Source organism: Bos mutus, chromosome 3 (genome assembly GCF_027580195.1).
Source record: "Bos mutus isolate GX-2022 chromosome 3, NWIPB_WYAK_1.1, whole genome shotgun sequence".
NCBI lineage: Eukaryota > Metazoa > Chordata > Mammalia > Artiodactyla > Bovidae > Bos > Bos mutus.
In genome coordinates, this window is record NC_091619.1 from 22,115,411 (window position 1) to 22,186,419 (window position 71,009).

Sequence of the window (71,009 nt, forward strand, 5' to 3'; positions counted from 1 at the left end):
GGAGGAATGCCACTGGGTCAGGATCTGGGAACAATCAGCTCTTCTGGTTTTAAGGATGAAGCGCCAAGATCTTAAGGAATCTGAATTCCTGGTGAGCAGTCAACTTCGTTCATTCGCCCCCAGCAGCATTCCGGTGACTTAAAACAGAAAAAAGAAAATCTATTTAAAAAAACCCAGTTGACCTAAAGCGAACCCATCCCCAGCTTCTTCATTTCTTTAAAAAAAAAAAAAAGGCCTCTCCCATCGCAGTCCCCCCGCACACAGCGACAGGTCAGTGGCAGGACTCTACTCAGGGACTAGGGCGCCCGGCGCCCACCCGAGCCGCGGGCTAGGCGCGAGCCGCAGGGCGGGGCCCAGGGTCCGACCAGCCCGCTGCTCCCTTCCCGGGAGCGCTTCGGGGAAGGCGGTAGCGCCTCTCCTCCAGGCCCGGGGTCCTAGTCCGGCCGGGGCTGCCTCCCGGGCGCCCGCTGCCGTGGTGGCAGGAAGTCCCCAGGAACTACAAATCGAGGCATGCTGGGAACATTCCCCTGCTCCTCCCAGGAAATGTCCTTTGTCCAGCCCTACAGGAAGCCCCAGTGAGGAGTCAACCGGGCCACCAGCCAGTCTGCCAGCCAGCCCGCGGCCGCTGCACCCGCCGCCGCTGCCGCCGCAACAGCAGCAGCACAAGGGCAGTTGCGCCGCGGCGCGGGGCTTGGGCCCGGGCGTGCGGTGCCCTCGCCCCTTGCCGCACCCGACGCCGCGCAGGTAGGAGCGTGGCTGCGGCTGGGCTCCCACGCCGCCCGGGGACGGGGCTGATCGGGACCCGACCGGACTGCTGCCGGGATGGGGCGTGCGCCCCGGAGCGGGTGGCCATACCGCTGGGCGAACTTGTACCGTTGTCTGTTCACCCCGGTCGCAGGGGCCCCGGGGCTGTGGGCGCGAGGTGGGGGTGTACTTAAGGCCCCCCAAGCCGGGACCGAGCTCCTTTAGGGATCTGTGGCGAGGCGCGGGGAGAATGAGGCTGAGTAGCGAGGGAGGAGGCAGCGTTTGGAGAGGCAGTCAGACCGTCCCGCCGACCACCGAAGGGGGCATCCGAGACCCTCGGAAAAAAACGAAGCCCAGGGAGGAGCTTGGGAGGCAAGGAGAAGGTGAAGGGCTTTGTGTGCAGCTGCGGACGGGTACCGACTGCAGCCCCCTCGCCTTGTCTCCCCGCGCCCCCAGCCCCACTTGGGGCTATGGACAGTGGGGATGGGAGACTCCGAGGAGGGCCAGCGGGTCATCTCGGGTCCTTGTGAAACGTGTGCTCCCTTTTCCTCTCAGCTGCATTCTAACCTGACTCGGAGTAGCGGCTTGGGCTGCCATCAGACTGGACAAATGGCACAATGGGGATGAGAGGGTAGATGGGGCAGCAGCAGCTCGCTGTCCTGGGAGTGGTCGCCGCCGTTTAGCTCCGGTAGGCTTCGCACCCCGAAACGCCCATGTCGCCGGTGTGGCCAGGCTGGTACCGTCATCCAGGGGGAATGCCGAGACGGAGGACTGTCAGTGGAGGCACCGGGTGAAGCGTGGTGGGAGGAGAGGGCGAGTAAGAGGTTGAGGGGGAGAGTCAGTGCAACAGGGAGTCAGCTGAGAGTACCTGATGGCCACGTTTCGAGAATCGGATGGCCACTTCCTCTGGGACTTTCCGATTTTCCTTTTTCCTAACCGCCCCGTCCCTACCCCAAATAATGAATCACCCACCCTTGCTACGTGAGCTGGATTCAATCTGGTGGTGTCTGGTGGTGTTTATCTTTGCTCTGATACCTGGCCTGTTTGTCCTTTACCTGTAGGTTGACTTGAATACTCTGCATCCCCGATGGCTTTATCCTCCTCTCGTGGGACTCAGGGTGTGGTGAAGGCGGTTGGATAATGGCTACTGTGATGGATGAGTGGGCAACTTTGAACACAGCCCAGGTGTTACGGCTGTGTACCTGAACTCCCTCGCCTAAGCAGCCCGTTTCTCCTTTCTACCCCCACCCTCGTCCCCTAATTCTGTTTAGTTTACTGCTCTACAAGTATTTTTACTCTCTGAGCCACCGGGAAAGCCCAAGAATACAGGAGTGGGTAGCCTGTCCCTTCTCCAGCAGATCTTCCCAACCTAGGAATCGAACCCGGGTTTCCTGCATTTCCGGCGGCTTTACCTGCTCAGCTACCAGGAAAGCCTTCTTCTCTTAAGCCAACATAGGGATGTTATTTAATGTGCGATGTTTTAAGAGCCAAATGAATCTTTAAAGATGGCATTTGGGTGGTGAGGCAGGAGTACCCAAGGCTCATGATGATGTGGTAGGCACAGAGTCTTGTCTCCTATATGAATAGCTTATGGGGAAAAACAAACCTTTCCGGCTGCCTTCTCTAGAAGAGATGAGGCATCTGGAGTGATTTAAGAATGGAGTGGGGAAAAACCCAGTTGTTGAGGCTGAGGACATGAGAATGGTGAAATAAAGAGAATACACTGTGAATTCAGAAGATTTCCAATTGGAGCATATTGGCTGTGTGTGTGCGCGTGTTGGACGTGGAGGTTATCGCTGGGGGAAATTTGATATTCAAAGTTTAGCTGGGCCCCAAGAAGAATATGATGATACCATAGTAAACAAAGGTCATAAATGGGAAGTCAGGCTACCTTTTACAGAAAGGAGAACATAGATGGCCTTCAAAAATGACTGGGATTAAGGGAATGAATGGAAAGAAATCAGGTTGAGAAGCACTGGTGATGGAACTGAATTGGCCTGGGAAGGGTGACCTCGCTGAAGGTTGCATGACTAAGGATGATGGGGTTGCATCACATTTCCTCTCCTTCCCCTCAAAGCTCTTTGGATTTCCTCTGTAGCTACACATTTGCCCAATTTCTGATGTCTAGTTAAGGCAAGGAGAAAGGGTAAAAGCTGGTTAAAGATGATAACTTAAAGCAAGAAAGATCTTGCCTGTTCGTGTAGAGTGAGAAAAAAAAAAAACAAAACAACAACTCTGCAATGTCATTAAGAGGTCTGGAGCCTGATCCTGTGTTAATGCCATTTGGGCTTTTCCTTTGATCTGTGCTCCTACTTCTTTTTTTCTTTTCCTTCATTCTGCGCAGCTCCCCCCACCCCGCCCCGCCCCACCCCTTTCCTAACAGGTTTCTTAGTACATAGTATGTAGTGTTGATGTAATCAGAAGGGTAACTCCAGAGTTTGGCATTCAAAACCCTTCACAATTCAGTGCTTACCTACCTCTGTTCTCCACTGGACCTGGGCCACTCATATTACCTATCCATTCTTGCAGCAAAGAGCTCCCTGGTCTGAGATGCAGCGTTCTTCCACCTGTGTGTCTCCTCAAGTTGGACTCCATGCCTGTTGGGCATCCCTGCCCTGCCCTGATTATTGTCCCCAAATTCTAGCCCAGCTGGTGCCGAAGTCTTATAGACGTCTTCCTAGACCTCCGAGTCAGAATCCATCTTATCCCCATTGCACTCTGCATCCTCTGAAGAATACCCATCTCTGGTCTGCCTTGTGATAGTTAGACGTTCTCCTTCTCCCCTTCAAAAAGTAAATCCCTGAGGGCAATGGCTCTGTACCCTATACTTTAAACCTAACAAGTGCACAGAGGATGCTATATGAAAAACATGACTAAATGAAGGAATGAGTGAAAGAACTGAAAGAATACATATGTCTTAATTTATCTCTTTCTGTGAAAAGGAAGATGAAGCCTTTTTACAGACCTGTAAGGATTCACTGCAGATGTGACTCTAAAGCATCTAGACCTTTTCATTTTGTTCTTGCGTTTGGAGACCCTAAATGGGTCTGTTACAGTGTCTAGTACAAAGACACTCAGTAAGAGTTGTTGAATAGGGTCTTGCTGCTGCTGCTAGTGCTGCTAGGTCGCTTCAGTCGTGTCCGACTCTGTGCGAACCCATAGGCGGCAGCTCATCAGGCTCCCCAGTCCCTGGGATTCTCCAGGCAAGAACACTGGAGTGGGTTGCTATTTCCTTCTCCAATGCATGAAAATGAAAAGTGAAAGTGAAGTCGCTCAGTCGTGTCCGACTCTTAGCGACCCCATAGACTGCAGCCCACCAGACTCCTCTGTCCATGGGATCTTCCAGGCAGAGTACTGGAGTGGGGTGCCATCGCCTTCTCCATGAATAGGGTCTTAGCTAGCCTAAATTTTAAAACTCTATAGGCAGGATATAGAATGGATTAATCCCAAGGGGATAAACAATGACTTTTGCCATGTTCTTGGAGGTGATATTTTCTTCTCAGTTGTGAAAGTTCAATGTGCTTTCTAGAAAGTAGCACTACGAAGATCATCCTGCTATTTCCAACTAGGCCAATGACTCCATCACGTCACTTTGACTTTTATAGCCCAAGCAGTCTACTAGGATTAAAATGTGGCATATAGAAGTTCAAGACAAATCAGACTTTCAAACTTTGCTTAAAGACATTGCAGTTTGTAGTTGCTCATTTATCTCTAACTGGAAAGCTTTTTATGCTTTTGTTTTTTTTTTTAATGTGATGACAAGAGTTACTGTATATTGAACATTTATGTATCAACGATTATTGTTTATTTGCTAAGTCATATTTGACTCTCTGACCCCATGGACTGCAGTCTGCTAGGCTCCTCTGTCCATGGGATTTCCCAGACAAGAATCCTGGAGTGGGCATTTATTTTTCTAAGGGATTTATCTGACCCAGGGATTGAACCCACATCTCCTGCTTGGCAGGCGGATTCTTTACCACTGATACACCTGTTTTTTATGCTTTTTTTTTTTTTTAACGTGATGAAGGAGTTACTGTATGTTGGACATCTATGTATCAGTTATTAAACTAGAGAATTTCTATGCATTGTCTTAATCTGATGATTTACATATTACAATCATCTCTGTTCTAAAAAAGGAGGAAACTGGGTCTCAGAGAGAAATTAGGGATCTTGCTTAGAGGCCCAGATGCATGAGATAGACCGGAATTTAGGTCTGTTTTCACAACGGGTGTGTTTTTGTTTTCCCTGGGAGAAAACTGCTAGATCTATGTTCTTCCTCTGAGGTTCTTCACTTTACGGATTTCCTTCCTGGATATTGTTGGGCTTCTAAATGCATCCTAATGGATCTCATGTGAGAGGCCCGGGTTCTTCATACATTCATTGTTTTTATGCCCTCATAATCCCATGGCCATCATTTGGAAAGACCAGGTTCAGAATCCATAATAAGACCTTTGGTCATAGAACTGCTTCCCTGGAATTCTTTCCCATTTTCTCACAGCCTATTATCTGAATTCTTTCTGTCTTCCCTCCAGGGCAAGTCTCACGCTTTCCCCCTTCTGTAGCCTTTCTTGACCACTCCAGGCCACATTCAGGCTCTCCTCTAACCTTTGGCATTGCCTGAAATACCTGAGGCTCAGTGTCTTCTTGATGAATGTAGACTTGAATGAGCCCCCACCGTGTGCTGGAATTTGCCTATTCTCTGCGCAAGGCAGGGACTGCATGTCCAGAACACACCCCGGCATATGGTGGACTTTCAGGAATTGTGAGTTTGGTAATGAACTGGTAATGACTCAAAATGCAAAAGTGCAGGCATGAAACATTATTTGCATGTTGCTAGTTTGTAAGAGAGAGATCGGAGGGTCATTTTCTTAGTTATTATAATTTTCATCCTTTTCACCAGACTGCCCGAAAAATTAAGCACCCTCTGGAAATAAATGAGAGCAGATCTGGGTATTGCTCAGTTGTACGAGCTTGATCAGTGCTAAACGATGATGGTGTTTTATTGATGCTGGGTAGATAGGCTTCCCTGGTGGCTTAGCTGATAAAGAATCTGCCCTCAAAGCGGGACACCTGGGTTTGATCCCTGGGTTGGGAAGATCCCCTGGAGAAGGGAATGGCAACCCACTTCAGTATTCTGGCCTGGAGAATTCCATGGACTGCAGTCCATGAGGTCGCAAAGGGTCAGACCCGACTGAGCAACATTCACTTCACAGCCTGGGTGGGGTCACAGCTTCAGTACCTTAATCCTTGCTGTCAGGCACACCTTCTGCCACATCTCCTAGGATAGGCCTCTATGGTGCACGTCAGAGAAAACTGGAGGGGTTTCCCTGCTGCTGCAGATATGGGGGGGAAAAAAGGCTGGAATGAGGAAGGAAGATAGTTCCTTCTGTTTTTACCTCTGAGAAGAGTAGCATGATTTGTATGGGGTATGGAATTGGGTTTTGTTGCATTATGTATTAATGGGGATGTTAAAAAGATCAGCAGCTGCCCCTCTGTGGGTGAAGAGGCTTTGCCACAAGATGGCTTTGCCATCTCCTGAGCCTTCTTTTCCCTGACCTCAAGGCCCCACAGTGCTGTGGACGCCTTGGTATAAGCACAGTGTGTGGGGGTTCTTAAAAGCACATCAGTCATTTTAAATGAGGATAGGGCAGTTCTGATTGGAGAAGGAAATGGCAACCCACTCCAGTGTTCTTACCTGGAGAATCCCAGGGACGGGGGAGCCTGGTGGGCCGCCGTCTATGGGGTTGCACAGAGTCGGACACAACTGAAGCGACTTAGCAGCTTAGCAGCAGGGCAGTTCTTGGGCTTCCCAGCTGGTGCTAGTGGTAAAGAACTCACCTGCTAATGCAGGAGACTAGAGACTCAGGTTCAGTCCCTGAGTCAGGGAGATCCCCTGGAGGAGGGCATGGCAACTCACTCCAGTAGTCTTGGCTGGAGAATCCCATGGACAGAGGAGTCTGGCTGGCTACAGTCCACAGGGTCACAAGGAGTCGGGCACAGCTGAAGCAACTTTGCATGTACACAGTTCTTGGGGTCCCTGCACTTGTTCAGCAAGTCATGCACAATACATCCAGAGGCTGGCAACAATGTTCCAGTCAGATGTGTGGAGCACCACCTGCAGTTCTCTAGTTTCCCCTTCCTGCAGAGGGTCAAGTCGGGGTCATGTGCACACAGCTCTAATTTGCTAAAATGTGTATAAAGGGGAAGAGAGCCTACATTCATTCAGAGAGGCATTTGAGATATATTTTCTCCCGAGAACTTTGTCAGAATCTTACCCAGACTTACAAAACAAGAACCATTCTTTCTAGGTTTTATTAATAAGAAACATTACTTTGGTCTCAGTGTCCTACCTATTCAGGAGGTTAGCTTATCTCTGATGCTTGATCATGCTTAAACAGGGCACTCTGGGAAGAACACCTTTCCAGTTATTCAACTTTTTTTCCAACAGGTAAGAACCTTGGTGAATTTCAAAGAATCTCTTAAGGAAAAAAAAAAAAAAAATCCTCATGCAGGTATTGACAATGATTTCTGGTAGCAGTAGGTAGTTTTGAAAGCAGTGGGTTTTAGAAATGATTTCATCTGAATGTAATCTCCATAAGACAGAACTTAGTGTAATGGGTAGCACGGTACATGTTAAAAAAAAAAATTGCTGAATGAATGGATATATTACACTTTAAAACATTTACTTTGATGCTTTCCTAATATGATGGTACTGCCAATTTTTTATAAAGAGATATGGCAAAGGGTGTAGCTTATGTGTTATATTAGATGGGGAAAGGACGTTTTATATGTACATATAATTTTTTTAAAAAATAGATTTTATTTTTTTAATCTTTTAAATTATTTTAAAAACATTTATTTGGCTGTGTTGGATCTTAGCTATAGCACGTAGAATCTCTGATGTGTCAGGTGAGATCTTTCCTTGCGGTGTACAGACTCTCTGGTTGTGTTGTGTCTTGTGGGATCCAGAGTGCTTGAGCTTCAGTAGTTGTGGCAGCCAGGCTTAGTTGCTCCATGGCATGTGGGATCTTAGCTCCCCAACCATGGACTGAAGCTGTGTCCCCTGTATTGCAAGGTGGATTCTTAGTCACTGGGTCACCAGGGAAATCCCTTAGACTTTATTTTTTTGAGCACTTTTAGGCGCACAGCAGTATATTTTTAATTTTATTTATTTTTGGCTGTGCTGGGTCTTAGTTGCTTCGTGGGTATTCTCTAATTGTGGTGAGTGGGGGGCTACTCTTGATTGCAGTGTATGGACTTATTGCTGTGGCTTCTCTTATTGTGGAGTACGGGCTGTATGGGGGGTGGCCTTCAGTAGCTGCAGTTCGTGGGTCCTAGAGCACAGGCTCAATTGTTGTGCACACCGGCTTAGCTGCTCTGTGGCACGTGGGGTCTTCCCAGACCAGAGATTGAACAGGTGGTCCAGCATCGGCAGGTGGATTCTTTACCACTGAGCCACCAGGAAAGCCCTCACAACTACATTGAGCAGAAAGTACAGAGAGTTCCCATATGCTCTCTGTGTCTTTTCATGATTTGATAGCTCATTTCTTTTTAACTCTGAATAATATCGTTTGAATGAATGGATGTGAAAGTTGGACTGTGAAGAAAGCTGAGCGCTGAAGAATTGATGCTTTTGAACTGTGGTGTTGGATAAGACTCTTGAGAGTCCCTTGGACTGCAAGGAGATCCAGGCAGTCCATTCCAAAGGAGATCGGTCCTCGGTGTTCTTTGGAAGGAATGATGCTAAAGCTGAAACTCCAGTACTTTGGCCACCTCATGCGAAGAGTTGACTCATTGGAAAAGACTCTGATGCTGGGAGGGATTGGGGGCAGGAGGAGAAGGGGACGACAGAGGATAAGATGGCTGGATGGCATCACTGGCTCAATGGACATGAGTCTGAGTGAACTCCGGGAGTTGGTGATGGACAGGGAGGCCTGGCGTGCTGTGATTCATAGGGTCTCAAAGAGTCGGACATGACTGAGTGACTGAACTGAACTGAACTGAACTGAATGTACCACAGCTTATCCAGTCACCTACCACGGACATCTCGGTTGCTTCTAAGTTTTGGCAGTTATGAATAAAGCTCCCATAAACGTCCATTTGTGGAGATGTAAGTTTTCAACTTATTTGGATAAATAGCCAGGCATACAATTGCTAGATTTCACCGATGCAATGGACATGAACTTGAGCAAACTTTGGGAGATGGTGAGGGACAGAGAGGCCTGTCCTTCTGCAGTCCATGTGGTCACAGAGAGTTGGACACGACTAGGTGACTGAACAAAAACATAACATGCTTAGTTTTCTAAGAAACTGACAAATTCTCTTTCAGAGTGATTGTGTCATTTTGCCTTTTTTGTCAGCCGTGAATAAGAGTTCCTGTTCTTGTACATCCTCACCAGTATGTAGTGTTGTCACAGTTTTGGCTGTTTCCTCACCAGTATGTAGTGTTGTCAATGTTTTGGCTGTTTTGCTGTTCTAATAGGTTGTTGTTGTTCAGTCGCTCAGTCATGTCTGACTCTTTACAACCTCGTGGACTGCAGCAGGCCAGGTCTCCCTGTATCTCACCATCTCCCAGAGCTTGCTCAAACTCAAGTCCATTGAGTCGGGGATGCCATCCAACCATCTCGTCCTCTGTCATCCCCGTCTTCTCCTGCCTTCAATCTTTCCCAGCATCAAGGTCTTTTCCGATGAGTCATTTCTTCACATCAGGTGGCCAAAGTATTGGAGCTTCAGCTTCAACATCAGTCCTTCCAATGAATATTCAGGGTTGATTTCCTTTAGGATTGACTGGTTTGATCTCCTTGCTATCCAAGGAACTCTCAAGAGTCTTCACCAGCATCACAATTTGAAAGCATCTATTCTTCAGTGGTATATCATTAATTTACAGTTCCATAGTGACATAAGAAAACCTGTGCCCTCTGCATTGGAAGTGTGAAGTCTTAACCACTGAACAACCAGGGAAATCCCTGCCTATTTTAAAATTAAGTTACTCATTTTCTTACTGTTAAGTTTTAAGGATTCTCTGTATATTTTGGAAAGCAGTCCTTTATCAGATATGTGTTGTGCAGATATTTTCTCCAAGCTTAGGTTCTGATTCTCTTGATATATTTCCATATATATGAACTTTTCTTATATTTTTCTTTTTGAGAGGTATACCAGATCTATTTTAATATAAAACAGGTTTACCCCAGAAATGAAGACAGATAGTGTGAAATAAACTTGAAGAAATGCTTAAAAAAATTATTTCATTTATTTTTGGCTGTGCTAAGTCTTCTTTGCTGCATATGGGCTTTCTCTAGTTGCAGCTAGTAGGGGCTGCTCTCCAGCGGTGGTGATCAGGTTTCTCATTGTGGTGGCTTCTCTTGTGGAGCACAGGCTCTAGGTGCATGGGCTTCAGTAGCTGTGGCTCCCAGGCTCTAGACCACAGGCCCAGTGGTTGTGGCCCACCAGCTTAGTTGCCTTGAGGCATGGGAAATCAGACCAGGGACTGAATCTGTATCTCCTGCATTGGTGAGTGAATTGTTAACCACTGGACCACCAGAGAAGTCCCCTACTGTTTTTTATTTTTTTTTTTAAATAAGGTAAATGCCAATTAAATTTAACCAGACGGTGGCCACAGCCTTTAATGAGCTTGGGGGCAGTTACTATAGGAGCTCTTTTTATTTCTGTTTCCCCATTCCCTCATAGGTACTTGTGTTTATTGATTGAATTAGTGGCTTAGTAAATATTTCTGGTCACCTACTTCCTAAGCAGCACATACCCATTTAAAAAACTTCTTTAAGAGCCTATGTTTGTCTCATAGCTTAATTATGGACCCTTAGGAAAGGGTTCAGAGAAGGCAATGGCACCCCACTCCAGTACTCTTGCCTGGAAAATCCCATGGACGGAGGAGCCTGGTAGGCTGCAGTCCATGGGGTCGCTGAGGGTTGGACACGACTGAGCGACTTCATTTTCACTTTTCACTTTCATGCATTGGAGAAGGAAATGGCAACCCACTCCAGTGTTCTTGCCTGGAGAATCCCAGGGACGGGGGAGCCTGGTGGGCTGCCGTCTATGGGGTCTCACAGAGTTGGACACGACTGAAGTGACTTAGCAGCAGCAGCAGGAAAGGGTTTCCATAGGCTGATGACTATAAGTGAGAAGAGAAGTCAAGATGTGCAGATCCTTCCTGTCAGAGCCAGCAAACAAAACAGAATCCCAAAGCCCAAGAAAACTGCTGGAGAATAAACTTTGGTCTGAGTAGATGCTCTAATAATAAATATTGAATACAGATTTCTCCTGTATTTGATTGTGCTTCCTGTTGCCCTCTCCTCCCAAGCAACTTTTTATTTAGTCTCCTGACTACTTTGTAAACGTTGAATGTTGATCTTTTTTCATCCTCATTTAATTTCTAGCCCTGTTGGTTCTAGCCCTGTCTTTCCTGCAGGGACGGGAGAGAAGCAGTTGTCCTGTACGACTAGGAAAGCCCAGGAACAACCATGGATCCAGACACAGCTCTGGGCCACCTCTTCTTTGCACCACCGAGTTGCTTGTTAAAGCCTTGGAGAGGAGGCAGGACACGCACAAGACTATTTGATGCCAACAAGGGCTGCTGTCATTTGGCCATGGGACTCGGGATTCTCTTTTGAGAAGGTTCTAACTTTTGAAGCTAATCACCACTATCATATCTACCTGTGTAGCAGGATAATTAAGCATGCTTGGCTCCTGGTGCTGACAGGTTATTGGATCCAGTTAGGAGAGCTAGCTTGTTTCCAGGGCTCTCTGCCTGACATAATCTTAGCCAGATCACTAGATTTCCTGGTCCTATTAGTCCTTCATTTTGAGACTGAGGAAGGAAATAATTAGCCCTAACTTTATCCATTTAAAGAACTATTTAACAGTTTGGGAATGACAGATGTTAATATAATATATACAGAATGAATATATATATTCTAATATAGAGAGAATGGATAAACAAAAAGATCCGACTGTATAGCACAGAGAACTATATACAGTATCCAGTAGTAAACCATAATGGAAAAGATTTTGAAAAATAATGTATGTGTATATATATGGTATGTATATATATATACATGTGTATTATATATGTGTGTATATATATGCATGCATGCTAAGTCACTTCATTCATGTCTGATTCTTTGCAACCCTATGGACTGTAGCCCCCCAGGCTCCTCTGTCCATGGGATTCTCAAAGCAAGAATACTGGAGTGAATCTCCTACAGGGATCTTCCCAACCCAGGGATCAAACCTGGATTTCTTATGTCTCTCCTGCATTGGCAGGCAGATTCTTTACCACTATTCTTTACCACTTTATCACTATTCCCACTATATATGGGAAGCCATCTATATATATATATATATAAAACAACAGAAATTAATACAACATTGTTAATCAACTATACCTCAATACAATAAATTTTTGTACTGAAGAACTATTTGAAGGCTCATTTTGTGGGGAATCATGAAATTGCATAAAGCAATATGTTCCCACCAGGACTTACATTTGGGAGGTGGGAGGGAGGGAGAGAGGGCAAACAATAAGGTACAACTTATAACTATGATTATATTTTTAAAACTAACATTCAGTCAGTTCAGTCACTCAGTCATATTCAACTCTTTGCAACTCCATGGACTCCATGGACTGCAGTATGCCAGACTTCCCTGTCCATCACCAACTCCCAGAGCTTTGCTTAAACTCGTGATGCCATCCAACCATCTCATCCTCTGTCATCCCCTTCTCCTCGTACCTTCAGTCTTTCCCAGCATCAGAGTCTTTTCTGATGAGTCATTTCTTTGCATCAGCTTCAGCATCAGTCCTTCCAATGAATGTTCAGGCCTGATTCCCTTTAGGATTGACTGGTTTGATATCCTTGCTGTCCAAGGGAGTCTCAAGAGTTAGGCAGAATGAAATAAGGAAGAGTACCCTAAAGAATCATATACAAAGTGAGATAATAATAATTCTCCTTGAGCATTTAACACTAGTCTGAGAAGGTAGACCCAGTTGTTTCTCTCATTTTGTAGATGAAAAAGCCCAGGCTCAAAGAGACTGGGCTAGAGACTGGATTCACACAGGTGGTCTGGCTCCAGAATCTGAGCTGTCATTTGTTTATTGGAGTATAATTGCTTTACAATGTTGTGTTAGTTTCTGCTGTACAATGAAGTGAATCAGCCATATGTATACATATATTTCTTCTCCCTTGGACCTCCCTCCCCATAACCCCTTCCCACCACTCTAGGTCATCCCAGAGCACCATCTGAGCTTTTAACCACTACCAGTATTGCTTCCCACTAGGAAAGGGGAGACTTGTTTCTTGAGAGAGAACAGCACAGTGAGAGAGGAGAAGCACAAGGTGCCTTTTGGGAGGCTTGAATCATGCCTTTTTGAGGCTGAGGTTAGCTGGCAGAAAAGTCAGGGAGAGGTTAGCGCTTTCAGCTACATTGTCTCAGGCTTGGAGTTTGCACTTCTCTGGACAGAATGGCAAAGTCAGTTAGAGGTTTCTGAGCAGGAGAATGGCCAATGGCAAATGGTAAATGGAGTGGCAACTATGTTTTAAGATGCTTCCGGAAGCGTCTACTACAGTAATAAGAGAAAATAGAGGAGAGAACTGAAAAAGAAGGACTTGGCAGCTGATTGGATTGAAAAGGGTGAGGGGAGGGGCCAAGGTTGACTCCAGGGTTTTAAACCTGATGAGTAAGAACAAAGAGGCTTTTAACAGAAATGGGCAGGTGATTTGTAAGAGAGGTTTGGAAGGAGAACTAATGTTTTTCAATATGACAAGGGCCAGATCCTTTCCAAATGGAAAGCCCCTTCGAGTTTTCAACAACCTTTCAAGGTAACTTGTTGCTCTCTTTGTATAGATGAGAAAAGTAAGACTTAGTTTGGTGAACAGCCATCCTAGGAGCATAGAGTGTGTAAGTGACAAACTTCTGTTTGCAGCCAGATCTGTTGGTGCCATTACCGGTGCTTTCCTTCCAGTTTGGACTGCCCATCCCCGATGCCCCCCGCCCCCTGGCCCCACGTCCCGAGTCCCATGTGACATACAGGGCAGCACTTCGGTACGGAAGGGACGCTGAAGCTCCTCAGCTGTGACGCTTGCTGCACCATTAGAAATACGGACCTAGAATACAGGTCAGGGGGTGGAGGGAGAGTTTTGTATTCGTGGGGTCTCTGGACAGAGGAGGTATTTACTGAAAACTAGGGGAAGGGGTATCGTGATTAAGAGGAGAGGGAGAAGAAAATGTAAACAGAAACCTGGGAGGTCAACCTGTTGGGAGATAAGAGAAGCAGGGTACTAAGGGAAGTGGTGACGCCTAGAACAGTGGGTGCTAAGGTATGAGAGAATTTCAAGGATGGCATCTCAACAGGATTTCTGTAGTCATTTATTGCATCTTGATTATGCATGTCCAGCACATTCCAGTGTTAATGGTGAGATCATAGAAGAGACTGAATGTTGGATTGGAAGATGGAAAATTATAGCTGATGCTGATGTGAGCCAGACTCAATGTTAGCAATGATTGTGATCTACTGAGATGTTACACACCTGGGAAGACCATGGTTCACTAGGAAACTGATGTGTGTGGTGATGAGGTTAGAACTGATCAGGGCTCACTGACCCCAGCCCTGCTTTTCCCAGTAGCTTGTAAGACCTGTTGGCTCTGCAGAAGGAAATATAATATTGTTTGATAACTGGCTTTAGGCATTTAAAAAATGAAAAGGAAGGAAAGTCTTTGCAGAAGAAAAGTCTCTCCTTTCAATGAAAGGGTTTCATTCATAGTTTGAATTTTTAAGAGTCTTTAAAAATATTTTTAATTGCATGATGGAAATACTCTATTAAGATTCTCTTTTAAAATTTTAATTTAATTGTTTTGCCTTTTGGCCACACTGCATGGCACGTGGGATGGTTTCCAGACGAGGAATTGACCTATGGCCTCTGCAGTGAAAGTGCTGGATCCTAGCCACAAGGCCACCAGGGAACTCCCTAAAATTCTTTGAAAATGACATACCAGTTGTTCAGGTTGATGCTCCATAAGTATTCTTTTCTCTCCAGCTGTCTGTCTTTTATGATGACTTCTTTTTCAAATGCTGTACCAAAGACAGACGTATTCATTGTTTACCACAACACTCCCATTAAGTCAATGTTAATTAAGAATGACTGCTTTTTTCTGGGCAACAAGATGTCTTTTTTCTCTAAGAAAGACAGTAGGTAATCCAAAATCTGTTAATTCGGAGATAATTTCTGAGGATCACATGAACTTAAGTTTGAAGAATATCTTTTATGTTTTTTAGAGGAAAGCTGTTTAAAATGAATATGGTGGGGCAGGGGAGGCAAGAGTCCAGAAGAGAACAAGAAAAATAGGAAGAAAGAAGGTAGTGTCAATGAATGCTGTCAGCAAAGCCAGAGCACTAAACCCATGAATATGACAGAGCTGGTTGGGAGAGTCTGGCGCAGGGGAGATGGAACTTAAAAGGAATCGGGTAACCTGAGTGGTAGTCCCAGTTCTGCCACCAGCTCGTGTTTGTGAATTCAGACAAGGCACTTATCTTCTCTGGTCCTCATTTTCCTTATCTGTAAAATGGTGGATCCTTTAAAGAAATGTTCAACAAAAACACATGAGATCTCTCATCTGTGGATGGAGTCTCTTCCCTTAGCTTATGGTTGGCTTGCTCCTGCCACCTGGCCCACCTCAGCACCACCTTCCATGCAGAATGCAGAGCTATTAAAACAAGCAAAAAGATAATGATAGAAAAGAGGGTGAGTCTGAGAAACTGTATTTGTAGTCCTGGGCCATGTTGGATGAGTATGGGTGGGTGGTACCCTTCCTTAATGATCCTTTCATGTGACCTGGGCTCTTTGTACTGAGGAGTTTGAGTTTATCCCAGAACTCCCTTCTTCACATGGCTATTTCCATGTTATTATGTATTTGCAGGCAGGATGACTTTGCGAACACTCTGATGATTTGTTAGGAATGAGTTGGTGACTTTGGCCAGATTTTAATTCGTTTTCTTTTGAGAAGACAAGGATTAACTAACAAAGCATTTTGTGTCCTGGGTAGGTTATGGCTTGATTAACGTGCTCTGACTCACTGCCCAAATAAGCTGCTGATGGGAGCCATAAACCCAGGGTCAAACTTGTATAAATTAGCCACATCCCAGAGAGGCAGGCTGTTAGAGGCTGGAAGAGCAATTTAACATCCTCTCAGTGCACCTGCCACATAACACAAGCGATCAGGACATGAAAAGTGGATGAACTACTGATGCCAAGTCGCCAGCCTGAGTATTTCAGCCAAGCACCACAGGCAATGCTAGGTTGAGCAGAAAGGGGATTAGAACACAAGTTGAGATGCCAGGGATTTAGGCTCCTGTCTGTGCTCAACTGGTGCATTCATGGGTAATTCACTTACCCTTTCTGGGTCCCTGTTGCCTGACTCATCTGTCACATAGGACGCTAGACTAAACCAGGGCTTCCCTGGTAGCTCAGCTGTAAAGAAATCCACCCTCAATGTGGGAGACCTGGGTTCAATCTCTGGGTTGGGAAGATCCCCTGGAGGAGGGCACGGCAACCCACTCCAGTATTCTTGCCTGGAGATTCCCATGGACAGAGGAGCCTGGAGGGCTACAGTCCATGGGGTTGCAAAGAGTCGGACACGACTGAGTGACTAAGCACAGACAGACTAAACCAGCAAATTGGATCAAGCAAGTTGCATTTGCCATGCCCCTCATTCTGCTCCATCCTTTTTGAAACATACGGATGTTTTTTGTACTAATGCCTGATTCAGAGTTTACTGTCCCTATCATCTCTTCTCCACCTGCCCACCAGAAGATCTTGTGGCATAGAGTGTGAAACTGCTGTTACTTCGCTAACCCGAAACTGCTCTGGAGGTTTTCTGAAATGATAGGAAGGCATCATGAATCCTCTTAGTAGAGGTTCATGTCAGGGATTTTGCTTTGTTTTTGTGTCCTGTATGCTTTCAGAGCCCGAGGGAAAGCTATGGGCTTTCTCATCAGAAGAAAGGTTCTGCAAACACTTTCATGTAAGGTATCCAGAGTTCGTGGACTCTCAGGGCCCTCAGGCTAAGAACCTAGGCCTAAGGAAAATACAGTTATTCTGTTTATAAGCTTGTTTAGGACTACTGCTCTCTCCAGGAAATGCCAGGAGCTGGAGGTAAAAGGACAGAAGGAACCCAAACAGCCTTGGCCTGATGATTGACTTAGGAACTATGATGTTCAGGCCATGAGGGGGCCCTGGACACTCTGACCTCCTTCTTGAGACAGATGCCCCACTGCTTAGATGAAGGTTGTGTCCTGTCGTGGCTTCCATGCGCCACAGACTTGCCTGTACTCTTGGTTAAGATGGAAACTATCTGCAAGCCTTTAGTTTCCAACATGAAGTGGGAACATGATCTTGTCTAGCTGTTCTCTCTGTAATGTGGTATCTCGAGTATATTTGGATGGCATCCTTAGTGGTTCCCTGAGAAGGACACAACTTAAAAGTCCTCAGTTTGGGCTGCTAAGGTAATTCTGTTCCTGCCAGGGTGTATCTCATGGAGATAACATTTTCATAAATCACTAGTGTATTAGCTTTCTTTTCATCTACACACATTTTTTTTAATCCTCTTCGAACAGTGGTCCCCAACCTTTTTGGCACCAGGGACCAGCTTTGTGGGAGACAATTTTTCCATGGACCCAGGCAGTGTGGGGCTGGGAGGGGTGGGGGAGGATGGTTTCAGGATGATTCGAGCATATTACATTTGCTGTGCATTTTATCTCTATTATTATTAAATCTGCTCCACCTCAGATTAGATCCCAGAAGTTGGAGACACCTGCCTTAGGAGATCATTCTGGAGATGACCAGTTATTGATGTACTTCATGTGTTGGACCATTGCATCAGTTTGTCGGCTTGACTTTACTGGGGATAAAGCATTCCTCTACCAGAGCTGTCACAGCCAGGGCTCCCAGCCAGGTTTATTTTCTCTATTCCCATGCACCACCACCCCACCCCCATTTTTGGCCTCGCTACTTGGTTTGTGGGATTTTAGTTCCCCAACTGGGGATTGAACTCAGGACCTTGGCAGTAAGACTGCAAAGTCCTAACCACTGGACTTCCAGGGATTTCCCTCGTCTTCTCTCTTGATTGTAGAGTGGCTGAACTAATAATGGTAGAAAGAAACAAGCACTGGTTGTGGTGTTAAGAACTCCTTCTTTGAGTTCTTGGGAAAAATGCAAGTAGTTATGAAAGCAGAAACAGTTTTCTGATTCTATTTTGTATATAACAGCTGTTCCCCTATTTCATAAATAGGAAAAAAAAAGAGAGATTCAAAATCATGAAACTTAAATTTCTTTCATCTTTTTCCCTTCTGCCTCTCCTCTCAATACCCATGAGCTCTGTTCAGTATTAAGGATTGTAATCACTCCTGATTTGGCACACTTTGTAAAACACAGACTAACCCTTTTGTGGAAGTTACTGACATTGTATTATGGTCTGCTCAGAATGTAAACAAGTACACGCGTGTACTGTCACTTTAGTCGTGACTGACCCCGGGCTCCTCCGTCCACGGGATTCTCCAGGCAAGAATCCTGGAGTGGGCTGCCGTGCCTTCCTCCAGGGGATCTTCGTGACTCAGGGGTTGAACCTGCATCTCTTACTGCAGGCAAGTTCTTTACCGCTAGTGTCAGCTGGGAAGCCCTAAATGAATATAAGCAGCCTTAAATTTCAGAAAAAAAAAGATTTATGTTTTCTGTTTTTAAACTTTATTGGTAAGTTTTCTAGTGAATGCAGGAGTAAAATCAGATCTACTACCACCTAGCTTCAACAGAGATCAGTGTATGCCTATCTTATTTCATCTGTATGTACTCCCCTCTGTCCTGGAATTCCAGACATATCACTTCAAATAATGCAAATTCCAGACATAGCATTTCACCTGTAAATATTTTCTTATGTATTTCTTAAAAACACAAGAGTAATTCCTCAATATCAAATAACTAACCCTCATTCACAAGTCCACAATTGTTTTATACTTTGTTTTTGTAGTCTGTTTATTTGGGATACAAATAAGGTCTATACATTGAGGTTGGGTGATACATTCCAAGTGTTTTAACTTGTATGTTTTTCTCCTTTTGTATTTTGCTATTTTTGTTACCATTTTGTTGTTGTTGTTGTTGCCACTTTTGAAGAAACTGGATTGTGTCTTAAATTTTTCTATGGTCTTGGTTTTGCTGATACTGTTATTTTTGAGGAAATAATAAGACTAACACAAGTTAGTGAATTTTTAAAAGGTATAGTTAAGTGTATGTAAATGTTTCACTTTATGCTGAAAACAGTCTAACTACGGAGTTTAAAATTTTATTAGGCGGAAACACTGAAGGATTAGGTGACATCACTACCATGTTTATTCTTGCTTTCTCTTCACTGGAAGACACCTTGGCAGGTTACATGGAGAGGTGTCACCCACTGCTGAAATGAACTGGGCTGAAACATACCAGCCATTCTTCATCAATGACGCCAAATGGTTATTTTAGGCAGATAACTGGAAGGGCTGTTTCTCCTGTTGAATTTGCAGTGGGAAACTCAGGTGATTGAATGTGTGCCTCAAACCTTTTGGTCCCAACATTCTTCTCTCCCTATTCACTGTGATTAACATTCTCCTGATGGCTGTTCATTCCAGTAGAACATGATCACAGAATGATGTGGGTTGGAAAAGACTTCCTGAGGTCACCTGACCCCATCAAATAACCTTAAGGGATTCCAGCCCCAACTCTCCCAGAACAAGGCTGTTTGTTAACAGCTCCCATATTCCCCAACCTCCCTGCTGTGCATTCTAAGTCTGTGTTCTCTCTTGTCCTTCAGTGAAGTAGATGATTAAATTGCATCTCTTTCTGCTGTGGGGGAGGGGTGCCTATATACATGCATGTGTCTGTAGATCTTTAATTAAGATTGATGTTGACTCTTCCCCCACTTCCCTTCTACAGTGCATATACCCTGAGACTCCGTTTCACTCTCTGTATAATAATAATAGTTTTTATAAAAAATAAGATGTTTTCATGAGTAAATGTCCACATAGGACGGGATTATTGCAGACTGTGTTTTTTAGCCACGGTGCGATGGTTAGTTTTATGCATCAACTTGGCTGGGCCAGCAGGTACACACATATTTGGTCAAACATTATTCTGGGTGTTTCTGTGACAGAGTGTTTGGAAGAGGTTAACCTTTAAGTTGGTAAACTTGGAGGAGTCACATAACTGGGCTTCCCTGGTGTTGCCTGCAATGCAGGAGACATGGGTTTGATCCCTGGATGGAGAAGATCCCCTGGAGAATAAAATGGCAATCCACTCCAGCATTCTTGCTTGGGATAATCCTATGGATAGAGGAGCCTGGTGGGCCATATAGTCCATGGGCTCACAAAAGAGTCAGACGTGACTTAGTGACTGAACAACTACAGCAGCAACAAACTGAGGAAAGCAGACTGAGCACCGTAATGTGGGTGGGACTCATCCAGTTGAATAGAGCAAAAATCTGATTCCCCTGAGCAAGGAGGGGCTCTCCAGTAAACAGCCGTCAGACTAGAACTGCAGCATCAGTTCTCCCAAGTCTCGTCTTCTGGCCCACCCTGTGGAGTTTGGAGCTTGCCAGTCTCTATACGCACACAAGCCAATTCCTTATAGTAACTGTCTTTCTCTATACACATCCTATTGGTTCTGTCAAACTGGTTCTGACAAATAGTGTGGGGGAAAAAGACAAGTAAGTATACGCCCTAAATGTATCTGGCTGTTCTCGAAGTGATGTTTTATATTAAAGAGATGGAAAGATCACTGGAGAAGCCATTAGAAAAGTGAGATTCTGGCCGTAACTTTTCTAGCAAACTGTCTTTCAGTCTCTGATCTGGTCGCTTTCCCTCTCTGAGGCCCTATTTCCTGTCTGTGGAAGGAGTTTCAGCAAAGGGATTCCCGAGTGTATGATTCCATGAAGTACAAACATTGAACATTTGAGCCAGCTGCTAAGGAGTTGTGTGTGTGTGTGTGTGCTCAGTTATGTCTGACTCTGCAACCCCATGAACTGCAGCCCATCAGGCTGCTCTGTCCATGCGATTTCCCAGGCAAGAATACTGGAGTGGGTAGCCATTTCCCTCTCCAAGGGATGTTCCTGACCCAGGGATTGAACCTGTGTCTCCTGGGTCCTCTTGCAATGGCAGGCAGATTCTTTACCACTAGTGCTACTTGGGAAGCATCCTGAGGAGTTACCTGAATTCTTCTGAGGACTGCCCAGTTGCTAGATAAGAAGAAACGCTGAGGCTGTACACAGGGAATAGTGGTAGATGATGCGGGCAGAGCAAAGAAAAAAAAACAGAAGGATTTTCTGCGCATCAGGTAGAATATTCTATTTCAGTTAAATGTAAAATATGGATGAGTAAACACCTGCATGAAAACCTTCAGCTTCTGTGCCTTCCCATCTTAGGGCAGATGGTCTAACTTTGAAGGCGCTTAGGATCTGTCTCTGCATTGCAGTAATTTTTATTTTGTGCAGAAGGCGTGGGATGGTGGTGCAGGCTTGGCAGCTGTGACAAGCTGAGGCCCTTCGGCCAAACTGAGGGGCTCTGGCCCAACCAACAGGAAATGCCTGACCCCAAGGACATATGTGCTATTCTTGACCATAAAGATTGGAAAGAATCTCAGACTAGCTCTGGCCAACAGGGTTGTAAATGGATTTCTCTGTTGCCTTGGTTTTGAGCCTTTCTCTCTCTCTTTTTTTTTTCCCATTTGGGCTTCCCTCTCCAGGTTAAAAAAAAAAAAAAAAACAGTAACCACAAGGAGGAAACCATATTATTTTAGCTTCTCCTGTCTGGAGAGTGGTCAGTACTTAGCTGCAATAATCTTTTGGCTCTGTCTGGAATTACCATGCACCTCACCGCAGCAGTCTGCCACTTGGGAGGTTGGCATGTGGGGCTGGACGGTCTGGGTGTGTGCCTGGGAAGTCAGCTGCCCCTTGGGATGTGGACCCATTCCCGGGGTTCACTGGAGGCATCTCCTCCTTGTATGGGGGGTGGAGTTCTTTGCCCTTTGCATCCTTTCTGACCACAGGCTCACTCACGAGGAGGCCATATCCCCCTGGTTGATTGTTTACCCAGTTGATGCTTGAAGACTGACAAATGATTAACCCCCTGGAATTCCCGGTTAGACCCCAGTTACAGTCATGAGTTCAGCCTCAGGAGCCACAGACTTAAATTGTTTTTCCAGCATTTTACCCAGCCGGGCGTCCCTGCTGGACTCTACCCTGGGAACTCTCCCAGGGGAGAGCTTGGTGCGCAGGGGGCGTGGGAAGTGAAGGGAGGAGGCACCGGGGCTGTGGGGGAGGCGGGAGACTGAGCCGCTCCGAGGTAAGGAAGGGACCCGCCACAGCAGAGGGGACAGGAAAGGAGCTGCTCCTGGCCGGCCTCTTGGCCGCTTCCTTCCCCTGACATGACAGCGCCGCTGGCCTGGCTCCCCGCCACCTGGCAGTGGCCTTGGCACATGACTCCCCATCCTGTCTGAGAACGGGCGGGGAGAGGTCTGTGCTCAGGCGGCGGCTCCCCCAGCTTGGTCCCGCCTGCCCTGCCTGGGGGTTGGGGGGTTGGGGGGGTGGGGAGCTGCAGGTGGACCTGCTCCTGGGGTGAGGGGCATCTGTCCTCTTCCCTGGGAGTAGAAATGCCACGGCAAGGCGACTGGAGAGGCCTGACAATACCTCAGAGCCCTGTCATCTGGAGCTCAGCTAGCGAGCCTAAGTTCTTGTCATGTGGAAAACTGGGTGACCCTCGGTGCTCACCCAACAGAATTACTCAAATGAGAGGGATGCCCTCGAGTGCAGGGTCGGCTCCATTGGTGGTCCCAGTGGAAGACATCTGGCCACTGGGGAGCTGTGAGCACCACCCTCTACCCCTCCCATCCCCACCAGGAGGTGGCGGGACTCGGGTTCCCTGCACAAGGCCCCAGACAAGGAGGGTCAATGGCTCATCCATAAGAAGGTGGGGGCGAGGTGTGTGCTTGTCAGCTTCCACCTCTTGGCAGGAAGAGAGGTTGAATCCATAAAGTGCTGAGGCTTCTGCTGTTGGAAAGGAATGGCTTTTGCCTTTCTAGAGGTCCAGAGAGGAGCTACTGGGAGAAGGTGCCAATAAACTCAGGCAGGTTAAATTCTAATTCTGGGCCAGCTGCTGGCTTCACTTCCCCTTCTTCTACTTCATTCTCTCCCACCCTCCCTCCCTCCTTCCACCATACTTGATCACATTCACTTCCACTCTGTAGCAGCATCTTCAGACTGATCTTTCAGATGGGCTTGAGTTTGTCTGGAAGGCACTGGAGCCTACTGACTTTACAGAGTTAGAAACATTACACTATTTTGAGATGTGGGGAGGGTGTGGGTTGAGAAGAAAGCAACATGAACATATTGCAAATTCTGAAAACTAGGATCTGAGCAGTCTTGGCAAAGCTGGCTGATCCCACCTGAAGTGATCTGACCCTGGAGAAGGTTTCTGTGGTGGTGCTGGTGGGCACTGAGGGAGCCAGCAGCTTGTGGTGGGAGTCAAGTACACAAGCTGGGGCTGGAAATGTCTGGATTCACGCTCTTTTCTTGTCACATGACTTTGAGAAGCGGATTCAGGCACATTCAAACCCAATCTCCTCACTGAACAGAAGTCCAGAGGGGCAAATACTTTGAGTCACATAGCACAGTGTCTGTGATGGCCAAAACCAAGGCTCTCCCTGCTAAGTCAGTGATTAGAACCAGATGGCGCTAGTGGTAAAGAACTTGCCTGCCAGTGCAGGAGGTGTAAGAGATGTAGGTTCAATACTTGGTTCAGGAAGATCCCCTGGGTGAGGGCATGGCAACTCACTCCAGTATTCTTGCCTGGAGAATCCCTTGGACAGAGGAGCCTGGTGGGCAACAGTCCATGGGGTTGCAAAGAGTTGGGCACTGAGTGACCAACATTATCATTTTTTCATTTTCCTCCTGAACATGAAATTCACACCCTGCTTCATTACATTCTTGTTAAGATTAAATGATGTTAAGTCCCTAGAAATGACCAAGAGATGTTTAACATTTTAATAAGTAATCTTCTGACTTTCTTCTCTGAACCTGTGTAAATGTATAACGATATGTATGCTAGTGTGCATATCCTAATAAATGGGATTATTTTTAAACCAGCTAGTTTTCTTCTAATAATACATTGTGACTGCCCTTCCTTACCTCTAAATAGCCTTCTCTGTTACTTGATAGCTGCCTAGAACCTTGTAATATGATGGATGGAGCTGAATCTATATTCTGGTTTTGCACTAACATAATGCATTTGTAAACAAATTGGAGTGGATGTTGTACCATGAATGTATCTCTCAAGGTGACAGAAGCTTCCCACTCTTCTCAGAACCTAATCCTCCCTCCCCTGGTGTGAATAAGGATCTGGACATCTTCCCTTTGAGAGCTCAGAGCCTCCTTAACTCTGAGTAGGGAAGCATTATGAATTTCATACACCGGCCCTAAATGGGGAACTCAGACTCTGCCTCTCCTCCTGTCTCCCCACTTAAATCTAAAAAAAAAAAAAAAGTTTATTTATTTAGTATTTCTGGTATGAACTGTCTCTTGGTTCCCAAGAAATCACAATCAGAAAGTCCACTGTTCCGTTTTTGCTGTCTGCTGTGTTCTCTCAGAAGGCGCTCTGTCCTTCTTAAAAGGCTTAGAGGTAAAACCCTAAGATGTCCTGCTGCCCAAGGTAGACCCTTAAGCCCTGCCCTTCATGGTGGAGAGCAGCAGTCATTTCTGTACCATTCTGGGTACCATCCCCTGCCATTTTAGTTTTATGAGTTTCTGGTGAGGCTCATTCTTATTTGATTCCTCTGCTTTATGGATATAAAATTCTTCTTGCTGGTCTTAGGTTGGCAGAAATCATTGACTAGGTTCCCTTTAAGTTCCCCCCACCTCTGCTGCTTTTGCTTTTAGTCACTAGCAAACCAGTAGGTCACAAACCTTCCTCTTACCTCTCTACCCCCCTACCTTCAGGATGTATTACACTTGCTGACTCAAGGGATGTAGCTGTTTATTATGGAGACTGAGCTCCAGGAGACAAGAGAGTGATGGGTAGAAGTGATTTAGGGTCAAGAGTCCCTTGAGGGATAGACGTCTTAAACGGTTTATGGCTTTAAAGGGATTTTCTCCTATGGCCTAATCCTGCGTTTGGGACCTGGCGTTGTAACCAGTTACAAGTTCTAAAGGGACTCCGCTGTGTTTCAGGATACTGCTTAGTGACCATCTTCAGTCCCAGCCATTTTCCTGTGGTGTTTAAGAGAAAGGCTTGATTTTTCCCTCTAATTGAAGGAGTATATCATCAACTCTAGATGGCACTGGTGGTAAAGAACCCACCTGCCAATGCAGGAGACGTGGGTTCCATCCCTGGGTCAGGAAGATCCCCGGGAGGCGGGCATGGCAACCCACTCCGGAATTTTTTCCTGGAGATTCCCAAGGACAGAGGAGCCTAATGGGCTACTGTCCATAGAGTCGCAAAGAGTCGGACACGACTGAAATGACACATCATCAACTCTGAGGATAGATATAGTGTGTTCTTTAGGGCCATGAGCCCGTCAAAATTAAGGAGGGGCTGCGGTCTCTCTGAGGGCTGTTGAAATGGCATCAGGACTTAGATGAAGACTGTGAATTCCACATCTGGACTACTCAGGATATCAAGTTCAAGTATTTTCCAAAGTGCTTTTTTAATGTTTCCTGCTGACACCCTCCCTGAGAGAAAGGTTAAGTAGCATTACCCTCCTTGCACCTTTCAATGAGGGCATTGAAACAATAAGAGGTTTACTGACTTGCCTTGGGCTCTGGGGGAAGGCTGGCCCCGCTGGAATGGCAGCTGCCCATAACTCCTGTTTTCCATGCCCAAGAGTCTGGTCGCAGAGCCCGGGCTGCCTCTGGGAAGCCCTCTAAGAGGACGCAGGCAGGAAAAGCCGAAGTAGGGGCATCGTACTCAACCATAATTTTTTTTCCAAAGATTTTTTTTGATGTGGACTATTTTTAAACTCTTTTGTTGAATTTGTCACAATATTGCTTCTGCTTTATGTTTTGGTTTTTGCCTGTGAGGCAGGTGGGATCCTAGCTCCCTGACCACGGATTGAACCCACCCCCACACCCCCCCACATTGGAAGGCAAAGTCTTAACCACTGGGCCAACAGGGAAGTCCCACTGCTCAGCCATATTCTTGCAAGTCCTGTTTGGGGACTGCTGAGGCAGAGAAAGAGCTGGACACTTCTAAGTCAGTCCAAGATCTTTGACCTATAAACTGTTTTGCTGCCTTGAGCTAAGCTGTAAGAGTGATAGATGGCAGGGGTCAATTATTTTTGGCTCAAGTGCTCAGACTTGGCAGGGTGCCCTATACATTTGATATATAAACCTGACATCTACAAAAAGGTTTAGGAATCTGATGTCATCTTCTCTCTACAGCTCACATGATGGCCTGTTCTGTAGAGGGCTCTGTAGATGGTAGATTCTAGAAGCTCCACCTCATGCTTTAAAGTAAAGAGAATCAGTTGAAAAGGAGGCTGGTCTGGGTGGCAGAGGAACAGTGTCAACTCATGAGGCCACATAGCAACTCTCACTGGACTACAGTTCGATCCGCTTCCATCCATGAAGTGGATGCGTTTCCCTGGTGGCTCAGACAGTAAAGAATCTGCCTATAATTCAGGAGACCTGAGTTTGATCCCTGGGTCGGAAAGATCCCCTGGAGAAGGGAATGGCTACCTACTCCAGTGTTCTTGCCTGGAGAATTCCGTGGACAGAGGAGTCTGGCAGTCTACAGTCCATTGGGTCACAGAGAGTCGAACTCGACTGAGGGACTAACACTTTTGTGAAGTGGATTATTCTATTAAAATGGCTCTATAGCTTTAATGATGGGGTAACAGTGGTATTCCTATTTTACAGATGAAAAACCTGAAGCTCAAAAAGGGGACTGCACAAGCCTAAGGCCAACTTGTAAACAGTACCATTCTGGGTACCATACCTTTCTGTTTTAATTTTGACAATTGTGCCAGGGGATGTTCCTATTATGGTCGATCTACAATTAAAGTGCATAAATAAGGCAAAATATGTCATCAGGTTCTAGAGATGGCTTCTAATACAGAGGGTCCCTGCGTCCCCCCCACCTGTCCCCAGGAGACCTACTAAAGCTTGAACTTCTTGGCTCACTACTCACAGGAAGCGGCAGGTCCTCACTGCAGAGCTGGGTGCTGCCGCTGGTAGTGACGCAGTCTTAGAGGAGAAGTCAATATCCTGATGCTTCTGTTACTCTTGTGTCTTGACTGTACTTTTCCTCTGGTTCCTTCGAGGCCCCCTCCTAAGTAGCTAAAATCCTCACAAAGACTGTTGTGGGTTTCAGGAGGTCAAGATGTGTGCCGCCCCCCAACCCAGTTTTACTGAGATATAATTGACAAATAAAAATTGTGTATGTTTAGAGAAGGGCAAGCTTTAATAAGAGTAAAGAACTCATGGAACTTTGAGGCAGCATGATTAGTTTAATCCCCAATTTCTGCCAATCTGGCTGAGACGGCAAAGAGTCTGCCTGCGGTGCAGGAGACCTGGGTTTGATCCCTGGGTCAGGAGGATCCCCTGGAAAAGGCTGAGTGGCTATAATTAACACTAGCAAAAAAAATTTTTATATCAGTAAAGTAAAGAAATCAAATAAGTGTCACCAGAAATTCATAAAACTAAGATGGCAGGGTATGGTACCCAGAATGGTACTGCTTACAAGTTGGCCTTGTGGAGTCCTCTTTTTGAGCTTCAAGTTTTCTCATCTGTAAAATGGGAATACCACTGTTACCCACTGTTAAAGCTATAGAGCCATGCTAATAGAATAATCCACTTCATGAAAGTGTTAGTCACTCAGTCTTGTCTGACTCTCTGTGACTCCATGAACTGTAGCCCGCCAGGCTCCTTTGTTCATGGAATTCTCTAAGCAGGAATACTGGAGTGGATAGCCATTCCCTTCTCTGGTCAGGGTATCTTCCCAACCCAGAGACTGAATTCGGATCTCCTGAATTGCAGGCAGATTCTTTACCTTCTGAGCCACCAGGGAAACCCATCCATTTCATAGATGGAAGCAGATCGACTATAATCTGGTGGCAGTTGGCATGTGGCCCTGTGAGTTACTGCTGTTTCTCTGCCACCTAGATCAGCCTCCTTTTCAATTGATTCTATTTACTTTAAAGCATGAAATGGAGTCTCTAGGATCTGCCACCTAGGGCTTGGAACTCTATACATTTTATTGGACTGTGCCATCAATTTTCATGGCAATCAAAGCCAGACCTGGTAAGGGGATGAGGCCAGACCCACGTGATCTTGATCTGTGTTTGTTTTGTTTGGAGCAGGTATCCCTGGTCACCTCCCTCATCCTGTTCTTCCTGGATGGAACAAGACGACAAACAGGGTGTGTGTGAAGCCCAGGACTCACAAGACAAGGGCATGGGCTCTGATTTTGAGAACTGTGAAGACAGGGAAGGGGACCCAGACGAAAGAGGAATGGGTTCTAACCCACAGGATGCAGACAAGAGAGAAGGGCACCTGGGGCAGGAGATGGGCTCCGACCCACAGGATGAAGCTCCAAGAGGACACTCAGAGGAGAGGGAACTGATGTCTAACATCTGCACAGGTGAGGAAAGAGCTGGGGAATTTCTGTGGAAGTTACCCCATTCACATTGTTTTCTAGCTCCTTTAGAGTGATAATCATGGGCAGCATTCTTAGAAGGCAGCTTTCTAGCTGCTCCTGCTGCTAAGCCGCTTCAGTCGTGTCTGACTCTGTGCAACCCCAGAGACAGCAGCCCACCAGGCTCCCCCGTCCCTGGGATTCTCCAGGCAAGAACACTGGAGTGGGTTGCCATTTCCTTCTCCAATGCATGAAAGTGAAAAGTGAAAGTGAAGTCACTCAGTCGTGTCCGGCTCTTAGCGACCCCATGGACTGCAGCCTACCAGGCTCCTCCATTGGAGACCATTAAGCAGATTCTGTACCACCTTACAGCAGCTGGTGCAGTGGTAAAGAATCTGCCTGCCAATGCAGGAAATGCAAAGGGACACAGGTTAGATCCCTGGGTCGGGAAGATGCCCTGGAGCAGGAAAATGGCAACCCACTCCAGTATTCTTGCCTGGGAAATCCCATGGACAGAGGAACCTGGCAGACTAAAGTCCATGGGGTCACAAAGAGTCGGACATGACTGAGCGATGGCACACACACTGTCTTAAGTCTGAGGAACATCTCTTTTCTTTGGTCTGGGGAGGAGCTGTAGCTGGTAAACAAGGGTGAAGAGGGTAACTCACTGGTGTGCATTTTATAATACAAAATATTGCTATAAAATGACACTTGTAACAGCTCAAGAAGGAACACAGGTAATACTGGGCCCTACCCTCCTCGGGTTGCTGGAGAGTTATATGAATTGCTTAGCACAGATCCAGATGTTTAGTTAGTCATCATCCCTGCTTGCAGATAAATAAACCCAGTGGCAAGAGATCTGCCTGGGATCACGTGGCTAATACCCATAGTGCCCAAGTGAAAGTGAAAGCGAAGTAACTCAGTCGTGTCCGACTCTTTGCGACCCCATGGACTGTAGCCTACCAGGCTCCTCCATCCATGGGATTTTCCAGGCAAGAATACTGGAGTGGGTTGCCATTTCCTTCTCCAGGAAATCTTCCCCACCCAGGCATTGAACCCAGATCTCCTGCATTGTAGGCAGACGCTTTACCATCTGAGCCACCAGGGAAGATAAGTGCCCAAGGGCTCTCCTAAATCTTTGCAGTTCTTCATCTAGAAAGAGTAAATACTGGGCATCCATCCACTTCCTTGGTTCCATCTTTGGGCTTTTGTTGCTTGATCCTGCTCATGCCCTGGGGACTGAAATGAGCTGAAATACCTTACGATCAGGATCCTGAGGTTACAGTTCTTCCCCAGGACATCTCCCAGACCTCCTGTGCCCTCCCCTGCAGTGCACAGAATGGTCTTTCATGTCTGGGGATAAGCAACCAGAGGCAGATATGTGTTCTGGATCAGCCTCCAGGCTGGACTCATCAGCTAGCTCCAGATCCTGCACTCACCTCCCCTTTTCCCTACTCCCCACCCAAACAGCGCCTGTGCCCACACACACCGCCCCCCCACAGAGTAAAGCCCTTAAGTTGGGATGTGTTTGGTTTGTTGTTCCACCTTAAGCTGTTGCAGACTGACCAATCATACTAAAAAACAGACCAGTGAGCTAGGCCAGGTGATCTCTTCTTGTGGTTGGCCAGAGTGGCCTTGTCTTTTGAGGCTAGGGCTGTGAAAGGGATTGTTGGCTCACAGAGTGGAGCAGGTCTCTTCTGAGGTCACAGAAAGTCCCACCTGGCCCAGAGTTGACCATCTCAAGCGCGCTGCCAGGCCTTCAGGCAGCCAGGCTGAGCAGAGCCCCAGGTCCAGTGGGTGGGGCCTAGGCCCAGAGACAGCTGCCTGAAGAACTGGAGGGGCAAGGGGAAGGTGAGCTTTAGGCCATCCCTGAGTCTCCAGGTGGGAAGGAGGCTGGAATTGAGGATTGAGTGGGCACGGACCTTGGAGAGACATGTTAAGAGATTCCGGGGGAGGAGATTACCTTGTGGCCCACACTCTTATTGTGACAGGCTTCCTCTGGGTTTATCTCTTGAGCGTCAAGCCTAGTCATCCGCATGGCCTCCTTTTCTGTTGCAGAGGGGCTGCTGAGCGAGGAAGACGGGGTTGCAAGCCGTGAGGAAGAGGATGACCAATCTGGCGTAGTTGAGATGGCCATGTTCCCAGGGCTGTCTGAGTCCGACAGCATTTCCCGGAGCCCCCAGGAAGAGGAGGAAGAGGAGAGCGCAGGGGAGAACCGGCTAGAGGAGGAAGAGGAGCAGCCGCCCCCTGCCGTGCTTCCCTGGAGGCGGCACCTCTCCCTGGGGAGTCGGCACCGGGGCGACAAGCCTGCCCACCGCCGCTTCCGCCGCCTCCACCACCCCATGTCCATGGACCTCGGGGAGCTCGACAGCCTGATGGCCAGCATCATGGACGCGCCCACCATCTGCCCCGACTGCGGGGAGAGCTTCAGCCCTGGCGCCGCCTTCCTGCAGCACCAGCGCATCCACCGCCTGGCCGAGGCCGCCGCAGCCGCTAGCCTGGAGCCCTTCGGCTTCGCTGGCGAGTGCGAAGCGGTGGTGGGGATGATGGGCGTGGGCGGGGGCTTCGGGGCAGGGCCCGCGCTGGCCCGGCCCCCGCGCGAGAAGCCCTTCCGCTGCGGGGAGTGCGGCAAGGGCTTCAGCCGCAACACCTACCTGACCAACCACCTGCGGCTGCACACAGGCGAGCGGCCCAACCTGTGCGCCGACTGCGGCAAGAGCTTCAGCTGGCGAGCCGACCTGCTCAAGCACCGGCGGCTGCACACGGGCGAGAAGCCCTACCCGTGCCCCGAGTGCGGCGAGGCCTTCAGCCTCAGCTCGCACCTGCTGAGCCACCGGCGCGCGCACGCCGCGGCAAGCGGCGCAGGGCCGGCGGCGCTGCGGCCCTTCGCCTGCGGGGAGTGCGGCAAGGGCTTCGTGCGCCGCTCGCACCTGGCCAACCACCAGCGCATCCACACGGGCGAGAAGCCCCACGGCTGCAGCGAGTGCGGCAAGCGCTTCAGCTGGCGCTCGGACCTGGTGAAGCACCAGCGCGTGCACACGGGCGAGAAGCCGTACATGTGTTCCGAGTGCGGGGAGACCTTCAGCGTCAGCTCGCACCTCTTCACACACAAGCGCACGCACTCGGGCGAGCGGCCCTACGTGTGCCGCGAGTGCGGCAAGGGCTTCGGGCGCAACTCGCACCTGGTGAACCACCTGCGAGTGCACACCGGCGAGAAGCCCTTCCGCTGCGGCCAATGCGAGAAGCGCTTCAGCGACTTCTCCACGCTCACGCAGCACCAGCGCACGCACACGGGCGAGAAGCCCTACACGTGCATCGAGTGCGGCAAGAGCTTCATCCAGAGCTCGCACCTTATCCGCCACCGCCGCATCCACACAGGCAACAAGCCGCACAAGTGCGCGGGCTGTGGCAAGGGCTTCCGCTACAAGACGCACCTGGCGCAGCATCAGAAGCTGCACCTGTGTTAGGGCTGGGCCCAGCGGAGGCTACCCTGGGCGGGGCGGGGGGTGGGAAATCACGTGGGGAATAGGTGTCCTGGGGACAGACCCTGTAGAAAGAAACGGGGAAGGGGGGCGGGAGGCACAATCTGAGAATGACTGGGGAGCCTTTTAGGTGTTAGGAGTCCCGAAGGGGTGGGTTGAATAAGAATTGTTCTTTGTGAGGGGCTGTATTTTGCCTGCCTCCTCCCTAACGGTGAAATGTTTGGGAGATGTGCTTGAGCGTGGTGATTTCATCCAGTGCACGCTGTAGGGAGTGAAGGGTGTGGAGGAGCAGGCATTTTGAGGACTTTTAGGAAGAGGAGATAGTGGGGTGGGGGAGGGTACAGGATGGCAGGCAGCACAGTAGGTTGGGCCGTGATGGCCTCTGGGAAGCAGGGAGAGAGTGTGGATGGAGTGAGAGTTCTGGGATAAAATCAAAGGTGTGCATGAGTAATTCTGTCCTGGCTTCACCAGGTATTAAGCCACTGTTTGCCCTGTTCCCCCCACATCAGCTGCAGTCCCACAAAAAGCAGAGGAACTTTGTCAGTCCTACAGGAGTGGATATTTTGTGTACTCTTCCCTTCCTTTCTCTGAGCCACAGTTAGCTGCTATATTGAGGCGTCCAGAGGAAACTGGGCAGAATTTTCAGCTACACACCCTCATTTCCAGGGCAGAATCTCTGAGGTTTAGAAAATCATTCGTAACTGGTTTTCAGATCAGGGAGCTCTTGGTACTGCTCCTGGTTCTTTGCTACTTTAAAATAATCTAGCCTCATGCTGGATTAGGCTGGTCTGTGTGGATGACCAGACCCCCACCCCTGGTGTCAGGTGTGTTCCAGGCCCAGTGTTATTTCAGGTCTCATCTGTGGTCTTTAAGTGCTGGGAAATGGAACAATTCCAGCCATGTGTGACTCTTCCTTTCCCCAGGTCAGCTTGATGCTTGTGTCAAGTGAAACTCGGGCCATCAATGGTTGCCCTAGTGACCTGCTGCAAAAGTCAGTTTGCTCAGACTTTTGCTGGCCTTCTGTGAGAAATCCAGGAAATCAAGATGTTCCCGTGTTGGGCCACAGGGCTCCCTTGTCTCATTTGTATCTGTGTACCCCTCCCCCTCTGCAGTGATTGGGGAGCTATTCCAACTCCCACCTCCACCCATATGGTTATGGGCTCTGGTCTGAGCAGAAATTTCTCTTTCCTACACAGGGAGGCACAGTAGAAAGCTCAAGACTTTACACAAGGAGGGCACAAGCAGGGAGAGGTATAAATGCAAAATTGCCAAATAGCACAAGCAACAAATGTTGTCTGGTGGTTATATAAATGCCAAAATAGCACTTTTCTATTTGTAAAGTGCTTTATGCTTTTGAATGATTGTTAGTTGTTTCTCACGTCTTTGTGAGGTAGGACAGTATTATGACCCCTGTCTTAGGGAAGGCCAGGGGACAGGAGTGTGACAGGCAGTTCTGAAGAGAGGCAAACAGCAGTGTGGATAGGTGGGTCTGACCTACTGTGCTCTCCAGTTCAGCTGCTAGGAAGACTGACCTATTGTGATTTATGTAATATAAGGACACTGAAAATTCTTATGCTTGATGGAAAAACTTAAGGCTAGTCTAGAAGGGCCAAAGATGTCCTTGTTGACAAAGCTGGTCTTTGTCATGTAATTAGCATGTCCTGGACATGTTCCATTTCTAGTCGGGGCTGTAGATGACTCTTGTACAGACTTCAGTGACCTATGCTGAAAATCCCTCCCTTAGGGTTAGCCTTTAGAAGGTAGAGTTGTGGAAAGCGGTTTTGTTTTCTTTATTAGTGATTGTTACCCTCTACTTTTCATGAAAGCATCTTCACAAACTGTTGGACACACTTGACGAGGAAAAAAAAAATCCACAAGATTGTTTTTGTTGTTTTAGCAAACTTTCTATGGATGCTGGTAAGTTATACTTGGTCGGTTGTACTTTAGCAAAGAACTTCTTTGGGGACTGTAGGAAAGCATGTTTTTGCCATCATAACACTTAAAAAAAATTCCTGAGAAATCTGGGTTTGTATAATGCCTGTTGATCTTGCTCTCTAAATTGGTTTATTGTTATTCACAAATGCAAATAGCTTTTTAAACTATAGATAGTTTTGGAAGATACTAATTCCTTTTTTATTTTGGTTGAGAGTAATCTGAGCAAAGCAAGTGTCCATTATTTATTCTGACTCTTGAAGTCTGAATACTAAGTGTGTAAGACTCACATGAAAATAATATAGCCAATTTGTAGGTAATCTTATTCCTTTTTTTTTTTTAAATGCACATCTACCTCTTCCAGCTGTTTTAAGTTCTCTCAAGTCTGTGCCTATGAAATCTCATCCAACTTTTGGTTATTCATGGGTTTATGATCCACATTCTGGGTCACTTGGTCTTTTGCTGACATTTTCATACTATTGCAGTCTCATCCACACCAGCTGTCAAGCATGGGTTCAATGGGAAGAGGAGACTGAAACTATTGTTCAATAATTTACTGGCAGTGGAAATCTTTGGATGTCACTGACCTCCTCCGTTCTTTAAGTTACTATGATAAGAAAGCCAGCTACTACTTCAGGATCCCTTCTATGAGTGCATCCCTTAGCAAAAGAAAACTGTCCAGCCACCAGCACCCTACTCATGGTGCATCTAAGATGTGATTCCATTTTCCTTATGATTCTTCAGGGAGCATAGCTGCATTAAGTGAGGTTAATTGCATTCAGGAAGTTGTTTCTTATATTAGTCCTAGAAAATTAGTATTTCTAAAGCAAACCCTGGTAACTGTGGTTCACCCTTAAAAATGTTCATCTGAAGACTCCTTCTACCAACTCATTCATGATGGTGGAGGCAAATGTATCATTTGTTTCCTGGGGAGCTGGGTCAAGTGCAGGCTGCACTTTTCTGAGAACAGAGAGCAGGTTTAAATAGGTTAAATGGCTTGATTAAATATTGAGCGCTGAGTTGGAAGGAGAAGATAAGTTAACCCCTTGAGCCATGTGGCCTCTTTAAGATCCTGAGGCTATACATATGTGAAGAAGTACAAATTAAGAACCTGTGTTCATAGACAATCGGAACTGTGTTTCTGAAGTTTGTGCACATTTTCCTTCACTGTAATGTTATTTTACAACTGTTTGTTATAATAGTGAATAATTTAATGATTTAAAAATAACAGGTTTTGTGTGAGTGTGTGCTTGTATATGTGAGAATTGCCTTATTTTCAGGTTGTTTTATTTAAATGATGGTTCCTTGGACAGCATTCTGGTGTTCAGCAACCAGTGTGGAATATTTGTCATTAAATCCAGATCAGTCTTTTACCATGTCAGTCTTTCTTCTTTACCCATTAAATAGCACTTGTCACCCATTAAATAGCACTCAGTTCAATCTATGGAAGTTATGCTCTGGTAGAACAACGGTCAGCAAGATGCCAAATCCAACCCTTCCCTTTGTGTGAATAAAATTTTACTGGGAGACTTCCCTGGTGGTCCAGTGGTTAAGAATCCACCTTTCAGTGAAGAGGACTTGGTGTGATCCCTGGTCAAGGAACTAAGATCCCGCCACAACTGGAGAGCCCAAGTACTGCAGCAAAAGATCCTGAGTGCCGAAACTGCTGCTGCTGCTGCTAAGCCGCATCAGTCGTGTCCGACTCTGTGCAACCCCACAGACGGCAGCCCACCAGGCTCCCCCGTCCCTGGGATTCTCCAGGCAAGAACGCTGGAGTGGGTTGCCATTTCCTTCTCCAGTGTGTGAAAGTGAAGTCGCTCAGTCGTGTCCGACTCCTAGTGATCCCATGGACTGCAGCCTACCAGGCTCCTCCTCCCATGGGATTTTCCAGGCAAGAGTACTGGAGTGGGTTGCCATTGCCTTCGCCGAGTGCCGAAACTAAGACCCAACAAAGACAAATAAATTTTTAAAAAAAAATTATTGGAATACAGTTCTACTTAGCCTTCCTTACATAGTGTCTATGGCTGCTTGTGCACTAAAATGGCAAGGTTGAGTAGTTGTGACAGAGGCTATATGTGACCCACGATCCCAAGATATTTACCACCTGAATCTTTACAGAAAATGTTTGCGCACTCCTGATTTAGAATGTCTAGGTGGATCCTAGAACATTCTGGAATTGGCTGATGTCTAAGTAGTCTGCCCATTCTAGCCAATAATTCAGAGCAACATTTCTGCACTAACGTGGCTTTGGGCTGTTGGGAATGTGTTAATGTTATACTGTTGTTGCAGTTTCCAAAGACCTGTCTTCATTCCTTGTAAGAAGCAATCTGTGGGGGATTTTGGCAGTAGGCAGGAAAACTACAGTGATGGAGGAGGGAAACAGTTTCAGGTCCCGCTTCCAATCTGTAAAAAATGTATTCCTGAATCACACAACAAAGTATTTTCTTCCACCCAGTTTTCAAAAACATAGCTTAATGACTCCAGATTATATGGAATGCAACTTATCAGCTAGACTGAATTTGTGCTAAAAGTATTTTCTAGCTAGTCTCTGCCCATGAAAACAATGACACAGCAGTTTGAAAAGAAGGGGTTCTAAGTAATAGAAAAGAGCATGAAAGGCAGCTTAATTTCTTTTAGTGATCGCAACTATCTCCTCAAGTGAATATCCACAGCCTTTGGGCTGCTGAGCAGGGCCAGCAACTGCTGGGTTCTAGTCCCGTAAGGAGGCAGTCAGTTCTGATTGCAGCATTTCTCCCTGAGCCTGACTATTCTGGCTTGAAGCAACCACCAGTCTAATTCCTAGACCCTGGGAAGCTATGTTAAACCAAGCATTTGAAGTACCTGTTCAGTGCCCTATGGGAACACAACAGTAAACCTGGCCTTAGGTGCTGCCTGGTGAGGGGATGCTCAACCTGGACTTTAATTAGAGCAGCCTCTATCCATGTTCCAGTTAGAGAAAGTATGTCTCGTCAACTTAGAATTCTCCAGGTTTGATTCATTTCAGACAGATTTTCTTAATATAACGTTAACTGCACAGTAGGTTTACCTTGTTAGTTGCTAAGTCATGTCTGACCCTGTGACCCCATGGACTACAGCACGCCAGGCTTCCTTGCCCTTCAGTATCTCCTGGAGTTTGCTCAAACTCATACTCATTGAATCGGTGATGCCACCCAACCATCTCATCCTCTGTCACCCCCTTCTCCTCCTGTCCCTCTTTCCCAGCGGCAGGGTCTTTTCTAGTGAGTCGGCTCTTCCTGTCAGGTGGCCAAAGTATTGGAGCTTCAGCATCAGTCCTTCCAATGAATATTCAGGGTTGATTTCCTTTAGGACTGACAGGTTTGATCTGGAGAGTTTTAAAAACAACCCTCTCGCAAACAAACAAACTGTTCAAGGCACTGGTTAACTGGTCTGGGGTGATGTCCAAGTACCCATGATTTTATAAAGGCTTCCCAGGTGATTTAATGGGTATTTCATGGAAACCCAGCCAGGATTGGGAGGTCTGTAGGATGAATTAAGCACCTCCTTTCTTCCTTGGGGATTATGGTTAGGTAAGACTCCTAAGCCGCAAATCCTTTTGTCTGCCATGGGGTACAAAGGGGACCGGTCAGATGCAAAGGGCATTGTCAGATACAGCAGGCTCTGCTGCCTGTCTACTCTTGGTAGGCCTCTGTTTCACACATGCCTTCCCCACATAGTTAAAGATAATAAGTAAGAGTCAGGAAGAATGCCTGTCTTTGCTGTTCCTCAGATAATGCCCCAGGGGCATCGCTGGCTGCCACCAGCCCTTCTCTGTATTTGCCAACTGCAGAAAGCCTGCCTTCCCTTCTTTCTGACCTTCATCCCTTGTCTCAGCTCACTTAACAAAGCAAAATTCCACACATTTCTCTTTTTCTCAGCTGCACTTGGCAGTCAAATTGCTTCCTAAATTTTGCCGCTGGAGGGAAAGAGGAGGAGGTCCCAGCTTGAGCAGACGAGTGTCGTGCTCTTGTCTTTCCCGGCCAGAGCTCAAGTGTCTGTAGTTCCCTGCTGCCTGCCTGTGTTTCAAGGTCACTTCTGCTAACCTCAGACACATTCCATTGGTTTTCAATTTCCAGCTGCCCCGATGGAATCCAAGTCACACTGTTCACAGCCCTCTGTAGCCACTGTGATGAGGTGGGTCACCTCATCACAGTGACCAAGATGCTCAGCTTTGGAAACCAAAGAGGTGGGTGGCAAAGTGTCCCAAGTACCAAGTTGTCCTATGCTTAAGAAGGTTGAAAAAAAGGTATCAGTGTGTGTGCAGTGCTCAGGTTGGCATTCCCACGTATGTATTTGGAGGGATTCATCCGGACTGAAAGGTTCCAGGCCCCCCAAGTTGCTGGAGACTAGGGATTGATTCAATGGAAGCAGTTCAGAGCAGACATCTGCAGAAGATGCTCCTTTGATTTTCCCCAGCAGACAGCCTTCCCTGTATACCTATGATTAAGCAAGAGCTGTTTTGCCCACTGCTGACAGACATGTTCCTAATCAGGGCTGGCTGTGTAATTTTCAGGGCTCTGCAAAATCAAAGGGGGGGCCCTCGCGGCAGAACATGAAGTCAAACACGGGTCACCTCACAATCCACATGCTGGTGAAGATGCCCTGCTAATAACTACCAGTGACTTCACACTCCAGCTGGTGGGGGGAGGAATATAGATCCCCGGCTGTGAGTAGGCTCTCCCTACCTTAAAGGCCAATGTCTATGCCAGGAGGGCCAGTAGCCCACCTCATGCCCACCCCCTGTCTCCAGCATCTATTTTGGAAGAAGGGCTGTCTTTGCTGGTGCAGTTTCTTCTGTTTATGATGGAAAGACTGCATATGAGAAGCTTCAATTTTCAGACAGACTGGTGACTGTACCCGAGTTTGTGACTAACCTTAGGGCCCCCTGGGCTTCCCTTATGGCTCAGATGGTAAAGCGTCTGCCTGCAATGCAGGAGACCTGGGTTTGATCCCTGGGTCGGGAAGATCCCCTGGAGAAGGAAATGGCAACCCGCTCCAGTACTCTTGCCTGGAAAATTCCATGGACAGAGGAACCTGGTAGGCTTTAGTTCATGGAATCGCAAAGAATCAGACATGATGAGCAACTTCACTTATCACTTATCAGGGCCCCCTGCCCTTGGGAATGGAGTGGTCAATCCACTTTTTCTTGGATTCCATCCCAACACAGCCTCCATTCTGTCATAATGAACTTCTTTCACGCCTTGAAATACCAGATCCCCTCCCTGCTCAAGACCCCTGGGATCTTGGGCCATGACATAGGAAAAGGACTCCCCCATGAACTTCTCCCAGACACCCTTGATGCTTTTTAAAATTATTTATTTATGGCTGCCCCGGGTCTTCGTTGCTACATGCGGCCTTCCTCTAGTTGGAGTGTGAGGGCTGCTCATTGTGGTGGTTTTTCTTGTGGAGCACAGGCTCTAGGGGTGTGGGCTTTAGTAGCTGTGGTGCATGGGTTTAGTTGTCTCTTAGCATGTGGGATCTTTCCGAACCAGGGGTTGAACCCATGTTTCCTGCCTTGGCAGGTGGATTCTTAACCACTTGGACCACCAGGGAAGTCCCCTCCCTTGATGCTTTAAGAAGCACTTGCTATAGCTTGAGGGATTGAGCTGTCCTTACCCTGAGTCACTTGGGCTCCCCTGGTGGCTCTGTGGTAAAGAATCCACCTGCAAAGCAGGAGATACGCAGGTTTGATCCCTGGGTCAGGAAGATCCCATGGCAGAGCGCATGGCCACCCACTGCAGTATTCTTGCCTGGGAAATCCTATAGACAGAGGAGGCTGGTGGACTATGGTTCTTGGTGTCGAAAAGAGTCACATGACTGAGCACGCACGCTTCCCAAGTCACTTAAGGGAATGGGAGATTTTCTTATGAGTTCAGCTTTTCAGTAAAAGTAGGATCCCCTTTTTTCTGTAGTTCAAAAACTCTCTGGGCATGAGGTTGTTTCAGGTTGTGTATCTAATTTCTGCTGCTGCTGCTAAGTCGCTTCAGTCGTGTCCGACTCTGTGCAACCCCAAAGACGGCAGCCCACCATGCTCCGCCGTGCCTGGGATTCTCCAGGCAAGAACACTGGAGTGGGTTGCCATTTCCTTCTCCAATGCATGAAAGTGAAAAGTGAAAGTGAAGTCACTCAGTCGTGTCCGACTCCTCGTGACCCCATGGACTGCAGCCTACCAGGGTCCTCTGTCCATGGGATTTTCCAGGCAAGAGTACTGGAGTGGGGTGCCATTGCCTTCTCCGATCTAATTTCTAGAACCCTTAAAATCTTAGCAGCTAAGTTTTGCCTTCACAAAAGCCTCTTTCCTCTCATATTCTCTTCACTTACTCATCACTCACTCACTCTTCATGTTTCTACCCCTAACCCCCTAAGAAGAAGTGTGGCTTCTCTTTTTCCTGATTCTCATAATGAAGGTCTAACTTCTTCAGGTTCATTAACACCCTGACATTATCGCTGAATTCTTTCCAGAACTGTCATTTCTTCTGCCTCCCTGCCTCCCTTCACTCCCCACCTCAGCAATTCAGTTGTTTGTGTGTGTTTTGTCTGTCTGTCTATTCATCCACCTGTCATCTGTCCATCGTGTGACTGTTTTGTGACAGGCACAGGACCAGGCATAGGGGACATAGAGATGAAATGGTGAGTTCTCACCCTCAAGAATATAACCATGTAGTGAGGGAGGCGGAATACATGCATAGCAATGAGATATCCACACGGTGCAGAGGTGATAAAATGGGAAGCGCTGGATGTTAAATAAGGAGTTGAGAAGGATGTGGCAGGAGAGGTGGGCGAGCCCAACGCAGAAGGAGCACCCTGCGTTGGTACAGGAATATGTAGAAGACGATACATGCCAGCAGCTCCCAATTTTGGCCTGCTGCTGGAGCATAAAGTTGGAGAATCTGGAGACAGGGCAGAGATTGGCGGGAATTTAGTCTGGAGAGGTAGACAAGGGGCTAGCTCTTAAGATTTTTTCTTTTAAAATGGAATTGTAGTTGATTTATAGTGTTGTGTTAATTACTGCTATAGAGAAGTGACTCAGTTATGCACACATACATATATATATATATCTGTGTATGTATATATATGTATACACATAAATATACATATACATACATACATGTATCCCTGAAGGAGGAAATGGCACCCCACTCCAGTACTCTTGCCTGGAGAATCCCATGGACGGAGGAGCCTGGTGGGCTGCAGTCCATGGGGTCACTAAGAGTCGGGCACGACTGAGCAACTTCCCTTTCACCTTTCACTTTCATGCACTGGAGACGGCAATGGCAACCCACTCCAGTGTTCTTGCCTGGAGAATCCCAGGGACAGGGGAGCCTGCTGGGCTGCCGTCTATGGGGTCGCACAGAGTCGGACACGACTGAAGTGACTTAGCAGCATATATACACCTACATAGAAATGTATATATGTATGTGTGCAAAACTGAATCACTTCTATACAGCAGCCATTAACACAACATTGTTAATATATGTGTGTGTGTGTATATATATATATATACACACACACACAGTCATTTTTAAAAATTCCTCTATTATGGTTCATAATAGTGAGACAGGCCTGGGACCTGGGACACTTTGCTGCACTGTGGCAATGCTTGCACCTGGACACACCTCTCCTCAAGAAATAAAATACAAAGGAACTATACAGGACTAGGGGTTCTGTCCTGGGGCAAAAATAACTGGGGTTCAGCTGGGGCAAATTCTGGATCCAAAAGATACAAAGAAATAAAAAAAAAACTGCCACTTTTGAAGAGCCTTGAGGAAAAGTTGGGGGTGGGGAGCATGCCCCCTGCACACAATATCACCAAAAGGGTGGGCACAGCACCTAAGCCACCCCTTAAACCCGACCCCTGGACACACCCTACCCTCACCCCATAGAAGGAACAAGCTTGCCCCCCCAGCAGGGGAACGAGCAAGCAAGGGAACATATTGTTTGTCCTCGTTCCCCTTTGCCGCAGCAGGGACCCCAATAAAGCCTTGCTTGAATTTCTCATCTGGCCTCTAGTCAATTTCTATTGATTGGGAAAGGCCAAGAACCCTGTTTGGTAGCAACAGGATATTGAATATAGTTCTCTGTGCTCTACAATAGGACCGTGTTGTTTATCCTTTCTATATATAAAGACTTAACATCTGCTAACCAGTTATCCTCCCCCTCTTCCTTCCATCTTGGCAACCACCAGTCTGTTGAGAAGTTTTCTGTGTTGTCTTAAGACACTCAGGATTATCCTAAGAGTCCTGAGGCTCCTCCACTGGATGGTTTCACAGAAGAGAGTGACGTGGTCAGTTTTTATGTTGGATGGATAACTGGCAAAACTACCGAGAATGAATTTCACGGATAATGACTCTGAGGCAGGGAGGCCTGAACCAGGCTGGGTTACCAGGGAGGTAGACAACACCTTCGGGAGGTGTCTGGGAGGTGAAACCCATAAGATTGAATGATAGGCTGGAGGGAGAGTAAGGGAAGGGCACTGAGATCCCTGGCTTCAGGAAGTGGGTACGTGGGGTGCTCACTCAGGCCTTGCCCAAAGCAGCGTCTGTTCTGCCTCAGGCTGGCCTCAGCTGCCCTGTGTGTTCCCTTTGTTAACACTACATAAATCAAGCCTTTATTTCTTACCTACATTCTTGAAGTAGCCTTTTAATCTTTTCCAATCCATTCTACACATCGCTGCCAAAGTAATCTTCCAGGGACAGTTGAACAAGAATCTTCAGTGGTTTCCCACTGTATACTGAATAACCTCCACATTCTATAGTCTGACTACCCATATTTGTTGTTGAGGGGCATGGGGAGAGGGGGCAGGTATGGAGACAAGCTCCTTGTTCTTAAAGAGTTAATTTTCCAGAGACAGTGAGACATGTGACATGCAGTTAAATGTCACATGGCCTCTGGAAGGGGAAGGAAGGCAGTCTCCTATAGGTGACCCAAGGCAACCCATTGTTTTTCCAGTTGTATCCTCCATTCTCCCCCGCATCTGCTCTTTCCACACTGGTCTCCTTGCTGCCTGAAAATGACTCCCCTCTCTCACCTCTGTATCTTTCCTGTCTCTATCACCTCTGCCTAGCATATATTCCCCCACGTTTCTACCTGTTGAAGTTCTACCCATCTGTCAACATTAAGCCCCAGTGCAAGGGCTCTGTGGAGTACCCTACCCAGAGAGGACCCTCCAAAAGCATTTTACCTTTCTAAGGGCACTTGGTACATTTTACTGTGCACAGAACTCACCATGTCTCATATTTTATTACTTCCACTAGACTGAGAGCAGAGATGCAAAACCAGAAGCCTTAGGTGTCAGTCCAGCCCACAGATATGTTTTGATATTTTGAACTCTTTTTTAAAATCAAAATTAATGTATTGAAAATTATAACCTATATCAAACATACAGAAAAGTATAGAAGATAATGTTATGTATACTCGAGACCTAGCGCCAAAAATGAACAGATTGCCTTCAACCCCTCACCGCCCATTTTTAAGAAATAAGCTATTACACATAAAATTTGAGCACTAACCCACACTGGTCCCATTCCCAGAACTGGTCTTCACACTGTTTTTAAAATTTAGAATAAGTTGACAATATTTAGAAATCAAAAGATTTCACATAAAAAATGAGGAACCTTTGCTTTCCTTGAAGAGTCAGAAGATCTGGTGACTTGGGGTATATTCCCACTTGAGTAATGGGAAGGGGGGCTCTGTGACTGCTGCCCCCCCGAGACAAAGTATGTGCTCCCTGCACACCACATTCCTCACCACTCCCTGAGGCCTCTTAGCTCTTGCCTGCCTCATTTACACATGGTACCTGGCTCCTGCAGGCATGTGAGTTTGCCATCTTTATGTAAGATCTTTGAAGTCAAAAGCTTTTTATTACTGGAACTGAACCACAACTTGCTGGATGACCTTGAGCAAGTTATTGACCTCTCTGTCTCCATTTCCTCATATATCAGGCTAGGATAATAAGCCTACCTACTTTTGGATGTTGACTGAGTATTATTATATATACATATGGGACTTCCCAGGTGGCACTAGTGGTAAAGAACCTGCCTGCCAATGCAGGAGATGCAAGAGATGCAGGTTTGATCCCTGAGTTGGAAAGATTCACTGGAGGAGGGAATGGCAAGCCACCTCAGTATTTTGCCTAGAGAATCCTATGGACAGAGAAGCCTGGTGTGCTATGGTTCCTAGGTCCATAAAGAGTCCAACATGACTGGAGCGACTTAGCAGGCACAGGTGGTGCTAGTGGTGCAGGACTTGCCTGCCAGTGCAGGAGACATAAGAGATGAGGGTTCGATCCTTGGGTTGGGAAGATCCCCTGGAGGAGGAAGTGGCAACCCGCTCCAGTATTCTTGCCTGGGAAATCCCACAGACAGAGGACCCTGGCGGGCTACAGTTCATGGGTCTGCAAAAAGTCAGGACTGAACAACTGAGCACACACACACTCATATAAAGTGTGTTAGAACCATACTTCATTCATAATTTTGCTGGTTGAGGTTAGCATTCTTTTATCCAAAACCCTCAGGGCTAGATATATTTTGGAATTCAGATTTCTTTTGGATTTTAACAAGGTAATAAGGGTACGTATCATATATTACAGTACACCCCAGCAAGATCCAGGTTAGCACCTTGTCATCAAACACACTGAAATTTCTGCAGAAAAAAACCTGGAGTACACATGAAGTGTGATCCAGACCTAAATTGCTCCATCCATTCTGGGGTGGGCCAGGCTGCCTACAAGCATTTAGGCCTTCAGGGAGAAGGTAGGTCTCAATCCCAGAGCTCCCAGATTTTGACTGTTTGGGGGATATTTGGGATTTCTTAGGAGAAATTGTGAGGTTGGGTTTTGTCATTGTCCTCATCTGTTTGTTAATAAGGTAATTGAGAATATAGTAGTTGTCCTGCAGTTTCCACCACAGCTGTCGGGTCTGCCTTCCTCCAGCCCCTTTAGGTCCTTTGTTGCTTTTCTGCCCCTCCTTCCCCAGGCCAGTCACCCTCCTGCCAGCTCCACCTCGGCCCTCTGAGGCTTGCCTCCTCAAGCTTGGGGGGCAGTCTAAACTACCTAATCTCCCCTGGCAAACCCTTCTCACCTGGCGGACCTGAATCCTCTCTGCCCTCCCTCCTCCTCCTCTCTGCCAGCCCCACCCCGCCTGCCCCCACCACTACTCAGCTTCTTCCCGCTGCCTGGACCCGCTCACTCACTTCCTGCCTAAGTCCCATCTCCCTCCTCCAAGACCTAGCTGCGGTCCCACCTCGTCCTTGAGGCTTTTCCCAGTAACTTCTGTTCAGCTCCGTTCTCCAGACTCAGTATCCAGAGCACTTAAGCTGGTGGCTGAGCACGTAGCTGGCTTTCGTTCACTCATTCGGCCGTACCCCACGCAGTCACCCAGGTGTGTGTCGGGGTGGGCGGGCGGGGAAGGGAGTGGTGCTGCGGGGCGGTTTCCTTCTTCCCTCCGGGTCTCTGCTGCCCCCGTGCGGTGCTTCCCCTGTAGTGCACCTAGGGCTCCTGTGCACGAGCTCGGACCACCCCGCGCGGGTGTCAGGGAGCCCAGTGTCATTAAGGACGCAGCTTCGTTGGTCAAAGCATTCCCAGGTCTTTATGCTTATTCAGTAGAGACCAACAGCCGGGCAGATCCGCTCTCCTCTTTCTTCTCTCACACCAGCTTGCCCTTTGGTGACAATGCCACCGCCCTCCCTGGGAGAACAGCTCTGGCGGGTTTATGTTTGTGGGATTTCACTAGACTAAAAACGGCTGGAGGGAACTTTTGTCTCAGACTCCACCACCCTCCTTTCCTTCCTTCCTTATCGGCATAAACATATGAGGGTTTGCATATCACGAGGCTGGACAGAGGCTGCCTCTTGTGTTTTGTGTACTGGAGGAAGCGGGTGTTCCATCTCTCACTTTGTCTCACCCCTGGGACCATTTACTGATCTCCCAGGGCTAATCCTCTGTCCCTTGTTTTTTTTAATTTTTTTCCCCTTTGGGGTTTTGAAGGTGATGAAACCTGTTCCTCCGGGCCAGAGTGCTTTTCCCCTTTTCCCCTTAAGAGTGAATACTTAAACAATCTCCTTCGCATCAAATTCAACTGAATTCATAATCTGTAAATTCCCTGGGTAAGAGAGAGGCCATGTTGGTGTTGGGTGTGACTCTTGTAGCTGTGGCTCACAAAGACAGGCGACCCCCGGAGTAGAAGAGACAGCCCCACCTCCCCGCCCCCGACCCCTTGCCCCCACCCCCCACCCTCCCCGGGCCACCTCCTCTCCTGCTTCGGGTCGCACGGTCCTTGTTGGTCTGACAGGGTCTCTTTTGACTGCCTGTCCTCCAGTCAGTTAATGAACATGTCATCATTTAAGTCCCCAAACATGTCTCGATTGGCCTCCCTTCCTCGGGGACCCTGAGAAGGATGAGAGGGCTAGTGGTTAGGGAGCGATGGAGGGAAGGGAAAGAGGCTGAGGAGGAGAGAGGGAAGGGGAGAGAGGAGGCAGGGTGAGGGAGAGATGGGGAGGAGGAAGGAGAAGCAGGAGGAGCAGGAGCTAAATCTGGAGGAGCTAAATCTCTACTTTTGCACCGAGTGGGAGAGACATTTTCAGGGACATTCACATCTGTTCCCTTTACTTGCCTAGGAACCCGTCATGTGGCTTCACTGTGATTTGAAAGAACGTTGGATTATTGACTTCTGAGTTACCGGTGGCCAACACACGCATCCATCCACGTGTGTTCTAGGGACCTTCAAGGACACTGGCACTGGCAGTGAGGCTGGCTGCACCTCTGCCTCTCCCTCTCCTCCTGGCTGACGAGGGTAGGAAAACCTCCCAGATTCCATGAGGGGCTCTCCTCAGTCCTCCTCTCCTCAAACACCTGCACAGGACCAGGCAAGAAGGAGGTGACCCAAGAGATCTGGGCTCTCCCAAGAGTCAATACTCCATGTCCAGAGCTCCCGCTGCACCCTGGCAGCTCATTCACCAGCAAGAGACACAATTCAGTGGCAGATAAGGGTTTTCAAGTTTTTCTGGGTTAAATGTCCTGGTCTCTCACTAGTTAGTGTGATTGTGAACATGTTTCCTTATTCATAAAAGGGAATAGCCAGTCATCCCTACCTCGTAGGTTTCTGGTGAGGGTTAAATAAGTGAGTCATTCAGTAGATGCCTAAAACATAGTAAGTCCTCGTCAATCCCATTGTCCACTTCCCCAGCACTCTGCCCAACCCAGTCCCATGCTGCTTCTCTGAATAGGAAAGGCTGATATCTGGAAATGGAGGGGAAAACAAAAGAGACTGTTTTCACATAAACCACGGCTTCCTCCAGATTAGTCATGAAAACGTTGATCATTTTTATTGAGCTACATGAAGGAATATGAACTTTTAAAAGAAATGCTTCCACATTTAACAAAGAAAGTGGGACTAAGAGGCAAAACTCGAAGTTACAAGAAGCCCAAATAACTCAGAATCTGCCACTGAGATTTTGGTGCCAGCAGCTGCAGCAAATCACCTTGTCTGTCCCCTGGAGGCGGGTAGGGAAGAAAGCTCCCACTTGGGCCATTGACAGACACAGTTTCTGGTGGCGGAAGGCAGATAGTAAGGTGAGCATCTTCTAAAAGGGAGGCAGGAGGACCCAGGCTTGTGTCCGTATTACTTTCTGTATGAAGCCTCAAGGGGAGCCCTCGATAGACATCTACTAACTAATGTCCACGTTCCCATCATTGTCACTCCCAGGTCAGTGAATCTTTGTTTTCAGGGTCTCTTTGTGCTGTTTCACCAGGGAGCCAATCCACTCCTTGGTTTTCTGCTTGGCTTCCTCCCAAGTGTAGAGGGGCTCATACCCCAGATCTCGCTGAGCTTTCTTATAGGAGAAGGTGAACACGCTGTTGGAAAGAGTCACTAGGTGGCGGTTGAAGCAAGGGTTATATTTGTAAATTGGACTGAGCAGGAAGCTCACTATTTCCAGCAGGAAGGCAAGCCAGTACTGCAGAGAAATAGGAAGGCTCATCCGGGAATCCAGGCAGAAGCCCCATTCTTTGCTCAAAGTGTAATTGAGGTCATCGTAGCTTTGGTGTGGCGTGTCGTCTGAGATGTAGTAGAACTGTCCTTGGATGTTCGGGACCTTTTTGGGGTCCCTCAGGGCCCTCAAGGCCAGAATGTGGGCCCAGGCCACATTGCCAACATAGACTGGGTTGACTCTTGAGAACTTGCAGTGATTGGTCAGGATGCCGTTGTTATTCAAGGCTCCGTGCATGTAGGCAGAGAGGAATGGGCTCCCCTCCCCGTAGATGTACATGGGCCTCAGGGCACAAGTGTACAAGGTGCCACCATTTTTCAGAGCCCACCCATTAGCTCCCAGCACAGCCTTCTCAGCAAGCTTCTTGCTGTATGGGTATGGAGAGGACCATGCCGATTCATGATGCTCTTCTTCATGGCCGTCTCGGATGATCTCCCTGTAGGAGTTGGGCCCAGCCACTTCTATGGTGCTGGTGTGGATAAAGACCGGTACGCTGGCCTGGACACAGGCCTCCAACAGCAGCTGGGTACCTGCCCGAAGGAAGCACACCGTCAGTGTCAGGACACAGCCCAGGCCCAGCCCTGCCACGGACCGTGTCTGCGCCTCGTCCTGAAGTGCAGTGGCTATTACATGTGAGCAGTGCATTATCTCTGGCTAAGATCCAACCATGCTAAAGCCGTAGGACAAAAGGGAAAATGAAAAGATGAAAGGAGAACAAGACTTGGGTTCTGGACCGCAAGCATTTGGATTTCATGGACTTTGGGGATTTACATGGAACATGCTTGTACTTTTAATGTTGGAAAAGAACGAGTTGCCACTTTATATTTTGCACAGTAACGAGATTTTAAAACGATCATTTGTCATCTCCAGCACCTCATTAAAGGTGGGCTGAAATGAAAAAGTGAAAGTGCTAGTTGCTCAGTCGTGTCTGACTCTGCGACCCCATGGATTGTAGTCTGCCGGGCTCCTCTGTCCATGGAATTCTCCAGGCAAGAATACTGGAGTGGGTGCCATTTTCTTCTCCAGGGGATCTTCCCGACTCAGGGATGAACCTGGGTTTCCTGCATTGCAGGTGGCTTCTTTACTGTCTGAGCCACCAGGGAAGTCCTAAAGACAGCTGTTGTAAACTTAAAAAAATTAGGAGGCCATACTCTTAGAATAGGGACAACTCTGGTCCATAGGAGGACAGTTGAAGGACTCACATCTCTCTCTCTCTCACACACACACACACACACACACAGAGTTGTATGTAAGTAATGTGAACGTGCACGCTAAGCTGTTTCAGTTGTGTCCAACTCTTTGTGATCCTATGGACTGTAGCCCACCAGCCTCCCTATCCAGGGGATACTCCAGGAAAGATGCAAGTAATATATACTCTTAAATATAAATTGAATTGTTGGTATTTTCTTATCTTTTTTTTTTTTTGAAGACCAATAAAAAATTGTCACAAGGACTTTTTGTCACTGAGCAAATGAACGGTGAGGAGAAGCTGGAGATCCGGACTGTGTTTCTGATTTTGCTTCTTGCAAAGGCCACTTCTAATTCTGGCTATGACTCCTTTTACCGAGGAATGAAAAACTGAGGTGGTAAACCTTTTCTCAATACTAGTCTTCTGGAGCCTGGCAATGGCTTTGTATGTTGAGCCTGGTGAAGAACCAGAAAGGAGTGCGCCCTCTGCTGGTAATATCTGTCATGGGAGGATCTTGTAGAATTCCTTAACCTGGGGAGAATTTTAGCTCCTAGAGGTAACCCAGAGTCTTCCCTACAGGAAAGAAATGATTTCCTGGAAAAAACATCACTTTGGAGTGGTATTTAAAAAAAAAACCCTCTTAATATCTTTGTGCAATTTGATTTTCAGGAAAGACAGCCTCGTTAAAAACATTTAAATCTAAAAGCAGAGATATTTCAGAGCTAATGGTAAAGAATCTCCTGCCAATGCAGGAGGCGAAGGAGACACAGATTTGATTCCTGGGTCGGGAGGATCCCCTGGAGAAGGAAATGGCAACCCACTCCAGTATTCTTGCCTAGAGAACCCCATGGACAGAGTAGCCTGGTGGGCTGTGGTCCATGGGGCCAGAGTCGGACACGACGGAGCCACTGAGCATGCACTCACGTGAACTGCACAAGAAGAAATGACCGCAATTGTGAAGCATTTTCTAAACCAGAGAGTGATACAGTGATCCTAGTTTTAGTCGATGGAGGCCTCCAACTCTTCCCAGGGATTTCAAATCCCCAATGCTGGGAGCTGTGGAGAGTAGGAAATTATGGAGTAGGGGAGCTGAAAACTCAAGACCGGTTAGCACTCTCTTGGCAGTGTGGGGGTAACCAGGGGCATGGCTAAGGCAAAACTAGAAAGGGTCTTTTTTGAGACTGTGATTTTAGGCCAGAGACGCAAAAGCAAAGAGTTGCTTTAGAAAAAGAGTCTCTGTGTAGACTAATTCTGGTGGGCAGGGTGTGGAAGGCAGATGCGCTGGGGGTTGGGGTGCTGTGGTCCTAGAGAGACTGGCCTCCAGGGATCAGAGGAGGATACTACACAGCAAGCCAATAAGGGATTTCAGCTAATTCCTTGAGCGAAGTGTCTAGGTTTTAAGTCGATTGGAAAGTCACAGTTCAGAGAGAGCCAGGAAGCATTTAAGGGATAAGGATCTTAAGATGCTATACTTTGGACACCTGGCTAGGAGCTACTCTTCAATAATAGACCTGGTGGGGCTTCCCTGGTGGTCCACTTCTAAAGCAGGAGGCCATGGGTTTGATCCCCGGATAGGGAACTAAGATTCCATATGCCATGTGGCACACCCCCAAAAATGAACAACAACAACAACAAAAAAAGACCTGGTAGTGAGCTGAAGCTGAAGCTCCAGTACTCTCATGACCTGATGCAAAGAGGTGACTCATTGGAAAAGACCCTTATTCTGGAAGGATAGGGGGCAGGAGGAGAAGGGGGTGACAGAGGATGAGATGGTTGGATAGCATCATTGACTCAGTGGACATGAGTTCGAGCAAACTCTGGGAAACAGTGGACAGGGAGACCTGGCATGCTGCAGTCCACAGGGTTGCAAAGAGTCAGACACAACTGAGCAACTGCACAAATGAACTGAAGAGATGGTATTATGGATAATGTAAAACTAGTCTTCTTAAGAAGATACTACAGGAAGACCAGAGCTGGCTAATTCTGTACTGCCAGACCACTGTGAACCAGCTTTGGTAGTTTTCTTGTGAGGAACTCTTCTTGGGGATGAGCAGAAATTCTCTCAACGTTCTCACTACCCTTATAATCCTTCCTTTGCAGGAAGTCTTGCCTGAAGGAAACCAGCCCAGAGCTGTGGCCCATTACTCCTGACCTGGGAGCATCTTATATCACAAAGCTGTTAGTTAGTTCTTGGCTGTCCTGTGACCCCCAGCTTATAACCACACAGAAGGGCTAACGTGATGACCAAGGAAACACTTTTAAGTTCTGGTTCCAATGCAGTGGAGGCAGGAAGTGGTTGGAGAACAAGAGTTTGAGGTTGGAGTTGAGTCAACACTTGATTGGACCAGCAGAAACGTTTTTGTGGCCTTTGGACTTACCGAGGTGTGGGTTTAAATTCTAGCCTGTTCACTCCTCTCCACAGGGCCTTAGACAAGTTATTTAGCCTGTCTCAGCCCCAGTTTCCTCATCTAAAAAACTGAGGATGATGGCTATGAGTCTGTTGATTGGAAGAAAGTATGTGAAAGTGTTAGTCGTTCAGTCGTATCTGACTGTTTGCGACCCCACAGTCTATAGCCCACCAGGCTCCTCTGTCCAAGGAATTCTCCAGGCAAGAATACTGGAGTGGGTTGCCATTTCCTCCTCCAAGGGATCTTCCTGACCCAGGGATCGAACCAGGGTCTCCCAAGTTGTAGGCAGATTATTTACTCTCCAATCCACCAGGAATCTCTGTTGGTGGTGATGAGCAAAAATGCTTGGTGTCCACCCAACAGGTGTTCACCAGGCGCCCCCTCCCTTATCCTGGCCTCCCTTATCACTGGCCCACCTCCCTCCAGCTCCTCCCAGGATCCTGTACCTTTCACATTGACGTTCATGATGGTCTCTCGCGGGACAGCATTCCTGACGTCAATGACAGAGGCAGTGTGGATGACCACTGAGGTGCCCTGGCAGGCCCCCTTCAGGCACTGCTCATCCAGAATGTCTCCTTCCAGCAGGGTCAGCTTGATCTTGCTCTGGAGCTCTGTGTGAACAGGAGGCAGGTCACTGGAAAGCTCTCTGCATCTGAAAGTTTCCTGATAAAGGTGGCATTTTACCTAGGTCTTCAAGGACAGGTAGACTGAGGGGAAGGAGAGATCGGGAGGAGAGGTGAACAGCCCATGGAAGGAGCAAGTCAACAAGGGCATAGCAATCAGAATGTGCAGCATTTCTTGAGAAATAGCAAATATCTCTTTCCATCCCATCTCCTTCCAAAAACATAAAAAAGAGAGTTTGAGCTATGAGGAGTCATGAGTACCTGGAACACGAAATTGTGAAAGAGACTCATGCGGCATGTATAAAATTCATTAAGGAAAGAATTTGCATTTAATTCAAATTAAATGCAATGGGGAATCGGGTATGGATTTGGAATTAAAGGAGAAATGTAAGCAAGAATTGTGGTGTAGGAAGCAAACCCCTGCTGCAGTATTATAAAGCGGATCAAGGTGGGGGGTGGCTAAGAAAAAGCAAGGTGATTGAGGGATTAATCGGGCCATGGCACCACAGTTTACATGACGAGGACTGGAACCAGGGATCCAGCAGAGGGAGTTGAGAAGAGAAGAAGTACAGAAGGTTTGACTTTCAGACCTTACCTTCCAGGTCCTGGTTCTTACTGGAGACGGGCTGAGAGGAAGAGTCAAAGGCAGCCCGAGTTTTTTCCTCTTGAGTGATTAAGAGCATGGTGGTGCTTTTTAACAGGAATTTAGAATGAGCCCCAATGCTGAATTTAACTGCAAGAGCTCTTATTAGATATCATCAAAAGCAGATATCAGTGCTGAAAATGAGCTAGCCACCAAGGGACTAACATTCTGACTATCTTAGCCAAGGGTCACAGAGATGTCATCAGGGTCTCCGGCTCCTCTGAAGCCCAGGGAGGTGGCACAACATCATCACCTCAGATTAGTGTGGTCGCTCAGCTGAGTCCTACTCTGTGCGACCCCACAGACTGTAGCCGGCCAGGCTCCTCTGTCCATGGGATTCTCCAGGCAAGAATACTCGAGTGGGTAGCCTTTCCTTTCTCCAAGGAATCTTCCCAACCCGGTGGTCGAACCCGGGTCTCCTGCATTGCAGCCAGGTTCTTTACTGTCTGAACTACCAGGGAAGGCCCACCTTAGATTAGCCCATGAAATAAATGCCACACAAAGAGCTTGGATAAGTACCCTGAACTTATTTTGTGCTATTTATTTCACACATGACTTTCAGCTTTCTAATTTCCTTCCCCAGCCATCTCATGAGACAGGGATTCCAATTTCCACTTTACAGGCAAGGCCATACAGGCTCAGAGGAATAGTCTTAAGTCACACTTCTAATGAAGGCTCCAGCCTGCCCACCTGCCTTCAAGCCTTGCTTGCTGTCCCATCACCCACTTGCAGGACAGCAGATCAGTTCAGGATCAGTCAATTTAAATGAAATGGGCAATGGAGGCCAGAGAACAGTGAGAGAGAAATCCAGAGTGAAAAGTCTCCTGCATTGCAGGTAGATTTTTTTTTACCACGGAGCCACCAGAGGAGCCAGCCAGACAGCCTGAGTTCAAATCCAGTTTTTCCATTTTCCAGGTGTGGGACCTTGAACAAGTTAATTAACCTCTGCTACATCTGGTCTGTATGTTTGTGTCCCCTCAGATCCATTGTTGAAATCCTAATGTGATGGTGTTAGGAGTTAGGGGCCTTTGGGAGGTTATTAGTTCGTGAAGGTAGAGACCTCATAGATTGAATTTCCTTCTTCGGTTACAACTTGGTAAAACCATCTGCTCTCCTTTAAGCCTGTTTGAGATTAGCTCCGCCCCAGCCCCTTCCACTCCCAAAAGGCCACAGAATGGGACAAAGGCAGAGGAGTTAGCTGGAGAGCAGAATTTTCTGATTGTGTCTCCACCTCTGCCCTGCCTGTCCCTTCCCCTTCCTCTCTTTCAAGGCTGACTTCAGCAGACTGGCTCAAAGGCCAAGCGAGGAAAGACCGCTCACCCATTAGTCTGCAGGGATGCAGAGTGACAAGCAGAGGGCGCTGTAGATGCCTCAGCTGGAACCCCTAGCTCCCTCCTCCTCCAAGCCTCTGTGGGCTTGGCCAGTGTTTTGCATAGACTGAATATGCAGTGTAAGCTTACCTGTTGTGAGCGGGGTTGGAGGGAGCCCTAGAGAGAAGCTACTAGACAGACTAGCAGTTGAGAGCACAGATACTGCAGCCAGACCGTGCATGACTCTTTGCAACCCTATGGACTGTTGCCTCCAGGCTCCTATATCCATGGAATTCTCCAGGCAAGAATACTGGACTGGGTTGCCATGACCTCCTCCAGGGGGCCTCCCCGACCCAGGGATCGAACTGGTGTCTCCTAAGGTGGAACCTTGAACAAATTAGTTAACCTCTGCTATGTCTGCATGTTTCTGTCCCCTCAGAGCCATCGTTGAAATCCTAATTTGATGGTGTTATGAGTTAGGGGCATGTGGGAGGTTATTAGATCATGAAGGGAGAGCACGGATAGGATTAATGTTCTTATAGAAAAGACCCCAGAGAGATCCCTCATGCCTTCCACTGAGAGAGGGCACAGCAAGATGGTGCAGCTATGAACCAGCAAGAGACCTCTGACCAGAACTTGACCCTGCCTGAATTTTGGACTTCTAGACTTCAGATGGCTCAGTGGATAAATAATTCACCTGCAATGCCGGAGACACAGGGAGTGCAGGTTCGATCCCCGGGTTGGAAAGATCCCCTGGAGGAGGAAATGGCAACCCACTCCAGTATTCTTGCCTGGAAAATCCCATGGGACAGAGAAGCCTAGCAGGCTACAGTCCATGGGGTCACAGAGTTGGACATGACTGAGCGACTAAGCGCACACACACACAGACTTCAGAACTGTGACCCATACATTTCAAATTATAAGATACCCAGCCTGCAGTATTTTGTTACAGCAGCCTGAATTGACTGGATTCTTCTATGCCTGTATTCTCATAAAAAAAAAGAAAAAAATAAACTGAAGCTCTGTTACCCATCCCAGAGAGAGGGTTGTGATGAGGAGCGAATGAGTTGACACACGTAAGACGCTGGGCACAGCGCCTGGCACAAAAGGGACCCTGTAAGTATTCTCTATCGTTATCTTGACAGAGGCCCCTGCCCACCCACCACAGCACCTGACTTATTCACCTTGGGAGCTGTTCCGCTAGGTTGAGCATCACTCTCTCTGGGCATAAGTCATCAGCCTGCATATATTGCTGGGATGTAGGGATTACCAAAGGTTGGTGTTAATCATTTGTGAATTTTTTTAAAAAAATCAAAGACACTGTTGAAGCAGAGGGTAGAGGAAACAGACATTTGCAGAGGTCGGGGAGGGGAAAGGAGAAGAGAGTGATGGGCAGGGGCCAGGAGAGTGAGCTGGGGAGGAGGACTTTAAGTGGGGACGGGGGTCCTGGGCAGCCAGGGCCTGTGTGTAGATGGCCAATCCACCGGGGCTGGGGAGGGGAGACAGGGAGTTGGTTTGGGGGCACACAGGCGGGAAATGGGAGAGACTGAAGACTCACTTTGTCAAGAGTTGGCCCTCGGGCCATTGACTGGGGCTCGTCTGAGCTCTGCTCCCCATCGATCCCAGAGACTTTGACAAGTCGCTTTACCTTTGCGGACTTCAATTCCTCATTGTCCAGGCGGGTGTTACCCTCTCCTGCCTTCCTCACAAGGATATTTTGAGGATCCGGGAGCAAAGCAGATTGGAAAATACACTATAAATCAAGCGTTTGCCTTGGCACTATGGGCAGCAATCAGGAAAGAGAGCCATGAGCTGCTTTAGCAGATTCTGTAGTCATGTCCTTGTGATGATGAGGAGAGAGGCAAATAGTACAAAGAGACGCACAGGGAATCCCCTCGAGGTGTGTCTCCATTCAGGCTGCCTCTAGTTCTCTTTCTGGCTTCTTTGTTGCATGCCTGTGCATCCTCTCCTCCCCCCTCTTTCTGGCTCCTTCTCTAATTCCCTCTCTCTCTCATTCACACACACACGCTCATAGAGACACACACACACTCACACACTTCACCCCCTCTTCCTTCTATTTCACCTTCAACAGAGATGCTCAGTGAAGCCACAGAAACATAAGGGCAATCAAGAAGCTCTGGAACTCACTGGTGGCATCTCCAGGTTAACAGCACTGGCTCACTCTTTGCAGACGGTACACAACAAGTAACAAGTTGAAACACTGAAGACTCGTGGACAGGGAGAAAACTGAAACATGATTTTCTAGATGAGAAGAACAGACTCTAAGTGTCTCGTCCACCGCCCACCCTCTCACCCTGGGCTGGGGCCCCTGACCCATCTGGGACTGCACCATGTATTACCCTACCCCGTCTTCTGACACTACTTGTGATTACACCATGGTATTACTCCATCTGTGATCTTCCTTTCTGATAACAGGATTAGCCTTGATTTGGCTACCATTTTCCTTAAGCTGCTAGACAAGAACCCCCTCCCCCACACCCACATAAGTCTTCAAAGGGAGCTACACGCCCATGACTCAGCTTCAGTTCAGTTCCGTCGCTCAGTCATGTCCGACTCTTTGTGACCCCATGAATCGCAGCACGCCAGGCCTCCCTGTCCATCACCAGCTCCCGGAGTTCACTCGCTTACTTACTAGAAAATTCCTCCCGAACTTCTGGTCTGAAGACTTTGTCTAGCACCCGGATTTCCTGCAGATCCTTCTCCTCCACCAACAGGCAGATGATCCTCTGGCCCAGAAAGCCTCCTCCTCCGGTCACGAGGCAGCTCCACCCTGCCATGGCCAAATCTGAGCACTGAGAAACGCTCACCAGGAACCAGAAAGCACTGGGGGGCAGTTTGGGCGAGAGGACGATGCTGGAGAGATCCACAAAGAGTTCAAGTGATTCCGTGCTCATAAAGATACACTGTGTTCCTTCTATTCCATTTTTGCAAAAATCCCTTGTGCCCACCTCCCAGGAGTAGCAGAAAGAAAGTGAAAAAGCTCTAACCGGTCAGATTGTGGCAAGCCAGATGAAAGCACCCAGGTTCTGATCTCCAGATCTCCAAAAGACGGGACTGGAGAGAGCTTTATATGCTGCTGCCTCTGACTCAGCCCACTCAGCCTTGAATTCTTACAGTGTACACATTGCTCACATCTCCTCACTTCCTCTCCAAGCAGTAGTGACCTTTACCTTGTAGCCCTCATTCCTCTAAGGCATAGGAGGAGAGAGCAAGCTTCGAGGCCACAGCGCGATAAAGATTCTTGATTCTACCCTCAACAGGGCTCCTGGCAGTCAGTGTCTGCTGCCTGGGATCCACCGTCTGTGAACTTAAACGGGACGGGGCGAAATCTCCAGCACTGTGAACTGTTGCCTCACGCAGCAAAGACATCTGGAGGGCGTGGGGGTGAGGTGGATCCACGGTAGCCTGTTGTCTCCTCTGTCAGAGTGTTCTTTGAAGTGTTGCTGTTTTGCAGAGTTTAGAGTTTAGAAATTTGCAGTGATGGAAGCTCCAATCACTAAATTCGGTGGAAGGCAATTTTCTTTCCCACCCAACATATCTGGATCCTCAGTTTCTTTCCCCCTGCAGAGCTCTGGGTTTCTGGAGGAAAAGCACCGTTGAAGGGAAGCTATCTGGTGATAACTGTCTAGTTCTATGACCTGTACAACGTGAGTAGGTATATGGCTGTTAGCATAACTATCTCCACCTTGGTCCCTTACAGTTTCTCCTGTCCTTTCACTAACCCTACCCAGGACTGTACAGTGAACCACTTCTCTGTTATCAAGGGTTTTTTTTTTTTTTTTTAAAGATATTAGTTGTTGTTGTTATTTGGTCACTAAATGGTGTCCGACTCTTTGTGAACCCATGGACTATAGCCCAACAGTCAATGAAGATTCTCCAAGCAAGAATGCTGGACTGGGTTGCCATTTCCTTCTCCAGGGGATCTTCCTGACCCAGGGATAGAACCTGGGTTTCTTGTGTCTCCTGCATTGGCAGGAGGATTCTTTACTGCTGAGTCACCTGGGAAACGCAATAGATACTGCTTAATAACTGTTAGGGCCAAATGGCCTCTAGGCTCTGTTAGTCCCAAACGACAATGAAACTATTTGTATTCCTGGCACCCATGAAACTAGTTACCCTTTCATAAATACTAATTTAGGAATGTATGTCTTGTATGCAGGAGTTCCTAGCACCTACCTCATACCCTAGGTTAGTTATAAAATTGTCCCCATGGCCCCTCAGCAATGCTGAGTACGTGTGTGAATGCTTGTGGGTCATTGTCCACCAAACCCTACTCTGTAAGTTACACTCTGATAAACTGATCCAACGATTACATGGAGCTGCCTGCTTCACTTTTCCTTCCCAAGATGTCTTCTCAATTTGATGGGCATGCCTCCAACAGTAGCGGTCTGTAGCTGTGGGCCATAGTAGCTTTTATTATGAATGTTTGCACTCAACCCACATTTGGTTTGCAAAAACACTCTCAGTAGATTCTTGAACGGATGATACTTACATGGTTCAGAAGCCTATACCCCAGAGATGTCCAAATACCACTGCCATCAGCATCTCAAGATACTGTCAAAAGATTGAGGTGTAATTTACGTGCCTTAAAATGTCCAGATCTTAAACGTTAGTTCAACGAACCATTGCAATTATGTACAGCTATGTAAGAAACCACCCAAAACAAGATCTAGAATGTTTTTTTTTCCCTGCAAAAAATTCTTTCCTGCCCATTTTCAGTCAATTCCCACCCTTCCAACCTACCCCAGAAACAACTACAGTCTGGTATTTAGTGGATAGATATTCTCCTAACTTTTCTTCTAAAGCCTTCATCATTCTGGATATATATTTAAATATAGAATTCATCTAAAATCAAGTTTTATACACTGCATACAGGAAATTTTACTATTGTATTCCTCTACTGTCTATTTTCTCTCATCAATATCTCGTTTTAATTATTTGCTTGCTTTTATGTACTTTGTGTTTAATTTATACTTTTCAAGTTTCTTGTGGTCGAAGATTAGATACTTGATTTCTTCTTTTTGACAATGGGCATTTGCATTTAAAGCTACAAATTTCTGTTTAAGCACCATATTACCTGCAACCAACAATTTTTTTTTTTGGTGGGGCACACATTGAAGGCATGTGGATCTTAGTTCCCGGACCAGAGACTGAAGCTGCAGACTACCGTGGAAGCACAGGGTCTTAACCACTGGGCCACCAGGGAAGTCCCTTAGCAGTTTTGTTACCATTCAGGTAAAAATATTTTCTGACTTACCTGTGGTTTCTTCCTTAATGCATGAGTTATTCCTAAGCATGTTGTTAAATGTCAGAAACCAGAGATTTTCTAGATAATGTTATCAATTTCTAATTTAATACTATAGTGGGCAGAGAATATAGTCCATATGATTTTGATTTTCAGATATTTATTGACAGTTGTTTGGTGGCTCAGTACAAATGGTCTGTCTTAGTGAAACGCCACAAGCACTTGAAAAGAATTCTTTAAATTGCCAACAGTTGCAGAGAGTGATGCTTTATAGGAGTGGGTTTGACACCCTCCTTCAGGTCTCCCCCTCTTCCTGCGTTGTGGACATCCTCCTCTTGTCACTTGGGACTTGCTCCCAATGCCTCAAACGCCCTTGCTTGGGAAAGGCACTGAGCTACAGCGTCTTCTTCTCTGAGCACTAACTAAAGGCCCTCGGTCTCACTGAGACCTGTAGCGCCTATCTGAGGTCATCAAGATGCCTCGTACAGCTTTGCCTGCTGTGGGGATGCTGTAAGTGGGCATTTATACCTCCTATCCCCTCCAAGGCTGGGGCTGAAGAGCTAATTCCCCCAGCTCTTGGAAATGTTGGAGGCTGGTAGATTTCATCTAGTTTCTCTCTGAGGATTGCCTTCAGCCAAAGAACCAGTGGAACAAGAGTTCAGAGTCGATGAGTGGAATTGATAAACCGTGTAGACGGTGAGAGATAAAGGGGAAGGCAGACGGGGGCCAGAACATTACTTTTGTTTTGTTTTCAGACATCTTTGCTGTAAAACAAATTTACATGACATAAAATTAACTTATTTTAAGTGTACAATTCGACTATTTTAAGTAAAATTATGAACTTGTATAACCATCACCATAGTCCTGTTTTGGAACATTTCTGGGTTTGTGTATGTGCGTGCGTGTGTGTACTAAGTTGCTTCAGTCGTGCCCAACTTTTTGCAACCCTATGGTCTATAACCTGCCAGGCTCCTCTGTCCATGGGATTTCCCAGGCAAGAATACTGGGGCGGGTTGTCATGTCCTCTTCCAGGGGACCTTCCTGACCCAGGGATGGAACTTGAGTTTCTTACGTCTCCTGCATTGGCAGGTGGGTTCTTTACCACTCGTGTCACCTGGGAAGGCCTGGAACATTTCTATCCCCACTAAAAGATCTCCTGTACCCATTAGCAGCAACTCCTCATTCACGCTCCCCAGCTATGTGAAAGTCCCTCAGTCACGTTCAACTCTTTGTGACGCCATGGAGTATACGGTCCGTAGAATTCTCTAGGCCAGAATACTGAAGTAGGTAGCCTTTCCCGTCTCCAGGGGATCTTCCCAACCCAGGGACTGAATGTCTCTCACATTGCAGGTGAATTCTTTACCCCAGCTGCAGACACCCTTTAATTAACTTTCTGACTCTATAGATTTGCCTTTTCTGAACACCCTATAGGTAGAGTCATACAGTGAGTGCATGGTCTTTTGTGTCTGGCTTCTTTTTCTTACCACGACACACTTTTGAGGTTCATCAATGTTGCAGCATGTATCAGTATTTCATTCCTTTTAGGTGTCGAGCACTATTTCATTGTATTGATCTCCCATATTCTGTTTATTCTTTCACCAATTGATAGTTGGGGTGTTTCCACTTTTTGTACTATTACGGATAAAGCTGTTAGGAACATTCCCATACAAGTGTTTGTGGGGATGTATGTTTTCATTTCTTTTGGGTGGATAGCTAGGAGTGAAGTTGTTGGGTCATATGGTAAATTTATCTTTAACTTAAGACATTGCCTAACTGTTTTCCAAAGTGGTTGTGCTCTCTACCAGTACTGGGTGAATATTTCAGTTTTTCCACATTATTGTTTCTTCATATTCTTCAACTGATATTCTCTATTTTTTAAAAAAATTATTTACTTCCGGTTGCGCTGGGTCTTCACTGCCTTGCACAGGCCTTGTCTAGTGGTGGCAGTGGGGGTTACTCCTGTGGTGCACGGGCTTCTCCTTGCGGTGACTTCTCTTGTTGGCGAGCATAAGCTCTAGGCGCACAGGCTTCGGTAGTTGTAGCACGTGGGCTCCGAAGCTGCGGCTCATGGGTTCTAGAGCGTGGGCTGGGTAGTTGCAGACATGCGTTTAGTTGATCCGCAGCGTGTGGAATCTTCCTAGACCAGGGATTGAACCCAGGTTCCCTGCATTGGCAGATGGGCTTTTATCCACTGTGCCACCAACGAAGTCCAGCGTTGTCTATTTTTAAAATCATAGCCATTCTTGTGGGTAAGAAGTGGTATCTCATCTTGGTTTTGATTTGTATTTCACTAATAATGAGTGATGCTAAGCATGTTTTCATATGCTTATTAAACATTCCTATAGCTTTTCGGTGAAAAATCTATGTGATTCTTTGACCATTTTAAAATTGGGTTATTTATCTTTTTGTTTTGATTTGTAAAGTATTTTATATTCTATATCAAGTTCTTTCATAGATATGTGATTTGAAAATATTTTTCCAAGTCTATAATTTATCTTATCGTGTTATTGATAATGTCTTTTGTTTTAATACTTAAAGCATTTTTTTTTTTACAATTTTGTGTTGGTTCCTGCCATATAACAGTGCAAATCATGCATAATGACACATACACCCCTTCCCTCCCTAGTCTCCCCCCTCCCCCGATCCCATCCCTCCAGGTCGTCACAGAGTGTCAGATGTGCTCCCTGTGCTCTACAGAAACTTCTCACCAGTTGTCTGTCTTACACCTGGTAGTGTGTGTATGTTGATGCTGCCTTCTCCGCTCTTGTCGCTCTCTCCCTCCCAACTGTGTCCACAGCCCATTCTCTACATCTAAGTCTCCTTTCCTTCCCTGCAAATGCTGGAGAGAATATGGGGAAAACGGAACCCTTCTACACTGTCAATGGAAATGTAAACTGAGACAGCCATTATGGAGAAATGTATGGAGATTCCTTAAAAAACTAGGAATAAATCTACCATATGACACAGCAACTCCACTACTGGGCATATACTCTGAGAAAACCATAATCCAAAAAGACACATGTGCCCCAGTGTTTATAGCAGCACTGTTTACAATAGCCAGGACACAGAAGCAACCTAGATGTCCATTGACTGATGAATGGATAAGGAAGATGTGGTACATATATACAATGGAATATTACTCAGCCATAAAAAAGAATGAATTTGAGTCAGTTCTAGTGAGGTGGGTGAACCTAGAACCTGTAATTCAGAGTGAAGTCAGAAAGAGAAAAGCAAATATAGTATATTAATGCATATGTATGGAATCTAGAAAAATGATATTGATAATGTCTTTTGAAGAATAAATATTTTTAATTTTGATTAAGTCCCATTTTTCCATTTTTTTTCTTTTACCACTCGTGTTTTTGTCTAACTCAATGTTGGGAGGTCATGAAGATTTTTAATCTATTTTTTCTTCTAAGAAGTGTATGGTTTTAGCCTTTACATTTATGTCTATGATCGATTTTGAGGGGGTTTTTGCATGTGGTGTGAGTTAATGGTCTAGTTCAGATGGTCAGTTGAAAAGATGTCGAGTAACTTCAGTGGGAGAAAATGATAGCCTTTAAACAAATGACTCTGGGACAACTGGACTGTCCTCCATCCCCTTCAAGACTGAGATTTGTACCTGTTCAGGGAAGGTCAGAGCCTGTTAAGTAAGGCCAGGCCCATCTGGGTTACCCCCAGTTGGCACTGGAGTTTGGGAAGAACTCCTCAATATGACGCAGCATGGGTTGAATAATATGCTGTATCAGGGACACTCACAAAGGCCTAAGGTCAGCAAAGGAACAGAGGGCATGAGTCCCCCATCCTTCTACCCTACACTGATTGATGCATGAATGTTCAGGAAACTGCCAGGCCTGCAGTATGGGTCTGTATTCTAGTGTGGGGACACAAGCTTCCTTTATTCGATTTTTTTTTTTGATATCCCATTAGCACAAGAAAGCAGGCTAATCAGTAGAGGAAAATACATCCTGTTGGTGCCAAGCAGTCTGAATTTGGAGTGCCAGCTATTTATAAGTTATATGAGGGGACTTCCCTGATGGTCCAGTGGCTAAGACCCTGTGCTCCCAATACAGGGGGCCTGGGTTTGGTCCCTGATCAGGAAACTAGATCCCACATGCTGCAACTAAAGATCCTGCCTGCCACAAGGAAGACAGAAGATCCCATATGCCGCAACTAAGATATGGTGTAGACAAATAAAATAAATAAATAAATATTTAAAAAAAAAAAAATACTAATTAAAAATAATAAATTTTGAAAAAGAGTTGTATGGGAAAGACAACTGCCCAGCACCTGGAGTCTGTGGGGCTCATAGGAAGTGTTTCTCTCTCTTTGGGAAGAAGTCACTGTTTCCAAGGGATCTATTCATGGTACAGTCTCTCATGCTTGGAAGAGGGAATTCCTTTACCTGGATAAGTTGTGAAAGTCCTGGGCCACTTAGGACAATTAAGTTCCTTGTGCCACAGTTCTAGAGAGGCAAATTTGGAAAGAGAAAGCATATGATAATTTTTTAAGCCACAGGGTTAGGTGAGATACTATACGGAAAGAATGCTTGTGGATACAAGGAAAAGCCTCAGAACTGAAACCCGGGAAAAACTTAACAACATATAGAGGTTGAACAGAGGAGGACGAGCCAGCTAAGGTGATGGAGCAGGAGTGGAGTAAGGCAGGAGGAAAATCAGGAGAGTATGACGTTAGGAAAATGACATGAGGGAAGTACTTAAAGAAGGAAAATGTGGTCGACTGTGTTGGATGTTGCTGAAGCATCAAGTGCAATGAAGAAAACAATTGACCATTGGTTTTGACAACGTGGAGTTCATAAGTAAGTTGGTAAGATCAATTTCCATGGATTTCGAAATTCTAATTGGAGTATGTTGCAAAACAGATGACGTCAATAGAGCGACTACAAAAAAACACTGGGTCTTGTTTTTTGATCCACTCTGACAGTCTCTGTTTTTTAAATCTTATTTGGTGTATTTAGACCATTGATGCTTAAAGGAAGTATTTATATAGCTGGGTTAATATCTATCATATCATAAGAAATAACAAGTGTTGGTAAGGATATGGAGAACAGGGAACCCTCCACTGTGTATTATTTGTGGGCATGTAAATTGCACCCACTACAGAAAACAGTATGGAGGCTCCTTGAAAAACTAAAAATAGAACTACCATATGATCCATCAGTTCCACTTTTGGGTGTTTATCCAAAGAAAATGAAAACACTAACTTGAAAAGATTTATGCATTCCCCCATGTTCATTGCACCATTATCTACAATAAACAAGATATGCAAATAATCTAAATGTCCATCAGTGGGTAAATAGAAAAAGGAATGGAGAGTTAGTATATATGGAGAGTTAGTTCAAGGAACTGAACAATACAAGTGTGTGTCTGAAACACAAGAATCTGGGAGAGGGTGGAATTAGATGAGGTTGTCAAGGTGAGCTGGGCCTTGACATGCATAGTCTTGAAGTCGTGATAATGATTTTGGCTTTCTCCTAAGAGCAATGTGAAGTCAAAAAAGAAATTTGAGTCATGCAGTGGCATGATGAGAATTACATTTTTAATAGGTCACTTTGGCTCCTGTGTGTAGAACAGATTAGTGTAAGCTAAGAAGACTCAGAGAAATCCACTGGGAAAGGAGTTTGGAAGTGTAAGACAAAGGATGGTAACTCACTCTCAAGTAGTGATATGGAGACAGAGAAAAGGTGACAGGCGCATTAGAAATAGAAGGAAACATTGCAGTCCTTCTAAACCACATGCCAGGTACACATGTTATGGTCTGTCTGAGTATAGCCACTGGCTGGTGTGTGATACTCCCTGGAAATCCACGATTTTAAGTAGAATGTGCTAGTTCAGATTCATACCCCATGTTCTATGCTGTGTTGGTTGATTTTGTAAGAGGCGGGAGATGGACAGTTTGTAATAATGTCACAAGATATGTGTTTTGCCTCCTGGAGCCAGCAGATGGTAGGCAGCGTAAGGAGTGTAAACAGGTCAAGAGTGCAGGGGAAAGGCTCACCCACTCCCTGCGGGCCCATTGGTTTAAAAGGTTAAGCGTCTGCCAAACCTGTAGCCTTATCTAGTCTAGCTGAGCCACTCTTTCTAGACACTTGACAGGACTGTTAACAATCATTAAACATATTTGATTAGTGAAAACTTTCCTCTAAACAGTCCCATGAAATGTACCACATCATTGAAAAAATGCATTAACCCTTCTAAATTCAGTACCAATAGCTCAACACAGAACCCAGTGTAAATATACCCTAAGTATATGATAACAAGGAGGGGTACCAGATAGGCAAAGGGAGAAGGAGTATGAGAACAGTTTGTCTGCTCTACTTAATATCCGATACTTGTAGCTTTCATGCTATGACATCAGACTTAAGTAGATGCAACAGACTGTATGGTCTGCAGTGCCTAAAATTTTACCATCTGGCCCTTTAGAGAGAAAAGCGGTCTGTCTCTAAATAGAACCTGTTCAAGAGAGTAGTAGGCTTCTTTTTTATTATTCGTTTATTTACTTTTGGCTGTGCTGGGTCTTCGTTCCTGCGCGGGCTTCTCATTGCAGTGGCTTCTGTTGTTGTGGAGCACAGGCTCTAGGGCACCTGGGCTTCTGTAGTTGTAGGCACATGGGCTCAGTAGCTTTGACTCTCAGGCTCTAGAGCACAGGCTTGGTAGTTGTGGCATACGGGCTTAGTTGCTCCGAGGCATGTGGAACCTTCCTGAACCAGGCATCAAACTGGCATCCCTTGCACTGCAAGGGTGATTCTTATCCATTGAACCACCAATGGGAAGCCCTGCCAGTTCTTGATGTCCATGCATATATGTAGTTACTCCTGTTTACAGAAACCTTTGAATTTGGCATTAGTGACAAATGGAAATGGAATTGTTCATTGTTATTCAAGACTAAAGCCAGACATGATGTCCTGGGTAAGAGGAACTCCAGTCAATAGGCCTATAGTGATGTGCTGGTAAGGTCTGTGATAGGGAAAGTGTTTTCTAGTCCTATGGTTAGTCTTAGTCTTTTGGTGAGCCTGTAACCATGGACTGTGAATTTCACCAGTGCTTCTTGGTCCCTCCTTGCCCCCTTAAGTGGGACCGGGTGGCTAGAGGGGGCTGGAGTTGGGTATTTCCCATCTCCCAAATTGGTTTCAAAAAACTAAGATCATGGCATCCGGTCCTATCACTTCATGGCAAATATATAAGGAAACAGTGGAAACAGTGACACACTTTATTTTCTTGGGCTCCAAAATCACTGCAGATGGTGACTGCAGCCATGAAATTAAAAGACACTTGCTCCTCGGAAGAAAAGCTGTGGCAAACCTAGATAGCATATTAAAAAGCAGAGACATTACTTTGCCAATAAAGGTCCACCTAGTCAAAGCTATGGTTTTTCCAGTAATCCTGTATGGGTGTGAGAGTTGGACCATAAAGAAGACTGAGCGCCAAAGAATTGATGCTTTTGAGTTGTGTTGTTGGAGAAGACTCTTGAGAGTCCCTTGGACTGCAAGGAGATCAAACCAGTTCGTCCTAAAGGAAATCATCCCTGAATATTCATTGGAAGGACTGATGCTAAAGCTGAAGTGCCAATACTTTGGCCACCTGATGCGAAGAGCTGACTCATTAGAAAAGACTCTGGTGCTGGGAAAGGTTGAAGGCAGGAGGAGAAGGGGACGACAGAGAATGAGATGGTTGGATGGCATCACCAACTCAATGGACATGAGTTTGAGCAAGCTCTGAGAGATGGTGTTGGACAGGGAAGTCTGGTGTGCTGCAGTCCATGAGGTCACCAAGAGTCAGACATGACTGAGAGATTGAACAACAACAACAATTTGGTTAGGTTGTGATAAAATCCTAGTCCATGAGGGTCTGGTAAAGTGGTTTCTCTTGAGGGCATGCTCATGTTCAGTCACCCAGTCATGTCCAACTCTTTGTGACCCCCATGGACTGTAGTCTGCCAGGCTCCTCTGTCTGTGGGATTAAATCAGCAAGAATACTGGAGTGTTTTGCCATTTCTTCCTCCAGGGTATCTTCCTGACCTAGGGATCCAGCCGCATCTCCTGGGCTCCTCCATTGGCAGGCTCTTTACCACTGTGCCATCTGGGAAGTCCCTCTTGAGGGCAGGCCTAGATAAGAACAGAACATACTATTGGGACTTCCCTGGTGGTCTAGTGGCTAAGACTCCAGGCTCCCAATGAAAGGGGCCCAGGTTTGATCCCTGGTCAGGGAACTAGATCCTACATGCTGCAACTACGACCCACTGCAGCCAAATAAGTAAATAATAAATATTAAAAAAAAAAGAAAAGAACAGAATTCACCGGAGTACTTCAAAATGGTTACTCCCCACTCCCAGTGGAAGCTCTGTGGGATTTTTCTCTGGTATTCACTGTGAGAACCTAGTAGAGCTCCTGTTGGTAAAACAAAAGTATGGGGCGGAGTCTCCCCTGACTGTTTCCGCCTGGATTTTGAATTCTCAGATTTGTCCACTATGAGCCTCCAGCTATTCATCAGTTACAGTTCAGGTTTTCTAATGTCAGGGCTGGTTTTCATGGAGGCTTCTGCTCATGGATTTCTGCTCAGACAAATTATAGTTCTCTGTATCTGTTAGTTCTTCCAATCTGAGGGGCAGTGGTGTGCCCTGTGACTTCATTTTTCTGAAGGAACTAGAGGAGCTGTCGATGTTTCAGTTTGTTCAACATTTTGCTTGTTTTTGGGATGGACTAGCAACTTCCAAGCTCCCTATATCTTATATTGGGAATCAGAAGTCCCCTATAGTGTTTAATTTTCACAGTGAGAATCCAAGGAGATTGGTATTATTATTTAGTAGAAGAAGCAAAAGATGTTTTGGGTCTTGCTAAGAGTCTTGAAGATAGTGGAGTCAGAATCTGAATCCAGATAGCCTGACCTTGGAGTGACTCAAAAGCTTATCCTCTTTATCAGAACACATTTCTTTTACATACTCAGTGTTCTGTTCAATTGTTGAAACTTTCTAATGGGGAGGATTTCTCTGCCTTCTTTACAAATGCATTCTAGTGTGTGACATCTTTGGGCTTCCCAAGTAGCGCTCATGGGAAAGAACCCACCTGCAATGCAGGAAACATAAGAGATGCAGATTCAGTCCTTGGGTTGGGAAGATCCACTGAAGGAGGGCATGGCAACCCACTCCAGTATTCTTGCCTGGAGAATTCCATGGACAGAGGAGTCTGGTGGGCTACGTCTGTAGGGTCGCAAAGAGTTGGACACAACTGAAGAGAGTGAATACGCAGGCACATGGGACATCTTTAGAGGCCAAGAAATGCCTTCTGATGTTTCATATGTATCCCTCCATGTAACTGAGGCCATTCTGTTGTCCACACTTCTGGTTCATTGGACACTCTCTTTATAACATCTTTGCCCATATCCCTTTGAATCTTAGATCCATCCCTCTGAGTCCAGAAGGAAAAGCAACTCAAAAAATAACACATACATGTGTCCAGGACCAAAAAAAGAGTACAGTTATCACCCAAGTAGAAGTGCCCAGGGAGAACTTACATCAGATTCTCTCATAAAGTAAGCTAACTCCATTATCTGCACACCAAATTACCTTCATGCCATATGCTATTATGATTTATTTCTCTCTTACCCCAAACCAGTCTGGATGACTCAGTCAAGATCCCAGCGGTGATTTCAGGGCAGAAGAGACTTCCTGGCCATCATGCCTACTTAGAAGGGGTAGTAGACAGCATACCCTGTAATAAGTACAGTTATTACAGAGAAACTTGGCTAATTTTACTGCATGTTCATCAGCCAGCAAGATAATCTTAGCATGAAAATAAAAAATTTGATTTATGAGATTGTGGTGAGGTGGCTAGGGAAGTGGATGTTCTCTTACCAGTGATTTCTCTGGTGTCAAACCTTACTGTCAAGGCTGCCTATTTATTCTTTTAGACCACAAAGGACAGTGTGGTACTGTGATATTCTCATTTGGTTTCTGACATAAGAGAATCATGAGACCAGAGTCACAGACTTAACACAAATTGGAAGAGACTTCAACAAGTGGTATCTGAGGCATAGTTCTGTGATCTATAAGTGGAATTCTAGAGAGTGAATTTCTAGAAAGTGCACTAAGCCCCAGGGGATGCGATGCCGAGTCGTAATGGGCAACAGGGATATGAGGGCTGAGGAACAGGGCAGAGAAGAGCAAAGTCCATCTAGACATGATGTGGCTGGGCTGTCCAGTTCTCTCAGGAGTCTGTCCAAAGCCTATCTACTGTCAGAGTCCATGTTCTTGGGGACCCTTGTGTAAGAAATTATTTTTTAGACTTTAATCTCTTTAGTTGGTTGAGCACTTAATGGAGAAAGCCTACATCTATCTAGTAAAACTAAAATATGAGTGCAGTAAAGGCCTCTCCTTTCTCATTTATTGGTCAAGAACTGATGCCTATGAGCATGCTTGGTTTCTCAGTCACGTTCAACACTTTGCAACCCCAGGTTCCTCTGTCCATGGGATTATCCCGGCAAGAATACTGGAGTGGGTTGCCATTTCCCCCTCCTGGGGATATTCCCAAACCAGGGATAGAACCCTCATCTCCTGCATTGGCAGGTGGATTCTTTACAACTGAGCCACCTGGGAAGCCCCACAAGGACTGATACAGTCAATTTTAATTTGTGTTCAGAGTCCCCGAAGCTCTTGTCTGAAAACTCTCTCTTTACTACCTGTCCTGGAGGTCAGTGTGCTACACGAACAGGCATACTTAATGGGCCATTAGGTCCTGTAGCATCCTAGGTCACAAGCACAAATGTTTTACGCTTTCTCTTGCTTTTCTGTTCTCTCATGTCTTTGGTCTTGGCTCTGTGAACTAAAGTAAAAAAAATTCCGGAAGATTCCCGCAGCAGTGTGTGAATTAGTCTGCACTGTGACCACCCCTGCACCATAAAACCCTTTTAGGTCCTGTGAACCTTCCACATGTTTCTTCTCCAATCTGTGTGTTGAGGGCCTTCTTCAAACCCATGGTCATTTAGGCCTCCTGTCCCACAGCTGTGCAACGGTGATTGCTGTGTCAGCCAGGCAGGTGCCCTTGGACATGGACTTTACTTGGTATGTCCCTAAACTTTGAGCACAAGCACCTATTCTTGCTGCCAAATTAAGACCCCTCCTTGGCCTCAAACTGACCATGAGCCTGACAGTGTAGGAGCCAATTTTAACTTTTAATTGAATAAAAAGATAGGGTCTAGCACAAGGGTCACAGTCAATTACCTTTTTCCTTTTAAAACCCATTAACAATGCCATCTAACTCACTCTCCTGGGCCTCTTTTCAAAGACCACAATTCTATAAAGAGGTTACTGCTCTTTCAGTATTCTAACCACAGTAACTTTCCTTTCCTTCTTTATTCTGGTTCATCTGTTCTGCCCCGTCTGATAGATAGGAAGTATGATTTTTGTTGGGGAATATTTTATGTGGATAGCTCTCTGTCCAGAGTCCAAATTTCCACAGTTATGTCATAAAGATATAGCAGATGTACAAAAAAATAGAGCTATTTCAGTCATTGCTGATCTGCCCTTTAAAGATCTTTTATTCAGAGAAGAATCAAAGGAATCGATGATTTGGGAGTCTGGGTGTTCACATCTCCTGTATTCTGGGTTCTAAATAAACCCCAGTATAAGCAAACAAGATTCTCTAATGCCACCATAGTTTAATTTCTCTTTACAAATATGTAGGTGGCATATACTCCATACCTTTGGGTATGCAGATGGTTAGAGCATCAAGAGTTATGATCAGG

At 46.6% G+C, this 71,009-nt stretch overlaps 2 protein-coding genes across 3 annotated transcripts; one reads left to right on the forward strand and one right to left on the reverse strand.

The window, feature by feature from the left end:
• The first annotated feature begins 312 nt into the window (after positions 1-312).
• ZNF697 (zinc finger protein 697) lies at positions 313-35,186 on the forward strand. Its single transcript, XM_070367405.1, has 3 exons — positions 313-744; positions 28,122-28,402; positions 30,455-35,186. The coding sequence occupies exons 2-3, from the start codon at positions 28,159-28,161 to the stop codon at positions 31,861-31,863; spliced, it is 1,653 nt and encodes a 550-aa protein (XP_070223506.1). The 5' UTR covers positions 313-744; positions 28,122-28,158; the 3' UTR covers positions 31,864-35,186.
• An 11,936-nt stretch (positions 35,187-47,122) lies between these two features.
• On the reverse strand, positions 47,123-57,145 carry LOC102274088 (3 beta-hydroxysteroid dehydrogenase/Delta 5-->4-isomerase). Of its 2 annotated transcripts, XM_005895277.2 has the most exons (4): positions 56,993-57,145; positions 56,638-56,858; positions 51,855-52,019; positions 47,123-48,341 (listed from the first exon to the last, which is right to left on the reverse strand). In XM_005895277.2, exons 2-4 carry the CDS (start codon positions 56,780-56,782, stop codon positions 47,530-47,532), a joined length of 1,122 nt encoding a protein of 373 aa, XP_005895339.1. In that variant the 5' UTR covers positions 56,783-56,858; positions 56,993-57,145; the 3' UTR covers positions 47,123-47,529. The 2 variants fall into 2 exon arrangements, with proteins under 2 accessions (XP_005895339.1, XP_014333568.2); XM_014478082.2 differs by lacking the exon at positions 56,993-57,145 and having other exon boundaries at positions 56,638-56,980.
• Positions 57,146-71,009: the final 13,864 nt, after the last annotated feature.

Coding starts and splice junctions, on each gene's coding strand:
- ZNF697 (XM_070367405.1), top strand. CDS start 28,159: ATGGAACAAGACGACAAACAGGGTGTGTGTGAAGCCCAGGACTCACAA. Junction 28,403..30,454: donor GATGTCTAACATCTGCACAG/GTGAGGAAAGAG, acceptor TTTCTGTTGCAG/AGGGGCTGCTGAGCGAGGAA.
- LOC102274088 (XM_014478082.2), bottom strand. CDS start 56,899: ATGAGCACGGAATCACTTGAACTCTTTGTGGATCTCTCCAGCATCGTC. Junction 52,020..56,637: donor AGTTCGGGAGGAATTTTCTA/GTAAGTAAGCGA, acceptor CTGTTCACACAG/AGCTCCAGAGCAAGATCAAG. Junction 48,342..51,854: donor CATGAACGTCAATGTGAAAG/GTACAGGATCCT, acceptor TCCTTCGGGCAG/GTACCCAGCTGCTGTTGGAG.